The 69,347-nt window shown below is 50.9% G+C and overlaps 3 protein-coding genes and 1 long non-coding RNA gene across 4 annotated transcripts; 3 read left to right on the top strand and 1 right to left on the bottom strand.

Annotated features, from left to right (window-relative positions):
- Nucleotides 1-16,902: 16,902 nt before the first annotated feature.
- On the top strand, nucleotides 16,903-35,195 carry Csk (C-terminal Src kinase). The gene is made up of 13 exons (XM_005069592.4): nucleotides 16,903-17,188; nucleotides 30,803-30,879; nucleotides 31,172-31,285; nucleotides 31,400-31,512; nucleotides 31,766-31,985; nucleotides 32,713-32,806; nucleotides 32,988-33,053; nucleotides 33,129-33,228; nucleotides 33,319-33,409; nucleotides 33,605-33,678; nucleotides 33,779-33,974; nucleotides 34,052-34,138; nucleotides 34,331-35,195. Exons 2-13 carry the CDS (start codon nucleotides 30,865-30,867, stop codon nucleotides 34,511-34,513), a joined length of 1,353 nt encoding a protein of 450 aa, XP_005069649.1. The 5' UTR covers nucleotides 16,903-17,188; nucleotides 30,803-30,864; the 3' UTR covers nucleotides 34,514-35,195.
- A 7,103-nt stretch (nucleotides 35,196-42,298) lies between these two features.
- On the top strand, nucleotides 42,299-58,379 carry Lman1l (lectin, mannose binding 1 like). The gene is given in 14 exon segments (XM_040729682.1): nucleotides 42,299-42,626; nucleotides 46,916-47,070; nucleotides 47,169-47,276; nucleotides 47,369-47,427; nucleotides 49,033-49,132; nucleotides 51,880-52,000; nucleotides 52,936-52,991; nucleotides 53,642-53,774; nucleotides 54,276-54,427; nucleotides 55,439-55,506; nucleotides 56,218-56,284; nucleotides 56,286-56,342; nucleotides 57,106-57,233; nucleotides 58,124-58,379. Coding segments are annotated over 14 exon segments (1,662 nt in total). The 3' UTR covers nucleotides 58,254-58,379.
- LOC121133412 lies at nucleotides 52,040-55,571 on the bottom strand. Its single transcript, XR_005870238.1, has 2 exons — nucleotides 55,245-55,571; nucleotides 52,040-55,122 (listed from the first exon to the last, which is right to left on the bottom strand). It is a non-coding gene; the product is annotated as an uncharacterized LOC121133412 (long non-coding RNA).
- Nucleotides 58,380-59,131: 752 nt separating the features above from the next.
- Cplx3 (complexin 3) lies at nucleotides 59,132-64,372 on the top strand. The gene is made up of 3 exons (XM_005069591.4): nucleotides 59,132-59,413; nucleotides 60,649-60,736; nucleotides 63,316-64,372. The coding sequence occupies exons 1-3, from the start codon at nucleotides 59,250-59,252 to the stop codon at nucleotides 63,538-63,540; spliced, it is 477 nt and encodes a 158-aa protein (XP_005069648.1). The 5' UTR covers nucleotides 59,132-59,249; the 3' UTR covers nucleotides 63,541-64,372.
- Nucleotides 64,373-69,347: the final 4,975 nt, after the last annotated feature.

Raw genomic sequence — 69,347 nt, 5'->3', positions numbered from 1 at the left:
CGACCCACATGGTGGTGACTCACAACTGCCCTAACTCCAGTTCTAAGGGATCTGACACCCTCACAGACATACATGCAAGCAAAATAGCAATGTACACAAAATACAAATAAATACATAATTTTTTAAAAAGTGATTAGGACATGACTGGGATCAGTGGTGTGCTCTGACAGCCCCAGCTATGTGAGAGTGTGGGGTGATGGGATCATTTGAGCCATACAGTCTGACAGAAGCCGCAAGGGGGAGGGGCAGGGAATAGAGGCTGGAAAGAAAGCTCAACCAGTAGTGTTCTTTCTGGGAAAGCATGAGGACCCCGTTTGCTCCCAGTACCCACAGGCTTAGTGTACCAGGATCCCTGGAGCTCTCTGGCCAGTCAACCTAGCCACACCAGCAAGTCCCAGGTCCCAGCAAGAGATGAGATGGGATTTGCCATGGTGATGTGTGCTGATAATTCCAGCACTCTGGAAGCAGAGGCAGGCAGATCTCTATGAGTTTAAGGGCCAACTTGATTTACAGAGCAAGTTCCAGGACAGCCAGGGCTACACAGAGAAACCCTGTCTCAAAAAAAAAAAAATCTAAGCAAAAAATGAATGGCTCCTGTCTGTGACACCCTAGTTTGATCTCTAACCTTTAAGTACACCCCTCCATGTGTAACCCTCAGTGTTTACCCCTCCATGTGTAACCCTCAGTGTTTACCCTCCGTGTTCACCCCTCCATGTGTAACCCTCAGTGTTTACCCCTCCATGTGTAACCCTCAGTGTTTACCCTCCGTGTTCACCCCTCCATGTGTAACCCTCAGTGTTTACCCTCCGTGTTCACCCCTCCATGTGCAACTCTCAATGTGCAACCCTCCATGTTCACCCCTCTGTGCGCATCCACACACAAGTTTATGATGATGAATGTTATATGCATTTTCCTAACATTTTAAAAATGGAAAACATAAAGCTTTAAAGAATGCATATAATGCCAGGCAATGGTGGTGCACACCTTAAATCCCAGCACTTGGGAGGCATAGGCAGGTGGATCTGTCTGAGTTCGAGACCAGCCTGGTATAAAGGATAGCCAGGGCTACACAGAAGAGATCCTGTCTCAGAAAACAAAACACACACAAAAAAAGAAAGAAAGAAAGAAAGAGGGGAGAAAAAAAGAAAGAAAGAAAGAAAGAGCGAGCATATGACATCATGTATCAAAGAAGTCATTTTATTGCTAAGATCAAACCTAAGGTCTCGGCCAGGAGGTGGTGGCACATGCCTTTAATCCCAGCACTCAGGAGGCAGAGGCAGGAGGATCTCTGTGAGTTTGAGTCCAGCCTAGTCTACAAACTGAGTTCCAGCACAGCCTCCAAAGTCACAGAGAAACCCTGTCTTGAAACGCCCACCAAAAAAAGACTTTAAGAGAAACCTAGGGTCTCATGCATGAACATTTTAAAAGTTCATTCACTTTTAAAAATATAAGTAAGGGTTTCATTACATTACCCAGGCTAGTCTTGAACCCATTCTGTAGCCCAGTCAGGTCCCAAACATGAGATTTTTTTTTTCCTGCTGTGGCCTACCTAGTGTTAGGATTACAGACCAGTGCCACCAGGCCTGTTCAAGAACTTTTGTGGCAGTTGTCAAAATCAAAATGGAGGCTGGGGGTGTGGCTCAGCTGTAGAGTGCCTGTGGAGCTGCTGGAGGCCCTGGGTTTTATTCTCAGCAGCATTAACATAGTCTTGTCATGGTGGTACACACCTATAATCCCAGCAGTTAGGAGGTGGAGGCAGGAGGATCAGAAGTCCAAACTCTGGTTCTGAAAGAAAGAAAAAGAAGAAGAATGAATGAATGAAAGTGGAGCTGCTTTTGTCGGGTATTACAAAATACTAAAGTGAAATCAAGAAAGAAAAATTTCACAAATGATTAATTAGAAAAAGTATTGACAAAAGACTGTCATAGCCACTACCCCACACAGACTACAGCAGCCTCACACAGGGAACATCTGCCCATCGCTGTGTTTAACCTTGGACAGATGCCACCCTTGCTACTGATTCTGTGGCCAAGGATCGTTGCATCAACATAACTTACGAAAGTCTCTTTACCTTTAACACCTGCTCCTTGCCCCCAGCCTCTTTGCAGACACGCAATGGACTGTGACACAGGCATTGCTGTGCAATGCTACTCCAATATTGGAAGATTGACTTGTGGGGGCAAATCTGCTGTCCCAGGGCTTGGGAGATGGAGGTGGGGGGATCGAAAGCCTAAGACTTGCCTGTGAGAGACTGTCTGGAAAGAAAAACAAAAACCAAAACCCTACAACAGCCAAAAGTGCTGGTTCATGCCTTTGATCTCAGCACTCGGGAGGCAAAGGCAGGTGAATCCCTGTGAAGTGAGGCCAACTTGGTCTAGAGGGCAAGGTCCAGGCCAACCTAGGGCTGCACCATGGGATACTGCCTCAAAAGAAAGCAAATAAACATAAAAAGACTACAGAAATGGCTCAGCAGTTATGAACTCTGGCTGCTCTTCCACAGGCCTGAGTTTAATTCCCAGCATCCACACGGTGGATCCAATACCTTCTTCCTGACCTCTGCAAGCACTGTATAGTGCACAGACAGACATACAGACAAGACACCTATGCACAAAATAAAAAATAAACAAGTCTTCTTTTGCAAACCTTACAACTAAACTATAGTAACAACAGCAATTTATGTTTGGAAGTTCTCTCTGTGTTATTTAGGATGGCTCAGTATTCCACTATAGTTAAGATGACTAAAAAATGACAGATCTACATAGAATAATACCATGATATGAAGATTTTTCAGACCAGCATATGTAGCCTTGTTACCATTTATGGTTTTCTTTTTTGTTTCTCTGGGTTTTGTTTCTGTTTGCTTTTTCTGTATGAGTATTTGGCCTCCATGTATGTCTGTGCTCCATGTGTGCTCAGTACCTTTGGAGACCAGAAGAGGGCATTGGATCCCCTGAATTGGAATTACAGATGGTTGTGAACCACCTTGTGGGTGCCGGGAATCAAACCCAGGTCCTCTGCAAGAGCAACAAGTGCTCCTAAGCACTGAACCATGTCTCCAGCCCCCTTTGTTTTTGAGACCAGAATCTCAACATGCACCACCCCAGGCTAACCTAGAATTCTCAGTCCTCCTGTCCTCCTGCCTCAGACTCCTGAGCTTGCAGGTGTTCACCACTATGCCCCCTCCATTTATGAGAGAGGGGGGGGCAGGGAGAGAGAGAGAGAGAGAGTTTTACTGTATATCCTGGACCAGCATGGAACTCACGGTCCTCTTGCCTCAGAGCCATATTTGTGTATATGTGTGCGTGTATAGAGGACAAAAAAGACAATTTGCAGAAGTCTGTTCTCTCCTTCTATTATGTGGGTTCTGGCTTGGCTGCAAACACCTTCACCTACTGAGCCATCTCCCTGGCCTAGACAGCGGGTTGTTTGTTCACGTGTTTGCTTTTGAGACAGAGTCAGGTATCACTTTGCTGGGTTTCCCATTTATTTCTACTTTTTTGTTGATTTTGTGTGTGCTCGTGAGTGTGTGTGTGTGTGTGCTCGTGTGTGTGTGTGTGTGTGTGTGTGTGTGTGTGTGTGTGCGCGCGCGCACGTTGGGGGGTGGGTTTCATTTTGTTTTGTTTTTGAGAGAGGTTCTCTCAAAATCCAGGCCTGGAATTCAGTATATAACGGAGTTTAGTTTCCTTACTATTGTTGTGGTAAAACACCACAACCAAGGCAAGTCACAATAGGAAGGCTTATTTAGGGCTTACTGTTCTGTCACCACCATGGTGGGAGCACGGCAACAGGCATGTCACCAAAGCAGCAGCTGAGAGCTCACATCTTGATCTACAAGTGATGGGGGAAGTACTTCTGTGTATTCAAAACCAGCCTGGTCTACATAGTGAGTTCCAGGACACCTAGAGCTACAGAACTATTACACAGAGAAACCCCATCTTGAGAAACCAAAAAACAAAACAAAACAAAATAACCCCACACCCAACCAAACAAAACAACAACAACAGCTCAGAGATAAGATCTCTTCCAGACCACTAAGGTTCAATCCAAGACCAACATGGCAGGTCACAATAGTCTGAAACTCCACTTCCAAAGGATCTGCCCTCTTCTGGACGGCCCCCCTGTGCATCAGGCACACACATACATGTAGAAGATGGACATACACACAGGCAAAACTCCTAAACACCTGAAAAATAAATTCTTAAAAATGATGCCGGGCTAGGCAGTGGTGGCACACACCTTTAATCCCAGCACTCGGGAGGCAGAGGTAGGTAGATCTCTGTGAGTTCTAGGCCAGCCTGGTCTACAGAGCGAGTGCCAGAACAGGCTCCAAAGCTACACAAAGAAACCCTATCTTGAAAAACCAAAGGGGGAAAAAACTAAAAAAAAAAAAAAAAATGAGGCTGAAGTGGAGTGGACATGAGGTAAGGAGGAATCACAGTTCCAGGATAGCCTGGGTTACACAGCAAGACCCTTTCTCAAAAAACACACAAGCAAGCAAAAATAAGGGTCATCTGGGCTCCCGGCACTCTGGAGGCAGAGGAAGACTGATCTCTGAGCTCTTTCAGCTGGACAGTCAGAATTAGAGAGAGAGAGAGAGAGAGAGAGAGAGAGAGAGAGAGAGAGAGAGAGAGAGAGAGAGAGCATCCACATAGTGAAACCGCGACTGTAAACAAGCATCAGGACTGTGATCTGTGGGGTAAGAAAGGTCCTCCATCTCCAGTCTTCCCTAGCAGCCAGTTTTTCTTTTGCTTTTGGAAATACTGTCTCTGTATGTAGCTCTGATTGGTCTTGAACTCATAGAGATCTGCCTGCCTCTGCCTCCCAAGTGCTAGGATTAAAGATGTACGCCACAACACCCAGCTAAACTGCTAGTTTTATCTTCCTTTCCTTTCTGGTCCTGAATTCTCAAGCCAAGATCTGACCTTATCTTCCACTGGTTTGGGCTGTAGCTCTGAATGTGTGGTCTACAGCGCCTCCTAGTGGCGATTTGAGAAAAGCGTTTCCCATAGTGGTTGACCCACAGACCTCCAGACCCCACCCGAAGTAGGCAATCAGGTGGAAAGTGGTTTGTGTTACAAATGCAACTTCAAGGTAAATCTCAAGTCTTTCCACCCCATGAGTTCTGGAGAAACTACTAAATAATGGCCATAACATACACCCACCCTTCTCTGCATCTTTTGTTGGCCTGTTTTTTCTAGACCAACTTAAAAGAGAAATTCTTAACCCAGCCAGGTGTGAGGGCACACAGCTGAAATCCTAACACTTGAGAGGCTGAGTGAGGAGGACTCGTTTCTGAACTAGACACTAGGCTGGGCCACAGAGTAAGTTTTAGGCTGGCCTGGACTTGATACTGAGAACCTCATGGTAAAGCTTAGAGCAGATAACTATATAACTCAGAGACACAAACCATCATCAGCCCCAGGAACTTGGAGGCTCATAGTCCTCAGGGCCCTTCCGGCTGCTGACTGGAGTGTCCTGAATTGCACCTTCCCCTCCTCCAAGCCCTATTCATGCCCCTCCCTCTCCAGCCCCCAACACACTAATCAGGAAACCCACACATATTAATATTTCATAAGAACCAAGAAAAAGCAGTGGGGAGAAGGGGCAAAAGGCCCAAGATGGAGAACAAGAATAACAAGACTAATAATAAGGCTGGAGAGACAGCTCAGTGGCTAAGAGCCTCGCTGCTCTTCCAGAGGACATAAACTTGGTTCCCAGCACCCACATGGTGGCTCACAACTGTGTTACTCTAGTTTCAGGGGATCTGATGCCCTCTTCTGGCTTCCACAGGTATCACGCATAAATAAACAAAGTGAACAAAAAAGAATGAGAATAAGGAGGAGGAGAAGGGAAGGAGAAAGAGGCGGGGAGGGGAAGTTGTCCCTTGCCCAGCCCCTTCTGCAGGGTCTCTTCTTGTGTCTCCAAGGACTATCCTCAAGGCTGAGCCACTGGTTGTTTTGTACGTGCAGATGCGCATGTAGCGATCAGAAGACAGCCTTGGGCTTCAGGCCTGGCCTTCCACCAACAGAGAGATAGGGCCTCTTTATCGTTTTCTCTGCATCACAGGAGCCAGGCTAGTGACCCATGAACTTCCAAGGGGTCTCTTGTCCTCACTGCCCATCTTTTCGTGGGAGTGCTGGGGTGTTGAACTCAGTCCTCGTGCCTGCTCAGCAATCACTTTTACCCACTGAGTCACCTTCCCAGGCCCCACTGTTATGATTTGTTATGTTTTCATTGTTTAGTTTCTCTCTTTCTCTCCTTGAGACAGGGTCTCTCTGTGTAGCCCTGGCTGTCCTGGAACTCAGTATGTAGACCATGATGGCCTCAAACTTACAGAAATTTGAAGTGGGATGTCCTTCTGTATGCTTCGAATATGTGTTGCTTTTATTGGTTGATGAATAAAGTGTTTTGACCAATGGCCAGGCAGAATATAGCTAGGCGGGAAATCTAAACAGAGTTATGGAGAGAAAGAAGGCAGAGCCAGAGATGCCATAGAGCTGCCAGAACACTACCTGTAAGCCACAGCCATGTGGTGATACACAGATTAGTAAAAATGGGTTAATTTCATTGTAAGAGCTGTGTCAGTAATATGCCTGAGCCATTGGCCAAGTAATGATAATAAATATTAAGACTCTGAGTGTGTATCTGGAAACTGGCAGGCGGGATGAGAAACCTTAATAGGGGATGTCCTTCTGTGTGCTGTGAGTATATGCTTCTTTTATTGGTTGATGAATAAAGCTGTTTCAGCCAATGGGCTGACAGGAATTATCCAGGCAGGAAATCCAAACAGGGATAGAGAAAGGTAGTAGGCAAAGTCAAAGAGAAGCTATATAGCTGCCCAGGAAGCAAGAGACCCAGACATCACAGCTAAGCCAAGACCATGTGGAGATACACAGATTAATAGAAATAGGAGCTGGCCAATAAGAAACCTTAGCCATCAGCCAAACAGTTTATAATTACTATAAGCCTCTGTATGTTTATTTGGGACTATACAGCTGCTGGACCGGGTTGGAGAGAAAACTGTCTACAAAACCTCCAACTACAGAGATTCTCCTGCCTCTGCTGGGTTTACAGGTGTGGTTGCTTTACTGAGGCACAGGCTGACCTCAAACTATCGATCCGTCTGCCTCAGCCTGTCAAGTACTGAGACTACAGATGTGTACCCCCACACCTGGCCCATCATCTTTTGGGTGCTGGGATTACTGGAAACACTGATGCAGACCCATGATGCACTTGGGATACATGTGCTGCTTGCTTACCTACAATGACAGATGAGCAAATGATGTAACCGGGTTACCTTAAACTCACCCACTGAATGAGAAGAGAGCTTGCCATGACTTTCCTAGTTCTGTCATTATATTAAAAACCTCATAAAACTTACTGCCACGAGCCGGGTGTTGGTGGCGCACGCCTTTAATCCCAGCACTCGGGAGGCAGAGGCAGGTGGATCTCTGTGAGTTCGAGACCAGCCTGGTCTACCGAGCGAGTTCCAGGACAGCCTCCAAAGCCACAGGGAAACCCTGTCTCGAAAAACCAAAAAAAAAAAAAAAAAAAAAAAAAAAAAACTTACTGCCACATGGGAACATGGACCGTGGGGGAACCAAAGTCTGTGTCCCCAGGCCAGAAGAAATGATCTCTTATCCCTCTTGAGGTAAGAGGGGGATATTTTTCAAGATTTACTTTTATTATTTTTAATTCTGTGTATGTGAGTCTATCTACAGGTAGGAATGTACACCCAAGTGCAGTGTCCACCATGGAAGCCAGAAGTGTAGGAGCCCCTGGAATTGGAGTTACAGACACTTGTGAGTTCACCCAATGTGAGTTCTGGGAACTGAAGTCTTCAGCCAGTTTCTCTTAACCGCTGAGACACCTCGCCAGCCCCGGTGTTTCTGCTTGGTTGTTTGTCTTAACGCCCACAGAACTGATCATGAGCTAGCTCGTTGTGCTGCTCATGGACAATTCCCTGACAGTGTGCAACACCCCAGTCTGGCACCAATGCCCTGAGCTGCCTTTCAAAGGGCCTGTGTCAAACCAGATCTTACAAAGCACTCTGAAAGCACACCATAAAGCCTGCCTTCTTCCTACCCGGCATCCGACCGCTTCTCGGTTTCCCACCTGTTAGCCAAGTGCGGGAGTCACAGTTTCCTGCCCAATTTCCAGCAGGCCTGTCCTGGGGCAGGAGAAAGAGGTACGAGTTTGGGCGATTTTGTACACCAACCTCACCATATGAAAACCATCTGGATGCTACCATCTTACTTGAAGAACACTAATCAAATGAGAAGTATTACATACAAAGTGCCCTCCTCACCTGTCCTCATTCAGAAAAATCTGGGATTATCAGCAGCACCGGTGACAGGGGCCAGTATGGCAGTTGCCTTAGGATCAGGAAGCAGTCCAAGGAAGGAAATTCAGGGTTACTACTCGTGTGCTCACCTGGCTGTCCCATCCGAAAACACCCCGCTAAAAATACTTTCCTACTGCCAGAGTCCTTGGGCATGGTTTATGGAAATACTGTTCCCTCCATTCTGTGGAAGGATGATTAGTGCAGCCGAACTTTCTGGAAGAAAAACTATCTCCTTCCTACTCCAGCGGCACTGCCCTTATTCATCTAAGCTGGCTCAGGACAGCACAGGCCCTGATGCTGGTCGAATCTGCGACACTGCCTCTCCAGGCTCCAAAAAGCTTGGCTTTCCAGAACAGGTGTGCGTTGTCAGACTAGCCCCTTCGCTTGGTCTGGCACCCTGAAGTAGAGTCATGTGACTTTGCCCTTCCTTGAGAACCTTTTCTCCTGTCCCTCCTTTTGTGGACCTGGGCTTTTAACACCAGGGGGCGCTGTTGTCCCTCATATATGGCGAGAGTAGTGACTAGCAATCATTAGGGACCAAACCCAGTCTAACAGAAGTCAGGAGGAAAATAAACATGGAGCAAGGAGTAGACAATGGCATTTATCTACAATAGCTGTGACTCTAACATGTCCCCTTGAAGAGTAATCCCATCACTTGGCAGGGTGAGGTAGGAGGACTGCCACAAGTTTGCTAACCAGGGTAAGCTTCTATGCCATTTGGGGCTACAGAGCAAGAACGTCTCAAAACATTAGTAATATTATTATTATTTCTGCTGATATAATAATTTTTTGTTAGTTGCTGAATTTGTGTGGGCTTGTTTTGCTTTTAGTTTTGTTCGTTTGTTGTTTGTGACAGGAGTCTCATGTAGCCCAGGCTGGCCTCATACTGTATGTAGCTGGGATAACTAACTCTCACTTCTGTCTCCCTAGGGCTGGATTACAGGCGTATGTGTTTCTAAAAAACAATCTATGAGGGATATGGGTGAGCCGACACACACCTTTGATGCCAGCAGATCTCTGTGAGCTCAAGACCAGCCTGGTCTACATAGAGGTTCCAGGACAGCCAGGGCTACCTAGAGAAACCTTGCCTCAATACAGTAACAATAACTACAAATCTAAAGAAAGCCTGCTGATGTCGATCAGGACCCAGTCACTCAGGAGTCTGAGACAGAAGAATTAAAAGTTTGAGGCCTGCCTGTGAAAATTAGTGAGATAATTTCAAAATGAAACTTCAGGGTCTAGAGAGATGGTTAAGAACACTGGCTGCTCTTCTAGAGGACCTGGGTTCAATTCCCAGCACCCACATTGCAGCTCACAACTGTCTGTAACCCTGATTCCATAGGATATGATTTCCTCTCATGGCCTCCAAGGGCACTAAACATGCATGCAGGCAAAATACCTGCACACATACAATAAAATAATAAATTAAAACAAAACAAACGTTCAAAAAAGACTGGAGATGTAGCTTAATGGCAGCCCACCTGCTTGTTATGTGTGAGGGTCCGGGCTCTGTCCCCAGTACCAGGGAAAGGAAGAGAACGAGAACCTGGGACTTGCCACAGAGGTCACCACATGTCCTGCAGCCTCAGCCCATGGGAGTGGGCTGCCTAGGGGGTAACGGCCAGGATCTAAGTAACAACAGAAAGTGACCTCTGCTAACATCAGCAGGGAATGAGAAGGTGCATCGCTCATAAAAGCAGCTGCAGACAGAACCACACTGGGGACATGACAGGCACCAAAGACAAGGCCTCCGATGCGGTTTGAACAGGATGTGGCCCCGGGCCTCTCAACTGCAGCTGCCAGGGGGAATAATCTCCCAGTCCTTGGCGCCTGTGGCACAGGTTTCCCTTCTTTCCCAGTCCTCTCACTAGCTGCCTTGAAGCACCAACACAGGGAGCAACCAGCTCCTCCCAGGCTGTGCTTCAGTCATTCAGATAGCCATCTTTCCCTCAGTCCTTCACTGGGACACAGGTGAAGCCCCTGTCCCTGCAGCCCTGGGCAGTCCCTGCTCCTGACCAGCAAGTTCGCCTTCTCTTTGAGGGTGCCCCTGGGTGCTCGCTGACCCTGTGGCAGAGTGGAGGTACCAGATGACCAGGTACTAACAGCTGAGAGCTCAGAGCTGCTGAAGACTACAGGCCCAGGGAGCCAATTCTGGACCTAGGGGTCAGGGGGGAAAGTCTCAGGTTATCTGAGAGGAAGTTTCTGGAGGGCTCAAGGTTAGTCAGGGCGAGGGGTTCAAGAAGATTGACAATCTGAGCGGTGGTGGTGCACACCTTTAATCACAGCACTCAGAAGGCAGAGGCAGGAGGATCTCTGTGAGTTTGAGGCCAGCCTGGTCCACAGTCTGAGTTCCAGGACAGCCAGGGCTGTTATAAAGAGAAATCTTATCTTGGAAGGAAAAGAAAAAAAGACTGACAAATGGAATGCAGACATGGAGCTCCTCTCTGGACGGGAGGTTCTGAAACCTGTGGCAGGAATGACAGCCAGAGACCTCAAGTAGAGTTTGGTCACTTTTCTTCCACAGGCCTGTGCTGCTAAAGGCTTTGCACCGCCTGTGCTGAGGAGACAGAAAGAAAGGAACCAGTCCCGTCCTCACTGGTTCCCCACTATTAGGAGGAATCCCTGGGAGGCCTAAAGATAGAGGGCAAAAGTCCTTTCCCTTCAGGCCTGCTGGTCCCTCCAGGTCCCTCTAGGCCTCAACTGCCACTCCCAGGAAACATCCACAGTCCTGCATTTATGAAGTTCCCCTCCTGATAGCTCCACCTCATCCTTGACCAGACAAGGACAGATGTTGTTGCATGGGGTACTCCTCCTGGGTAGAAGGCTTTGCATATGATTTGCAAAAGCTGGGCTTGAAGCAAGCTCCTGCTCCTCCCCTCACACACCCCACCCTGTAAGATAGCCAGCCAGCTTTTCCTCAAGGGAGCACCCCAGGGCCTCTGCTCACCTTCCCGCTACCCACCCAAGTCCCCCCAGCAAGCTAGAGCAGCAGCTAAAGCCTCCAATCAGCAGGCAGAGCCTGGGGGTTTCTGGGTAGGACAAGTCTATTATAAAAAGAACACCCTGCAGCTGGGGCCTCAGGACAGCATGAAGGGGTGAGTACCAACCTGCAAATGGCAAATGGCGTTGCGAGTGGGAACCAGGGGCTCTAGCCCCGCCTAATGGCAGTCATTCAGTATCTTGGAAAGTAGTAACTGTCTGGGTATTTGGAGAATGGATGAATGGAGTTTTTCAATTCCTCAGCTATTGTGGCTCTGTGGCTTCAACAACAAAAGCTCTGGCCCCACCCTGCAGAGGCCAACAGATCCCTGAGAGGACTGCAGGGGAGAGCGAGACTACAAAGCTGTTCCAGAAGAGAAAGGGAAAAAAAATTCATCTAACTGCCAGTGAGCGCGGAAGCACGGGGCTAAGCCACACTCACAGAGCACTCAGCACAGTCTGCTCAGCTCAGAGCTGCTACTGCTTCCCTCTCTGCCTTCTTAGAAATAGGCGTCTGAGAAAGGCTCAGGGTTGGGCCACTGAGAGGGCTCAGGGGCAAAGGTGCTTGCTGCCAAGCCTTATCGCTTGAACTCTATCCTTGGAACCTACACAGTAGACACAGAGAACTAAACTCTCAAAAGTTATTCACTCAAATGCCTCTCCCACAAAAAAAGCAAAAATGTTTTAAGCCTCGCTGTTGGCCTAGGAGTATGGCTCAGAAGTGTAGCACGTGATTAATATGCAAAAGAGCCTGGGTTCCATCCCCTATTTTGCAGATACTTAAACTGAAAGGTCACATAGCTGGGCAGGGGAAAGTCAGTCCTCTAACTAGGAAGCTGTTAAAATAGAATTTCGAGATGTTACCCCGGATCCTTCCTCCTGGCCAGAGATCTGATGACCAACTGAGCTAATCTCTCTTCAGTTTCCTTTTCTGCAAAATGGTGCTAGCAATACAATGGGGCTGTGAAAACCAAACTGCTGGGCTAAGATGTGCTTCAGTCAGCAGCGTGCTTGACTAGCACGCCAAAGCCCGGGGCTCGATCCCCAAACAACATAAACTGGGTAGAGTGACCCATTTGTGTAGCCCAGACCCTTGGGAGGTAAGGGTAAGAGGATCAGAAGTTCAAGACCAGTTTGGGATACATAAGACTCTGTCTCAAAAGTAAACTGAGTACATAAACAAATATTAGCAATCGCCATCATCATCAGTGGGAAGGCACCCGTATTTACATACAGCCCACGTTAGCCCTCTGGGTCCTGGCTCCTTTGGCAGCTGTGAACATCAAGCAAGCCCACCCAGTCGTTGACATGACAGAAGCCATTGTGGCCACCGTTGCCATTCATCTTTGCTCTGCTCCTTTGCCTATCCTTTCTAACTTGGTGGGACCCCACAGCTGGGAGAGAGGGTTCATGGGAGGCCTGAGTGACTCTGCAGCCCACGTTCTTCCTTCTTGGCCCCTCTACCTCCCAGGACCCCCAGGTGCTGTGTCTTCATCCTCACTAGGCTGTGCATGAGGCTTATTGCCACGAGGCCTTGCTGATGGAGACGGCGAGGCCAAGGAACAAAGCTGGAGAGGCAGCCACAGCCTAGGCAGGTGCTTGCCGTTCCTACCACAAGGGAAGCCATCCCAGACCCTCTGCTCTGTGCTCTGCTTATAGCCCAGCCGCTGTGCACCGTGCAGGGGCACCTGCCCGGCAGGAAGTAGGAGACTTTGCTGGAAATCTGTCTTTAATCTTGGCTTCCTGTTTTCTGCCCTGGGGGACGCCCAGAGTGGCTGAGTTTCAAGCTACTTCACACCAGCTTCTCTAAACTATCATCTCTGAGCATAAAAGCTGGGGGAGGGGAAGAGGCGGAGAGAAGGCACAGAGCCCTTCCCTGCCAGGGAACCATGGGAACACACTCCAATAAAAGTGCTGAAGCTCTGGACACAACCCCCCCACCCCCACTCCCCAGCCCCCCCAAGCTCTGCATGCAGCTGGGCCATCTGGTCCCTTCACCCAAAAGCTGCCAGAAGTCTTTGGCTCCATCACCCTCCCTTCCCCAGCCCCTCTCCAGCCTTCCTCTTTTCTCCACTCCTGGAGCTAGCCTCACCACCAAAGAGCAAGTGGCCCAGCCTGGGCACATGAATCTTAGATGCTGACTTGACATACCCATGTATTACAGGTAACTCAGACACAGCTTAACCAGAGTTGCGTTCTTGAGTGTTTCCTGGGCTGTCTCTGCCCCCACCCCCACTCACTGAGTTCTCTCTCGGGAGACCCCACCATCTCCCAGGAGTGGGGCTACACCAGAAGGTCATGGGGCCTCTTTCCTCATACACACCTGACCGAGACGCTGCCTGCCCACTCCTCTCCACTGTTACCTCTGCCCTCTTCACCATGTAGACCATGCAGCACCTCTTTGCTGAGCTTTGTAGTTTGGTTATGATTTTTGTGTTGCTTTGAGGTAGGGTCTCATGGAGCCAAACTGGCCCTGAGGTCATGGATGACCTTGAGTTTCTAACCCTCCTTTCTGAACATCCTCAGGGCTTCACGCATGCAGTCTACCAACTGAGCTACATCCTGAACCTTAATTAATGATGCACACCTCCCCCTTTACTGGACTATAGAAAAGTGTGTGTGTGTGTGCGCATGCCTGTGGAGGTCAGTGGAGTCTGTTCTCTCCTGTCGTGGGATCCAGGAACCAAACTCACGCTCTCGGGCTTTGGAAGCAGGGTTTTTCTCCTGTTGAGCCATCTCACTGCATTGCTGGGTCCTCTTTTTTTCAATTTCATCCTCCTCGTCACTGCTTTTTGGTTCTGTCCACTGGGTGCTCATGGCCTTCATACACTGTAGCTGATCAGACTGTTTTTTTCTTTTCTGTTTTGGACAAGAACCCCGGTGTTCCCCTTCCCCCCCCACCCCCACCCCCCGCCCCCTTGACTCATCTCCAGCATAAAGATCACAGCTAGCAGGTGTTCCATATTTGTTGCGAGGGAATGAATTCATGAATGACGAACTGGGTGTTAGCTAGTTCTTGCACTATCCAATTCAGGCTTTAATTCCCAAAGCCTGGAATTCAGGAAGGTTAATTTTTTTTTTTCTTCACTTTGCTGAGAAGAGGTGGAACCAGGAGTCAAACACAGGCTTATTTGATTCCAAAGTTCACATTCTGGGCCCAGCACACTTCAGGGGACAGTCAAGCATGCTTATGGGCAGAGAAAGAAATATTGGCGGTGAAACTGGAGCGAAGATTTAGGTATCTTTTCAGGGTTTTCCCCCAAGTCCCCACAGCCTCCCCATCACCCAGCCCCCCCTTTACCAACTAATTCAGAGTAGAGGAGATGTCAGTCTCTCAATCTCCCCCTCCAGAAGGCTCTGCAAGCTGCCAAAGCCCTTCCTTCAGACTTAGCAGCACCCCGCCCCCAAACTGGGGCCATATTATCATTCCATCTTGACCTCAAAGGAAAGCAAAGTCTGATACACATACACAGTTCACAGACAGACACACACACACTATCACTTCAGGCCTGTTATCTTGCTGAATCTGCACCATCTTTCATGAAAGAGGTATGCTCTCAGCATGATCTTACAGAAGAGGAAATAGCTCAGAGACCTTAGGTAACTAGTTCAAAGCCACACAGCCACACAGTCACACAGCTCTTAAATTGAGATTTAACCCTGAGATTTGATCCCCAAATCCCTGGGTTGGGTTTTTTTCCACTATGTCACATCTAGCTCTGAGATCTACTAGATGCCTCTTCCCTGGGTATCCCTAGAGAACAGCACTGGGCATGTTGGGCCAGAGGACCAACCTGTAGTCTGGGGGGAGGGGAGGCGGGGATGGAGCATACCCAGCTTCTGCTATTGACATTTGAAGCTATTTGCAGTCTGAAACTCCATCTTTCACAGAACCGTTTACTGTGCCTTTCTGCCCCTCAGGTTTTTTGTTTGTTTGGGGGGGGGGTTGTTTAGTTTGTTTTGGCTGGGATTTTGTTCGGTTTGGTTTTTTGAGACAGGGTTTCTCTGTGTAGCCCTGGCTGTCCCGGAACTCACTCTGTAGACCAGGTTGACCTTGAACTCACAGAGATCCGCCTGCCTCTGCCTCCTGAGTGCTGGGATTAAAGGTGTGCGCCACACCACCCTGGCTGCCCCTAAATTCTTTACATTATGTTCCAACTCTGTGCCAGAGGCCTCACTCCTCCCACCTGAAGAGTCCACACCCCCCCACCCCCACAGCTGGCTGCTTCCTCCAGACCTGGTCCTTAGAAAATGCTCTAACACCTAGATCCTTCGATGGAGTCTCTGGTTTCTCTCTTGTCACTCACTCCACTGCTGCTCTGTGCCCCTGGCATACCTGAGCGCTGCCTGCTCTTGTAGTTAAGAGCAAATTGCTCAGGGAGGATCCTGAATCCTCATTAACAATGGTATATAATAGCAGTCCGTGTTTAATTGAGGACTCACCACGTGCCACTGTGCACCAAGCACTTTAAACCTATTAACTCATTTCCTCTCCACAAAACCTTACAAAATTGGTGGTATTAGTTCTGTTCATCTTTTCAAACAACGATGCAACAGGACAAGACAGAGGTTTGGTAAATTGTTCAAACGTTACACAGCCATTGACAACCTCCTTACTGCTTTCAAGTCAAAAAGAAAGTCCCAAGAGACTCTTTGGATCTTTTGCCCCTGTAGCGTGCAGGAACCCATCTCCCACCGCTCTCGCCTACCCACAGTTTTAGTCGCAGCCTGCAGAGCTCTCACGGCTCCTTTCCTTTGTGCTTACTCTTCCCTCGGCTCTCAAAAGTCAACCCGTGCATGCACCCTTCTTTCCTGTTTCCTGTGGACCTTGTACACTGCCTTTACATTTTATCAATTTGTTCTCTGAGAGAATCTAGTTGTCCCAACCTGAGTGAGAACTAGACGGAAATAGAGGTCTGAATAAGTGGACTCCAGAGGGCCCTGGTAATTTCAGACCCCCAGGATGTTTGTGAATGAATAAATGCATGCATGCTTATGCCTGGCCTCCACCCTAGCAGGGTGGCTTCACCTAAAGAAGGTTGGAAGGTTGGTGGTGGCCCTCTGTAAAGGATCTTCGGGAGCTTTCGCGAAGACCAGCAAGTGGGGGCAGGGCGTGAGCGCGGACACACCCCCCGCATTCCCTCCAAGGTCCAGCAGAGGGCGCCGACCCACGCCCCGCTGCGCGCCGGGCAGGCCCCCTCGCGCAGGCGCGCCGCAGCGGGCGGAGGATCCGGGCCGCGCTTCCTCTCGCCAGGCCTGCGAGCTTCCTCCCATCGGAACCCCGGCGAGCTGAGGTTGGCCACCGCCGCCGAGCCGGCCGCCTCCCTTGCGCTCCCGCGCCACCCCGCGCCCTGCCCCGGGGGTCCCACTGGGGTGGGGTCCAAGCAGGGCCGACCCGGGCCGCGCCGCCGTCGGGGACGTCCCCGGGCCAGCCGTCCCTCCCGCCCCGCCAGCCTCCGGCCGCCCAGCCTCCGGGGTGTGGGGCGCGGGCAACCCCCCGCGAGCTGCGATCGAACGCCCGGGGCGGCCCCCGGCGGCCGGCGCGACGTCCCCAAATCGAACCTCGGTGGCAGCGTTCGGAAGCGGAACTCTGCCGGGGCCGCGCCGGCTACATTGTTTCCTCCCCCCCACTCCCTCCCGCCCCCTTCCCCCGCCTTTCTTCCCTCCCCGACCCGGGCTGCGCGGCCATCCCCCAGCCTGTCTGGCCGTCCTTCCTCCCCCTATTTTCGCATCCATACACCTCTTTGTACCGCACCCCCTGGGGACCCCTGCGCCCCTCCCCTCCCCCTTGGCCTCATGGACTGTCCTGCAGGCCGCTGATGCCGCCCGCGGTGAGGTGGCCTGGACCGCAGTGCCCCGAGAGAGGTGAGTGCTGGGCAAACCCGGAGGAGGTGGGTGTCTGAGTGTCCCCTGGAAGGGATGAGGTCGCTTGTCCCGCCTCTGTGGCCATCGCTGCCGTGTCCACACCCATCCCCCCCCACCTTCCAACCGGGTTCGAATTCTCCCGGGAATCACTGTCAGAGCACTACTGGGAGGGAGCCACGAGGGAGGTACTGCCCTGCACCACAAGAGACTTGCTTAGGTCAGCTGAGTCCTACCCCTCAACCCCGTGTGGGAAGTGACTGGACCCCGGAGGAAGAGAATCAGTATAGGTTAGGAAAATGGGCTGGATTCCCTGGAGTTTGCCCTTTCCTGCTCAGGGCGTCCCTGAAGGTACCCAGACTTGCTTGGCTCTGAGGTCTTACTGGCTGCAAGCAGCCCGGGACCATGCCACCTCCCTTGGACCCTGCTAGAAGCCCGGGTCCTTGAGGTGAGCCTGTCACCCTTGGCCTGCCACAGGACCAGGCTTAAAGCAAGCGACCTCTGGCCCTTGGGTGGAGAAACTGGGCAGAGCTTCCAGTTTGAGTAGAGGTAACACTGGACGTTAGTACTATGCCCCCACCTCCTAGCACCCGGGCCAGCCCATTTTCCCAGCTTCTCGGGACCTAGGCCAGTTGTCTGGAAGGGGTGTGTCCAGTCCCTAGATCTTTGGAGCTTAAGTAGGAGGGTTTCTTTTTTCTTTTTTCATCATTTTGTACACTAGGGAACTGAAGCCCAAGGGACAGGTCGTATTTCAGGCCTCTGGTGGAGGGAGGCTGGCTGTCTTCATTCCTACTTCTCCAGGAATGGATGGCTGTGGGTGGAGAGGAACCGGGCCTACTCTCCACCCACCAGGGATACAGGCAGTCCCCAGCCTGACCCAGGTGGGACATTGTGGGGTGAGCACGTGTTCCCCTGCAGAGGGCTAGAGAAGAGGGAAAGGGCTTCCGGCCCCAGAGCTAAGACATCATGGGTATTGCTTGTGAGACTTCCCCTTGGTGCCTGGGACATGTTGAGTGTAGAGTTGAGTGTACAGACCCGGGTCCTGACCCCGCCTTCCCCACATCCCAACTGGCTTAATCAGAATGGGGTCAGCATTGGGCAAAGTGGGAGAAGGTTGTGTCATGACAGTATCGGAGGAATGTGGACACTCTGGGACTTGTGTCTGTCTCCCTGTGTCCTGGACATCATGGTGTCTTAGTATAGTCACAACAGGATCAGGCCAGAGGCAGCAAGAGTAAGGTTGGCAGTGCCACAGAATCTTCAGGGTCCCTTCAGGATGCTGAGCTGTGCCTAGGCCCGCTTGGAACCACAGGCAGTTTTGTTCTGCTCAGGCCCTTGTACTTGTTTAAGGTTTTCCCTAAGATGCACTGGGGGGGGGGGGGGTACTCACCACTTGTGAGGCTATACTCACACAGTCTCATGCCCAACCCGAACTTCCTGTCCAGCCTCAGGGGCTGTGGCTGGGCCTGACATGGCTGGGTGCTTCTTACTTAGCTGCAAGGGTGTGGCCATGGTCCAGAGGCCTTTTAGAAAACAGTTTAGCGTTAGGCTAGCACATGTTCACAGCTGCAGGTTTCATTCAGTGAACTAATCCTCCCCCCCCCCCCCATTAGAAGCAGCCACTCTTTCTGTGTTGGGATGGGAACAAGGAAAGACCAGGAAAGCAAATGCCTTCCCACCACAGGAGCCCTGTCCTCAGAGGCCAGTCCCCATGGAGTTGCCCACACAGGTGTTGGTGAAGGGGCAGATTCCTGCTTCTTTCAAATGGGGATGGAAGCCATAGTGTGAGTCAACCTCTCCGGTAATCCTGGATCCCATCGAAGTGATGGGACTACCCACATCCATTTCTAGGGTTCATCTTTTGAAGGTTTTCAAAGCTTCGACATATAACCCTAAAAGAACAGAGATGTTGTGTCTGTGAAAAAAGGTAAAGATCCTCTCGTGCCCGAGAGATAATCCCAGGTGGGAATAGCTGCCCCATAGCGGAAAAGTCTGAGTACCTGGGTCAGGGCTGAAGGGCTGGTAGGACCTAGGAAAGCTGGTCTGAACTCACATAAAAACTGTATACGCATTAATTTTAGCATTTAGAGAGAAGTGAGGGCCATATGGGTGGTATGTACCTGTGATCCCAGTACAGCATGGGAGGCTGAGGCAGGGGGATCCCAAGTTCAAGCCTGGGCTCCTGACTGGGATTCTAGAAGTATTTTTAAAAGAAGAAAACAAATCTAGACATTTTAGGAAACAATACAAGATTACCTGCTAGTTGCCAAGCAGGGTCTGCTAGCCTGGTAGAGCCCGGTTTTCCTGATTTTCTTCTTTTGTTGCTGTTGCCATTCAATTGTGTATGCCACAGCTCTTTTCCATTTACTGCTGTGTCCCTGGGCATTTCTTGAGCTACCTGTCATGGTAACTGCCTCTAAAACACTTCAGGGTATTTTCAGGAGCTCTGCTACAGCATCATCACCCAAACCCTCTTCGAGTGCTCCGTGCTTCCATCTGTCACTGTTGTGGGCTGTTACTACACACCCCACAAGCAGCTAGTAGAGAACAGACAGCTTAGTCAACCGTGTGGATTCCAGGCCCAGCCGTACCATTGCCCTCTGAGCAGAGCTAACAGGGACAGAGAGCCTTATACCTCAGAGGACACTGAACTAACCTACCAGCAAACTAGAAAATGCCTGGGGCGGTGGTTAGTGTGGCTGCCTTAGCATGGAAGAAAGATCTCTGAGCTGTGGGCCCCAGAATGGCTGACCCCTCACCTATCATTGGTAAGAAGTCCCGGCCCTTCTGACCGCCTCTGGCCCTGTTCTAGACTGCTGTTTCTATGCTGTGCCCCACACCCTCCCGTCACCATGTGATAGGTTGCCTCAGGGCATGGGGCTGGCCTTGGGAAGATAGGCTGCCAGTTGCTGTCCAAGGCCTGACCCCACCCATTCCCCTTCCTAGACTTGGAGCTGAGAGTAACCACCACCTACTACTGCTGTTTCCCAGCACACACACTGGCTCTCACGTAGCCTTGAACTTGAGATCCTTCTGCTTCAGTCTCCAGAGCATAGAGATTGCAGATAGTGTATACCACCATGCCCAGAAAGACTGAGATTGCAGATGTGTGTATACCACCATACCCAGCCTGAAGAGTCCCCTCGCCTCCCAGATTCTGCATGACTGTTCTAGGCTGCATGTTCCAGTGGAAAATAGAGGGTTCCTTAGACTGAGCCAGAGCTAGTCAGGACAGCCTCAGTTTTCTCCAGTGGCCAGGGAAGGGGAAAGTTAGCTGCTGAAGCCTTGCATGTGAGAGTTAGAAACTAGGTTTATGTGTTAGTGTCCTCCTCCTTTGCAAGTGTTCCCTAGTCTAAGCTGAAGGTGTATCTCTTAAATACTTTGCTATTCCTTATTGTGACTGGAGTAACTGGGAGTTCCTTCCATACCACACTGTGAACAGTGGGAGGAAACCAGTCTCTGATTGGCACATGCTGGGCCCAAGAGACTGTGTCCCTAAGTGACTATAGGGTGGACCAGAACTAACCTAGATGAGTACTGATGTGTCCCTTTAAATACAGAAGTCCCTCAGGCTTGTAGCTTGGGACCTTGGCTGCCAGACTGGTGGCATGAAAGTGGGCATAGTGTCCCATAACTTCAGTAGCATGAGGTCACTGGGTTGGATCTTGCCCAAGATGCTGGCCCGGCTGGGGTGAGCCCTTTGGGTGTTTCTCAGTTTCCCCGCCCTTGGTTAAGGACAGGATGGGTGGAGGAGCAGGCTGCTCCCTAAACCCAGCAGGGAGCACTGCCTCCCTCCTCTCTTCTGGGTCCCTTCATCCAAGGGCTGGAAATAGAATCCGCTAAGTAATGATTAAAGTCAAATTCAGGCCTAAAAATAAAGAGCTGGAGAAGGAAGAGCTTGTGTGCTCCCTGCATGGCTGAGGGAAGATGTGAACAGGGAGAGACTGGCTTTGGGTGGCCGAGCCCTAACCCCCAGAGTCAGGAGTGCTCCAAGAAGTGGGGGATGCTCTCTTACTGGGTATGATGTATCCTGCAGCACCCATTGGTTGTAGACTGAACAAATGGGGTTCAGGATGAGAGAGAGGGAGAGAGAATCCCATTTTCCCCATGAAGAAACTGAGGCTCATTGAGTGAAGTGACTTGTCCTGGACTAGTAGGGAGCTCCCCTGAGTGCAGGCCCCAGGGCTGAAGGGCCCCACACAGCACCGCCCACCCTGTGTTTGCTTGCTTTCTCTTCCTGGTTCTGTGAGAAGGGCAGCTGCTTGTAGCATATTAGTGCACACCCTCCGACCGCAGCTTCCCTCCGCCTCTCTTCCGTGGTCTGCAACGAGCAGAAGAGAGCTGCTGGGCGCTCCCCTGGCCGCCCTGGGCTCTGCACGGTTGGAAGGTTTGTGGGCGGGTGAAACCTGGGTGTCATCCGACCCGTACATCCTGGCTGCTGCTTTTCAACCCAGCCCAGCCTGGCACCTGGTCCTCACCCAGCCTCGGGCATTGAAGCCTGTATGTAATGTGCACACTACAGGGAAAAGGACAGGAGGGTGTGAGCTCCATTACTGGGCAGAGAGGAGACTTGGCGCAGGGAAGCCTGGCTGGACAAGCCTATGGTTCCCCCTCCTGCAAGGCTGGGATCTGCATGGGCTGGAGCAGCTTGAGGACTTCCTGGAGGGAGACTAGGGCTTATGAAAAGCATTTGAGGAGGAGCCAGGGGTCCTTGTTCAGGAATTGTGTCCTCTCGGGCTGCTGCCTTCTCTGGGGTGCTCGAAGGTTCTGCATGGTGTCTGTGCAAAGGCGGGCTATGCAGACAGGCGGGGGAGAGCACAGGTGTACCTCTGCTCGCTGGAGCGTGGTGTGAGTAGCTGGCCCTGGCACCCCTGTTCTGTCCTTCCAATGTGTCATATGATCCTGCCAAGGAAGAGTTGGGGTGGAGGTCTGCTGACCCAGGTTCCAACGTAACTAAGCTCAAGTCCCTAGTCCAGCACTTGGAAGCTGGTGGCCCCCTAGGTGGTGACCACTGGCCAGGATGGAGTAGCTGATGCAGAGCCTCTTTTAAACCATGTTGGAGCAGCAGGCTGTCAGCCACATGCTTGCGTTTCCTGTTGGCCTGCTGGGGTGGGAGTGTCCAGAGCCCCTTCTCTTAGGTCTGCCCCTGGTGCTGTCGCAGTGGCTGAGGCTGAGTTGTGTGCTCCACCCTTGCTTGTTCTGTAAGTCCCTCGTTGTGTTTGCCTTTTTTTCTGAGGCAGGGTCTCACTTTGTAGACCATGCTGGCTTCATATTCACCAGCCTCTGCTACAAGTGCGGGAGACTAGAAATCTGCCCCCAGGTTTCTAGGCCATTATTGTATTCCCCTGGTCCTCAGTCTCCCCTCCTGTAACAGCATGACTTGGAGACGTTGGGATGTGGAACAAAGCCACTGCATGACTGTAAAGGGTTGTTGGAGGTTAGTGAGGAGGCTGTATGTAAATATGGACAAATGAAGATGCAGGGCCCAGTGCTTGCTCTGAGGGGTGGGGGCAGAGGCCTGGGGTAGGACCCTGGGGAGACTGGAAGCCCAGAGGCCCAGTGCATAGAAGTAATTAGGCTCCTGAGTAGTAATTAGAAACCTTTCTGGGCCAGCAGTGGCAGCCTCAAGCCACAGTGTACCCTGGGGAGGAGGCTCCCCGTTAGCCTCCCCTTAACTCACCCCTACTGCTCCTAAACTGCCAGACAGGATTTCCGGTCTCGCTGAGCCCCAGTGAGTTGCTATAATTTGGTTCTTTAACATTTTTCAGTCATTAGACTCAGGCCTCCTCTTAGGTCAGAGGTGCTAACGACTGAGGGGGCCTGAGGGTGGGGGAAGGGCCGCGTGCCCCAGAGCCCAAGGCAGGCATCTTTCTCGCCCCTCTTGCTCGGGTCTTCTGTGCATTGGGAGTGCTGTGACCTGTCTGAACTGCTGGGGTAGGGTAGTAGGAGCCTCCAGCCCCTCTGCCCGGTGTGTGACTGGGTGAAGTGTCTGCCTGAGAGCCCTCTGCACAACCAGGGGTGGGGCTGACTCTAGCTGCCAAACCAGCTCAGCTACTGGCCGGCTGCCCTCCTCAGGTGCTCTGCCCACTGCAGGGGGCGTGCCCAAGACTGCAACTTCACCTTTGCTCTGTCTGCCCTGTGACCTGTAGGAAATTTCCTTTGGCAGCCTTAATTGAATCCCTCAGAATTTGATGTAGGGTCTTAACTCTGGCCTGGTCTAGGCACCCCTTTCCCAGGTCCTTCCTGCTCCCCTCACCTGCTTCCTGCAAGCTTGGGAGTAACTACGGCACTGGGGTGCAGCTTAAGAGGGGGTTGGGGGAACATGGTATGCACATGCTTGGCCACTAAGTTATACCCACAACCCTCGGTTTTCTGAGGCATGGGCACACCCGGCTGATGGGGAAGGCAGGAGTTTGGAGTGTATTTTGTTGGAGTCCTCAGTACTCCAGTATAGGCTCAGCACAGAGGAGAGGCTGAGTTCTCAGACCTCTAAGCCTAGGGCCTCCTCAGCCTTCCCCCCTCCTGCTCATCCTGACCACCAGGTATGATGTAAGATGTGAATACAACTCCAGACACCCCAGCAGAGTGAGAAGGCAGAGAGGGCCTTCCTGTTGCCCCCACTGGTTTTCCCTCCTCCCCCGCCTCTCTCTCTGTCTTTGTCTCTGTGTGTGTGTCCCCAGCTGCAGACATTCCAGCTGGGTCCTATAGCAGGACCAGAGTCTCCGTGGGCCATAGCGCCAGTCCCCCTAGGTCTCTGGTACACTTCCCTTTTCAGTGGGTATTTTTAGCTGCTTGTAAACAGTTTCTGAAGGCTCCCACGCCCCATTAAGCAGTAGAGTTTTGGTGAGGGGGCAGGGCTGGAATCTTTTGACCTACCCTAATGCTCTGCACGTGCCTGCTTCTGGGGGTCTGCAGCTGCCTCTAGGGCAAGGAAAGGGCAGCCTGGGAGTGTCTGGGCTCCTGCTTTTCCCCACTTCTTGCCCCCTCCTGGACAGCCTGGGCTCCTAAGAAAGGCCTGCCTGAGGCTGCAGCCACTGACCTCAGCGCTTGGGCACAATGCCCAGCCTGTTCCCGGGACCCCAGCACAAGGGCTGCTGGGAGCACAGTTTAGGACAGGAAGTCAGAGAGAAGCATTGGCCCTGCCACAGTCCCAAGCCCCTGTCCTCTGGCCTTGTGGGGGTGGGGGTGACAGCTGCTGACCCTTTGGGATTAAATATAGTCCTATTGGTTGCAAGGCCTAATGTGCTGTACTGGCCAGACTTTTCCTATTCATTCATTCAATCATTCATTCATTCATTCATTACTCATTGCTGAGCAGCAGCTCCCAGCCCAGCCCATGCTGGGGATGCAGACATGAGTCAGATCCTAGCTCCTGTCTTCCACAGACACACAGCTCCCCTTCCACCCTCAACCATAGGCCACTGCCAGTGAGAGGCCCTGGAGGCAGGACCAGCCAGCACAGCTGGACTGCCAGAGGACTCCTGGTGGGAGTGGCTTTCACAAGTGGTGTATGATTTGTTTTATTTTTGGGGAGAAAGTAATATAGATGTTAATAGCTTTAAAATAAAACCAGGGACTGGGGATGTAGCTCAGTTGGTAAGGTAGTGTTTTCCTGGCCCGCCTAAAGCCCTGAATAGACAGGAGGTTCAGAAATTTAAAGCCGTCCTTGCCAACATAGTGAGTTAGAGGTTAGCCTGGACTGCATGAGCATGAGTCTCAATATATATCAAAAGAGGACAAAATAGGAAATACAGAGTAAACAAGGTTTCCTGTAATTTGATCCATCCCAGAGGCCACCTCTGTTATTTGTCTGTCTGTCTCTGTCTTTTTTGGTGTATTTATTTACTTTATGTGTGTGAATGTTTCACTTGCGTGTATGTATGTACATCATGAGCATGCCTGGTGCCCTTGGAGTTCAGAAGTGGGTGTCAGATTCCCTGGAACTGGAGTTACAAACATTTATGAGCTGTCATGTAGATACTGAGAGCCTAACCTGGGTCCTCTACAAGAGTTGCAATTGCTCTTAACTTCTGAGCCATCTCTCCAGCCTTCTCTGTGTCTCTCAGAAGCTATTTAGGCATCTCCAAGCTTAGGAATGTATATTTGTTTTATATAAAAGACAACTTGGGAACCAGGGAAATGGTTCTGCTGGTTAAGACGCCTCCACCAAGCTTGACCACCCCGGACCCACACAGTGGAAGGAGAGAACTAATTTCCACAAGTTGCCCTCTGACTTCCACATGTACAGTGTGTGGTACATGCACCCGCATGTATATGCATGTATATAAAATAAAGTAATAAAACATTTAAAGCAACACAATTTATAACTGGGTGTGCTGGTGTGCACCTATAATCTCGGCCTGGAGACCATGGCCAGAGGATCTCGGAATTTGGAATTATCTGGATTACATAGCAGGAACCTGCATCAAAACCAGCTGGGTGTGGTGGCGCACGCCTTTAATCCCAGCACTTAGGAGGTAGAGGCAGGAGGATCTCAGTAAGTCAAATCCCAACCTTGTCTACATAGCGAATTCTAGGATAGCCAGGACTACATAGAAAGACCCTGTCTCAAAAAACAAAAGCAAACAGACAAAAATCCAAAACCAACAACAGCCATAAAGCAAAACAAAAACCTCACCACAACCTACACTGTAGGTCACCTGTGTCTACATATGCCTTTTTTGTGGCTTTGTTTCAAAATCACCAAAAAAGTAGAAATAATATGTTGGATACTCATAGGTCTTTTGCCTATATTTACCTGTTCTTAACATTTTGACGCACTTATTTACCTCTTTTTGCTTTGTCTTGTGTTTTGAGACAGGGTTTCACTGTAGCTGGAACACACAGAGATCCTCTTGCCTCTGCCATCCAAGTGCTGGGATAAAGGGTGTGAGCCACCACTGCCCGACTTGTCTTAATTTTTTTGGTGTGTGTGCGTACATGAGCATGCACACATCCAACATGGCACAGTGTGTGTCTCAGAGAGCGACTGGCAGAGCTAATTCTCTCCTTCCAGGCGTGGATCTCAGACTATCAGGTTTGTCTGCAAGTGTCTGTACCCGATGAACCATCTTGCCAGCCCTCCTTCAGGTCTTTTTTTTTTTTTTTTTTTTTTATCGCATCACTGGGAGATTGGAACCTAGGGCACCATGTGCATCACAAGTTTGCCTTACTGACCTCTTTCGCTAGTTGTAGGCATCCTATCCCTTATTCTGGTGAGTTTGGTCTTTTAATTTGTTTTCTTTTTTTGTGTGTATGTAAGGAGTTATGTGTTTGTGTTTATATGTGAGTACGTGTGTGTGCACACATGTGAAAGCCTGAGGTCAGCCGTGGGTCATTCCTCAGGAACTGTTCGCTGTGTTCTTGAGGTAGAGTCTCTCACTGCATCCTGGGACTTGCTAGGTAGGTTAGGCAGGCAAACCAATCAGTTCCTAGCGTCACTGCCTCTGCCTTCCCATGCCACCAACATCAGACTTATGTGGGTGCTTGACAGCAAACACCGGTCTTCACAGCAAGCATTTTACTCACTGAGCTGTCCCTTTTTGTTTGTTTGTTTGTTTGGTTGGTTGGTTGGTTTTGGTTTTTCGAGACAGGGTTTCTCTGTATTGCTTTGGAGCCTGTCCTGGAACTCACTCTGTAGACCATACTGGCTTCGAACTCGCAGAGATCTGCCTGCTTCTGCCTCCCAGGTGCTGGGAAAGGCGTGCGCCACCAACTCCTGGGTGAGCTATCTCTTTAGGTCCTTCTGTTTGTTCATTTGTTTGGTTTGGTTTGATTTTGGTATTTTGAGACAGGGTTTCTCTGTGTAACCCTGGCTGTCCTGGAACTTGCTTTGCAGACAAGGTTGCCCTCGAACTCACAGATCTGCCTGCCTGTGCCTCCCAAGTGCTGGGATTAAAGATGTTTTGTTTTTTAAGACAAGGTCTCACTGTGTAGCCCAGTCTGGCTTCAAAATGTGTAATCTCCCCCATCTCTTGCCACCACAAAGAGGGACTTCTATTGTGTTTGCTCTTTTGTTTGTACAACAGTGTCAGCCCCCATCTCTACCTCGAGGCTGCACAAAAATTCCCTGGATGGAGGGAGAGGGCAAGCAAGTGGGCATAGTGCAGGTGTCTGGGAATAGATGTGAGAGACAGACAAGGCGCTTAGAAGCCAGAACATAGGGGAAGCTCCAGTGACTTCCCAAAGATCACACAGCAAGTTAGTTATAGGGCCAGGGCCAGGTCTCAGCATCACTTACTCCCAGGACAGTGGTGCTGCACTGCCTTCCTAGAGTGACTTGGCCCTAAGTTCAAGTGATTTCCCCCAAAGGACTCTCTTCTGTGCTTACTCCCTGGCTACTTGGACGGTGGCATGCAGTAAGTAGCCTCTTGAAGTCAGCCTCAGACCTTGCTGGAGAGGCCACAAGGCAAGCCCTAGCTAGCTCAGCCATCCTAGCCTGGTGACCTCACCGTGAGTGACAGGTTGGAGGATGTCAGGTAGGGTAAGACATGCAGTGATCCAGGTGCTAAGGGGGTGGCAGTGCCCCTCTGGGCCGCATGCCTGACCACTGCTGCCTTGTCCCGTGCTCTTAGCACATCCCTGTCCCTTATGGCTGCTCTTCACCCTGTCTGTCCCAGACTAGGGCGATCCTGGATAGGCAGCAAGTCCTGAGGGTATAATGTGGCATGTGGGAGATGGCCTACTCAGGAGTCTGAAGGTGAATCTCACTGGAGCTGTGACCTCAGGCAAGGTCTCACAGTCCTCGGGCTTCTCTTGGGGCCTCATCTCTGTAAAATGGGGTTGGTAATAATATCCCCTGTCTCTCAGTGTCATTAGGATTGGATGAGCCTCGAAGTGCCAAGGATAAGGCCTGACACTGAGTAAGTGCTCAGAAAACAGGGCCTGTGATTATTTTTATTATTGTCATCAAGGCGGCAGGGAGGTGGTGCAGCAGCTGCAGGCCAGGAAGGAGTGTTTGCAAACTGACAGCTGGAAGGGTGACTAACCATGCCCAGCCTCCGCTCCCTCCTGTGGTGGCAGCAGTGAGTTTTGAATTTGGGGAGAGAGGAGGAGATGTGGAGAGCTGGTGAGCTAATAGGATCTTCATAGAAGGACCCTAAGGTTGGGGGCTTAGCAACAGCCGTGGGACACTAGCTCAGGCTGCTCAGGCCGTCTCGGGTAACCTCTGGGACTTTGGCTTTTCACTCCTATCATATGGGAAGGAAGGCTCACAGCTCTCCCATAGCAGGTAGTCCACAAGGCCCAGGGGTGGTTCTTATGATCATGTTGGCTCAGTCGACGAAATATGGGGGTTGGGGGGTGGTTCCTATCACACTCTCCCTGGGCTTCAGGGCCCAGTCTACTACAGCAGGCTTGATGGGCTGCCCTCGCCCCTGGGTGCGAGAAGGACTGTTTGTTCTGGAGGGAGCGGGAAGCATGCCAGCCATGTCCAACTCTGGGGTCTCATTCCATTCCCTCCACAGCCTCCTTGTAAAGGTCCACTGTGTCCCCTTTCGGGATGAGGGGATATGAGGCCCAAAGGGTTAGTTCATTCTTTCCAGGTTGACATGTTGATAAAGCCAGGTTCAAAGCCCAAGCCTGTGTAGCTTGGGAGTGCTGGTCAAGGCCCCCATCCTTCACCCTTGTTTCTGCTGGACTCTGGGAGCATGTGGGAGCATGCGTTCCCTGAAAAGGTTCCCAGGCTTAGCACCCCCAGGGGCCAACCATAGTTCTTCAAAGTGCCATGGGAACTCCTTGCCGCCCTGCAGGGTTCATGCTATGGCCTCTGAACCCTTCTCATACAGCAGACAGACAAGAGAGCTCCAGATGAGCTCAGCAAGTTCAGGGTCACGGAGTCCTGAAGGGGCCGTTGGTTCCACTTTGCTTCACTGGCTTCCACCCAGGCTGGTTCCTATTGTTTAATTTGTGTATGCACTGATGTTTTGTGTGCGTGTGTCTGTGTGTCAGAGCCCCTAGAGCTGCAGTTACAGGTTGAGCTGCCATGTGGGTTGTGGGGATCAAAACCCAGGTCTTCTGGAAGAGCAGCCAATGCTCTTAACCACTGAGCCATCTCTCCAGCCCCCCAGACCAGTTTTTTTGTTTTTTTTTTGTTGTTGTTGTTGTTTTTTTACGAGACAGGGTTTCTCTGTATTGTTTTGGAGGCTGTTGGTCCAGCCCAGCCTCAAACTCAGAGATCTGCCTGCCTCTGCCTCCCGAGTGCTGGGATTAAAGGCATGTGCCGCCACTACCACCTAGCCTAACAAATATTGTTTTATATCAGTTTTTATTTGCTTGAATGCTCATGAATTTGAAATATACACACTTAGTGCTAGGGTTTGAACCCAGTCTTGAGCATTCTGAGCAACTACTGTCTACTAAGATCAGTCTCTGGCTCCCATCTTTTGAAGTCTTGCAGTCTTCAGGGCTGTCCTCATGATTCCTGCATGTGTGTGTGTGTGCATGCATGCATGCACATGCACATGCACACACGTCCTAGCACCTACACCGAAGTCCTCTTCTAGTGGTGATGTACATAGCCGTAAGGGCGGTGGCTAGACCTCACCTCTCCTGTCCCAAGCGAGTCTGTCATCTAGCCGTGTGACCGCAGAAGGGCCATTGGCTGTTTCCTCACCAGAAAGGGAACAGTAGCCCCACTCTCTCTGCGTCCTTCTGAGGTCATGTGAGGTCTGGGGCTGTATTTGGACGAATGTGTTAGTGACATGTATGTGTGTGAAGGAAGACATGCTTGCTGCTCTGGGGGAGTGTTCTAAGCAATTCCATTTACAAAAGTGCTCAGATACCCAGAAGAGCACCAGCTCCCAAGCTGCAGCCAGCACGTTCCCTGGAGCAAACCCTGTCCTGCACAGGGGCTCAGACAGCCCCTTGGCCGACACCGTGAAGTCCCTCACACCCATCCAGTCCTCTGCTCTGCAGAGATTCACCCTGACGAGCTGGATTGGTTTGAGCCGATTTTGAACTTGATAAAAAGAGAATCATAAAGCTTGTGCTTCTCTGTGCCTGGCTCCTTGGTGAGACTCCAAGGCTGACGGGTGGCCACTGCTGTATGGAATTCCTTTTTGTGACTTCTCCCTATTTTATCCACGGCATTTTCAGCACCTGGGCAGTTAGTTCCTGGTCTGAGATTTACTACAGAGCACACCATGGGAGAGCACCTGCCCCTCTCCTGGTGGACATGGGCTACTTTCTTTAGGGTGTATGCCGAGAAGTAGACACAGACATTTGTCTATACAGAGCCTCTGGGACAAGCTTTTGTAGAGGAGCCTGTGACCTTGTCCAGAGTACAAGTGACTTTCCTGGACCACTTATTTATTACCTGCCTGGTTTCAGAGTTTCCCTCGACTCCCTTTCCCTGACAACCCTGTAAGCCTCGTTCTTCCTATTGACCGTTCTGTGGAACCTGGAAGGCTGCCAGGGATATAGGATTCACGGACTCTTCCCTGGGACTCTTGAGTCTGTGGGCTTCTACCCAAGGCTACATAAACAGCTCTGGATCCATGTCCCAACTCTCGGAAGCTTTGGCACTGCGACTTGTACTGACTTGAAGGAATTGATGGTCACCTGCAGAGGGTGGGGTTGTCTCTTCTCAACCTTCCTCACTTGTCTCTTCTCCCACAGCTCTAATGGTACCAAGTAACAGATCGGCCTTCCTGTAGCACGGGGACGCCAGATCTAAGAAGATGTCGGCAATACAGGTACCATGGGGATGTGGTGGGTGCTTAGACCAGCCTATTCCCCATGCCCAACCCTCCATCCTAGCCGAGACTTTGAAGTAGCAGTAATTCCAGTGTGCTCTATTGGGCACGGGCCCCAGACTGGGCTGCAGAGCAGTTTGAGCTGGAAGAGACTCAGTATTCTCCAGAGAAAGGTCCTTTCCCCAGGCTCATGGATATCAGCTGAAATGCTTCGGTCTCAAGGACATTCGGGCAGGGGGGTAGAGAGGGCCCCAGGCAGCACCCACACACCTGTCTGTGCCTTACCTTGTAGGCCGCCTGGCCATCCGGTACAGAGTGTATTGCCAAGTACAACTTCCACGGCACTGCTGAGCAGGACCTGCCCTTCTGCAAAGGAGACGTGCTCACCATTGTGGCGGTCACCAAGGTACCGTGGGCCTTACATGCCTAGCCCATTCCTTCACCTCCAGGGATTCCCTCTGGGTTTGGCTCCCCTGCAGAGGGAGGCGGACCTGAGAGTGTCTGATTGCCCTCTCTCCAGGACCCAAACTGGTACAAAGCCAAAAACAAAGTGGGCCGTGAGGGCATCATCCCAGCCAACTATGTCCAGAAGCGTGAGGGCGTGAAGGCAGGCACCAAGCTCAGCCTGATGCCGTGAGTACCGCGAGGGCTGGGCCCCTGGTGTGGGGGAAGGGAGGAGGTGGCTGCGGTCCTCCTGGAAAAGCCTCAGAGGAAAAGAACCCTGGGTAAGGGGCACTGTAGGAGTGGGACCAGAGGTCGCACCTAACAGAGGGGATGGGCACCCAGCAGAGGAAAAGGGGCAGGGAGTGGTGGAAAGGGGCATGGGGCGGGCTGGCAGGAGGCGCTCGGTCAGTACCATTGTGACTCCCAGCCTTGCCACCCCCAGCTGGTTCCACGGCAAAATCACGCGGGAGCAGGCCGAGCGGCTTCTCTACCCACCAGAGACGGGCCTGTTCCTGGTGCGGGAAAGCACCAACTACCCCGGAGACTACACACTGTGCGTGAGCTGTGAAGGCAAGGTGGAGCACTACCGCATCATGTACCACGCCAGCAAGCTGAGCATCGACGAGGAGGTGTACTTCGAGAACCTCATGCAGCTGGTGGAGGTGAGTCCGCCTGTGCCGGGCGCACAAACCCGGCCCCCGTTAACCTGGCAGAGTAACCCGGGCTCGTCGACAGCACACCTCAGGGGAGTGCCTGCTGTGTGCCAGGGCCCGCAGTGCCCCACCAAGGGCCCATTTTTATAGATTAGGACGCAAAGTTCCGATCAGTGAAGGCCTCTCCTCTGTTGGCGGTGTCACTAGACTTTGAGGCTATCTGATCTAGAACTCAATTCCTCTTCCACTCAGAACCTCATGTCTCCATGTGTACCTTGGCCGCCAGGGTCCTTGAGGCCTCTGCACACCCACAGGTCCTTGCAGCTTCCAACACCAGTTCTGCCAGCTCTGACCAGCCCATACTTGGCAACAGAAAACTGTAGGTTCCCTCCAAACTAACTCTCATCCCGGCTCTGGTTTATATTGGCCGAGTACAGCTGGCTTGAGGCTGGTACAGGGAGCAGGCCAGTCTTTTCTGTCTCCCTTAAGATGCTGGTGAGGCCCACAGCAGTAGTGACAACTGGGAGCCCAGTAGCTGAGTGTGAGTGGGGTGACTCGGGAAACGGACAGGCATTCCCACCCTTTTTGAAATGAGGAACCCCTCCACACAAAGCTTCTCAAGGCTGTGTTAATTGGCCTCTGCTGCCCTCTGGTGGTCAGACTGGAGCAGTGCGTGAATCTATGAAAAATGGGGCTGGTGGGTCTGGTTCTGAGGGCTACCCTCCCCCCTCTGCAGCACTACACCACAGATGCAGACGGACTCTGCACTCGCCTCATCAAACCAAAGGTCATGGAGGGCACAGTGGCCGCCCAAGATGAATTCTACCGCAGTAAGTACACTCTACACTTCCCACTTGCCTACCCCGCCCCCCCAAGGCCCTCTGTCCTGCCCTGGTGGTTTGGAGACCTCAGACATCCCACATCTGAAGCAGTTTGGCCTGCGTCTGTCATCTCGACCTCAACTATCTGTTCACCTCACTGACACCCTGCCTCTCTGCCCCCACCCCACAGGCGGCTGGGCACTGAACATGAAGGAACTGAAGCTGCTACAGACGATTGGGAAGGGGGAGTTTGGAGGTAAGTTGAGGGAGCCTGGGAGGGGCCAGAAGCTTCGGGCATCCAGGAAGCAGCATCCCTTCCTTCTTCCCCTAGATGTCATGCTGGGTGATTATCGGGGCAACAAAGTTGCAGTCAAGTGCATTAAGAATGATGCCACTGCCCAGGCCTTCCTGGCCGAAGCCTCTGTCATGACGTAAGTTGGGACAAGCCTAAGGGCAGGCTGCCTGGGCCTGGGTGGAGTTGGGGAGGCTGACTGAACTCTGACCTGTCCTGCCTTGTCCAGGCAACTTCGGCACAGCAACCTGGTCCAGCTACTGGGCGTGATTCTGGAGGAGAAGGGCGGGCTCTACATTGTCACAGAGTACATGGCCAAGGTAGGTGCTCCTCATCCTCACCCTCTCCCTCCCCCCAGCCCCTCCACTTTGTCCCCACTAAGCTTTAAGGTTGCCAGTCCTGGCCAGTCACTTACTGACTTTAGACGAGTCGTGCACCTCTCCAAGCCACGGTTCCTAAGCGTTCTGGTCCTTCCCTTTCCCCTCCCTCACACCCCTTTCTGCCCTGCCCCCCAGGGGAGTTTGGTGGACTATCTTCGATCACGTGGTCGTTCGGTGCTAGGCGGAGACTGTCTCCTCAAATTCTCACTGTGAGTGATGCAGCCTGGGGTGGGACTAAGACTTTGAAGGAGACCCCTGCCCTGCTGTGGGAGCCCCGGTCTGAGGGACATGTGACTGTCCTGTCCTCAGAGACGTCTGTGAGGCCATGGAGTACCTGGAGGGCAACAATTTTGTACATCGGGACTTGGCTGCCCGGAACGTGCTGGTGTCCGAGGACAATGTGGCCAAAGTCAGTGACTTCGGCCTCACCAAGGAAGCTTCCAGCACTCAGGACACAGGCAAACTGCCCGTCAAGTGGACAGCTCCGGAAGCCTTGAGAGAGAAGGTGAGCAAGGGTCCTGGAGTCACCCCCCTCTCCCGAGCTTCCTAGAATCGAGGCTGATTATCTTATCCACATGGCAGAAATTTTCCACCAAGTCCGATGTGTGGAGTTTCGGAATCCTCCTCTGGGAAATCTACTCCTTTGGGCGAGTGCCTTACCCAAGAATTGTGAGTATGGGTCTGGGAGCCAGTGCGTTGCTGAAGCCGATGGCGGGGTGGCAAGAGTAGCATCCACTGGGAGCTGCCTCGTACCTCAGGTCTGTTGGGCCTGAGGCAGGGCTGAAGGCCCTCCCTAGAGAGGGATTGTGGGTAGGGCTCCTTTCTGATGTAAGGCACTGAACTCATGCCACCCGCTCACAGCCCCTGAAGGACGTCGTCCCTCGGGTGGAAAAGGGCTATAAGATGGACGCCCCGGACGGCTGCCCGCCCGCAGTCTACGAGGTTATGAAGAACTGCTGGCACCTGGATGCTGCCACGCGGCCCACCTTCCTGCAGCTTCGAGAGCAGCTGGAGCACATCAGAACCCATGAGCTGCACCTGTGACCTCTGCCTCCGCCTAGGCCCTGGGCCTGCAGGGACAAGGCCTGGAAGATCGCACATCTGGTGCCTGCTGCCCACCGGGTCTGAACTTGAACTGAGCCCCAACGGGCTGGGCGGCCTCTTGCGTCTGACCTGCCTGTCCCTTCTGGCCCCCCAGGCACCCCACCTAGGCCTGGCATCTCTCATGGACCCACCCACCTATAGGGCTTGGGGCACTCGCTGAAGGGGCTAAGGAGGGAGGAGGACAAACCCGGGAGGCAGTGCCCCGCCGCGGTCAGCCTTCTCCTGGCCTCCCATCACTCGCCTTCTTAGAGTTTTATTCCTTTCCTTTTTTGAGATTTTTTTCCGTGTGTTTATTTTTTATTATTTTTCAACATAAGGAGAAAGAAAGTACCCAGCAAATGGGCATTTTACAAGAAGTACGAATCTTATTTTTCCTGCCCTGCCCCTGGGGGTCGGGGAGGAGTCAGCCTCTCTCTAGGGACCGATCACCCCAGCCTGTTCCCCATCCCATGTCCATGTCCAGTGTCGCCTCGGCCGCCTCTGTTTGCGCTTCACCATGTTGCACTGTTTGCATGTGCCCGAGGCAGGTCTGTCAGGGGCTTGGATTTCATGTGCTGTGGCCGCTCACCCACCGCCTTGTGAGATGGAATCGTAATAAACCACTCCCATGAGGACACCGCCACCCAGCCTCGGCGCTTTCTCCGCCGAGCCTGCCTGTCTGCCCAGTCGTCTTCCCATGCCATCTTGTCCATCCCCCTGTCTCTGTGAGTGGGGCTGAGAGGGAAGCATGGCCAGAAGATGTAGCCGCCTCTGTGTCAGCTGCACGAGCCAGTGTCCTGTGTCTGCCCATGGGGGAGTGCTCACTGCCTGTCCATCCCTGTCAGCTGCCACCTGAGCCCAGTGCCTGGGCAGCCTTGGGCTCTGGGACCAGTCCATGGGATGCTGCCTGGGGATTCTGGCTGCTTCTCCTGCCATGTGTTGTCCAGGCCTGAAGCACCTCAGAAGATACTGACCCCAAGGGTGACGGAAAGGGAGCTGCTGGGGATTCCCACATTTCATCTAACGTGTGACAGTTTTGCTTTTCCTCGCCCCTACTGTGTGCCAAGCCCTGGCTTTCCTGGGCTTTGCATGGATTCAGGCACCTTCCCTCTGCCCCAACTGGGGTAGACAAATGTCAAATGAGGGCCAGCTCTGGGCTTTTCTCTAAGTTGTGCAAGGGCAGTAGAACCCTGGTGGGCAGGAGAGACTTGATTCTGTAGATGAGTAGGGAGGTTCCCTTATCCCATCATGGTCCTGGCCCTCCTCCAGCCTACAGGACAGAGACCGTGAGTTTTGGCTTGAAGCGTGTCTTATGTGTGCCTCCCGGGGCCCACTGTGTTCCCGTCCCTCCCAACGCGGCGACTTTCCCCACCAAGCTGCCCTCTACACAGCCTTCAGGCTGATTTTTGTGAAAAGCAGACAGATCAGTCATTCAACTGCAAACGTCCAAATACCTGCTGAGGGTGGGCTGCTGGATGCTTCTGGCAGGTAGCAGAGTGGAGTTCATGGTTGAGTGACAGGCTCTTCTGTTGTGAAGGAACACCCAACAGGAGAGTATCGTAGATCGAGAAGCAGCATCCGTGCTGAGTTCAGGACATAGGTGGGGCTGGTAGCACCCCAGGGAGAGGAGACCCCAGGCGGGGAGGCTTGTCCAGGAGCTTTGAGAAGATGGGTGACGATAACTAGTGAGCAGCCCTGGGAGATAAGAGATGGGGCTGGGAGGGAAGGTTGTGGCCTGCATGTGTTTCTTATCAAGGCAAGAGTTGTTGGAATTCAGTGGCATGTTTGGGGCACCAGAGACATGTCAAGTGATGCCATTCTAAAGTGATCATCCCGGGTCCCAGTGGGGAAGTGTGAGAATAGAGTAAGGATGAGGGAGGTAGTAGATGTACTCCAGGGATCTAAGAGGTTGTTACATCAGCAAAACTTAGCAATGGGGTCAGCATGCTCCACAGTGAAGGAGGGAGAAGCCAGACGCCTCTGACTTTCCCTGGTGGGTGGGTGGGTGTAAACAAAGTGGCTTCTCCCTCCTTCACTGTGGAGCAGCTACCAACAGAGAGGACCCGAAGACACCATCACAGGTTCTGCTGAGCTCAGACATTCTGAGTTGTGTGCTTTTGAAATTGCCAAGATGTGGGGACCTGATAAAACACAGGCTGGACAAGGAAATTGAGAGTTGCCGGTGAATGGATTAAACCTAAAGGATGAGGTCCATATGGTAGGAAAGGCCATACGACGAAGCTGAGGGGGCCTAAGGACAGGTCAGGAAGAAGTTCACACACCTGCAAACCCAGCACTGAGGAGGCTGAGGCAGGGAGATTGTGAGTTAGATAGAAGCCAACCTGGGCTACCTATTGAGACCCTGTCTTTTAAAAAACTGCTTCTGCAAGGCATAGAGGACAAGCTTGAGATTAGGAGAGAGCAGGGAGTGTCACTGAGGCCCAGGCAAAGGCCTTCTACAAGTGGAAGCCATTGGGATCTGTCCCAGAGGGCATAGAGATGGCCTCTGAGGCACTCGCTGGGTTTTGCCCCCAGGTCCGTGGAAACTGGTCCAGTAACGTCTGTTTGGCCAGGCCCATACTAGGAAAACGTGTCTGACAGGAAGGAGAGGGGATGGAAGCAGAGGGAGTGGGAGTTCAAGAGGCTTGAGCAGTTCGGTTGTCTGAGGGAAGAACATCGGGTTGAGTCTAAGTTCTGAGGAGAAGACAGACTACTGAGAAGGCATAGTAGGAGGTGGAGCTTTCCTTGGAGTTGGTCTCTGAAACTGCAGAGGAGGGAGACACACCGAGGCCCCAGTGAATGTGTAATGACCAGATTTAAACCAGGTATACACAGCTGTAACCCCAGCACTTTGGGGAATGAGAGGGCAGAAGGGTTAGAAGTTCAAAGCCACCTTGACTACATAAAGAGTTCTAGACCAGTCAGGGTTATAAAATGAGACCCTGTCTTAGGAAAAACAAAACAAGCAGAGTGGGGGGGGGGGCTGATTGTAACATTTACTGATATCAAGTCATAAATACTGTGGCTGATTCAGAGCACTGCCAGCTATGCCCAGCCATCTGTCCAAGAAGCCAGCAGTAGAGCCTTGTGGAGGAACAGGCCCAGGTCAAAGCAGGCACATGTAGCTGAACCCCCGGTCTCAGGGACGCAGGCCTGTGGGTCCTTCAGTTTCTCTCCTGTCCCCTGCCTCTTGCCCCCTTCTCTTCATTTCCTTTCCCTCCCCCTTTCTATTTTTACTTTTGAAGTTTTTTTTTTCTAAATCTGGAAAAAGTACTGTAGTGTGAACCCAGGGCCTCAGAATGCTAGGCAAGTGCTCTAACAGTGGTAGGATTGGGCTGTAACCCACCAGCCCAGTTTTTCCTTTTTTCTTTTTTATACCAGGCCTCATGTAACCCAGACTGGCCTCTAATCATTATGTAGCAGAGGATGAGCCTACATTATCGAGGCTCCTACCTCCATTTCCCAGGTGCTGGAAATACCAGCCTGTGACTCCTGGCCCAGTATATGCAGTACTGGGAATCAAACCCAGGGCTTTGCGCATGCTAGGCAGGCAGTCTGCCAGCTGAGCCCAGCCCAGCGTCTGCTTTCTGTTTATGCTTGCGTTTCTTCTATCCTCCAGCCATCCGTGTGGCTGTTGGCTTGTTGTAAATGAGCACGACATAATTCCTAACCTAGAGGGTACCCTAACATTGTGGACAGGTGGGGGGAACCCTCTCAGGGCTCAGCTTGCTACCCAGAAGTCCTTTGGGGTGTTACCTTCTGCCAGTTGCCAGCCAATACGGCAGAGGCAGCAGGAGATGCAGGTCACTTTACAGGCAAGTGTTGGGTGGTGATGAGGAACACCCTTGTCAAAAGGACACATGAGGAGCAGAGATGGTGAGATTCCTAAGAATGATGTGTTCAGAGCTGAGGAAGCAGGGCCCAGACCTCACATGGCTTCACAGACCCAAAGTGGAGGCCAGCTTTAAGGAGCTATGACTAGGAGCCACCATTGGCCTGTGCAGGATAAAGGAATAAGGGGAATATCTGAAGTTTAGAGAGGTCTCCTGGCCTGGAGTGAGTTCAGAAAGGGAACCAGGAGTTGTAGGGAAGCTGCTGTCAAGGACGTGATGGGTGGTGCCTGAGCTGGGCAAGCAGGAAGAGCAGAGACAAGGTCAACCCAGCTGCTATTTTGCTGAGCGGAGCAGCACTCAGTGTGTGCCAGGCCCTGGTCTAAGCACTTCACACACACTGTCATGCAACCCTCCAGACGCCTCTTGGAGCCATATACTCTATATTTTATATACTATATCAAATGGTTATATGCAGTATTTCTCTGTAAGTACCGCATATTGCAGTTAAGAAAACCAAGGCCCAGAAAGATTGAGACACAGGTTGCAACTAGAAGTGACGAGAGCTCATTGAAAAGCTAGTGATGGCAGAGGTGAAGGTGGCAGCAGGGTATGTGGATAAAAGGACATCCGAGGGGCCCTACAGCCTGAAGGAGGCTGGGGAGCGTGTGCTGGAGAAGAGAGATTCCACCAAACAGGATGTCAGGGCATCCAAGTGGAGTCTTCGCAGACACATTCATTCCTGTAGCCCCTGGAGCGCTGGGGCTGGAAGAAGGGATTTGGGAACCACTTGTGGAAACTAAGGGCAGAGATAAACAATCCCAGGGGATCAGGTGGACCTGAGGACCCCAACTAAGAGGCTGGGAAGGGACAACAGTGACAGAGTGCCATGTGGGGAGCAGAAGGCAGGAGAACAGAGGTGAGCACAGAAGAGGAAGATCCCAGTGAGGGTGAAGGGTGAGTGAGAGCATGGGCAGGCTGTGTCAGAAGTTTTCCCTAGGCTAGAGGACCCTGTGTGAAACAATGTGAACAAATATGTAACTGGTCCCAGTAGGAAACAGACCAAACCAAGGAGACGGCCATAGTCCAGCTTGGTGAACCAATGAGTTTACTGGGGTTACTTGCAAGAGTATGGGTCAGGGGTCATTTACAAGAGGAGGAAGGATGACTCAAAGACAGCTGCATCAGTACGTGGATGATGGCTCATGAAGATGGAGTCTCTGGAGCTTGCTGCACAACTTGCAAGAAACTCCATAGATCACAGCGTCTGCCAGGCAACTCCACCAGTCTGAACCGCCTCGGCAGTTCATCCTTCTTATATAACTTTGAGACCCTTACACATCTGGTCAGTTTCAGGGACTTCCTGAGAATTCTGAATTGTGTATTTCCCGAGTCTTACTGAGCCTCCCTTTAGATCTTTTGGAATCTTAAGGAGCCTTCCCTCAGAATTCTCTGAATGTTTTGAATTTACTAGATTTCAGTAAGCTTCCATCAGGGCTGTTTTGTTAAACCTCCCAAGGAAATGGCTACACAATTCCTTGCTTGGATAGAGAGAGGTGAGAGCCAGGGAGAGGGGTGTAGGAGGATCCTTTCCTCCCTGAGCTTGCCTGGGAAGGTTGAGCATGGTGTAGTGACTTCCTTTAGCATGTCCAAAATGTATGCCCAGACACTGCAGCTATCAGAGTGCTTGGATGGCTGCTATGGAAAGTCAACCTTTATCTGGGTACAAAGTTTGGAAAATGGAGTTTCTTACCTTTCAAGAACATGTTTAACTATGTAAAGAGTAGGCTGGAGTGTAGCTTAGTGGTAGAGCTCCCTGGGTTGGATCTCCAGCATGAAAGAGAAGAAAGGAAGGATAGGAAGCAGACGGCAGCCTGAGGACATAGCTCAGTTGGTAGCATGCTTGCCTGGAATGAAGTCCTAGGTTTGATCATCCCCGCACCATGTAAAACTGATAAAGAACCAGGCAAGAGAGACAGAAGGAAGAAACAGGTGGGTCTCTGTGCGTTTGAGACCAGTCTGGTCTAGATAGCACATTCTAGGCCAGCCAGGGCTACAAAGTGAGATCTTGTCTCCCAACAACAAACAGACAAAAACCAACTGTAAGCTGAGCATGGTGGGGCTCACCTTTAATTCCAGCACTCAGAAAGCAGAGGCAGGTGGATCTCTGAATCTGAAGCTAGCCTGATCTATAGAGTGAGTTCCAGGATAGCCAGGACTACACAAAAAAACAAAACAAAACAGAAAACACTGTCTCAAAAAGTCTAAATTATATATATAATTAAACAACAAAAAACCCAACTGTGAAAAAAAACCCAACTGTGATGACAAATGCTGTAACTTTAGTATTTGGGGAGGGTAAGCAGGAAGGTTAAGACATTGGAGGTCATCTTTATCTACATAGCAAGTTCAAGGCCAACTTCAGTAACTTGAGACCCTGTCTCAAAAAAAAAAACCACAAAAAAACAAAAAACAGAACAAGCCAGGTGGTGGTGGTGCACACCTTTAATCCCAGCACTCAGGAGGCAGAGACAGGTGTATCTCTATGAGTTCAAGGCCAGCCTGGTCTACAGAGTGAGTTCCATGATAGCCAGGACTGTTACACAGAGAAACCCTGTCTCGAAAAACAAACAAAAACCCATGAATATAATGAGCCCTCAAATTCCTACTGTCCATTTTCAGCAGTTACCATCCCAGGTCTGGCCTGCATTGTCCATACCACCTGCTTGTCCCAGACTCTGCGATATTTGAGAACAAATCCCAGAGACATGAGTTCATCCATAAAGTTTTAGTATGTGTCTCCTAGATACTGAAAAACCATAACTCTGGTACTATATTACACCTAAAAAATTTCCTAAATACTGAAAAACCATAGCCCCAATACCATATTATACCCAAAAATTTAACCACAGTCTTTAACATCAAATACCCATTGTTCCAATTTCCCCAACTTTTATTATTTTTTCACTCTAACAAGATCTGTATTTGTACTGGTTCTCCACCCCCCCAATCCTACCTCCACCCATCTTTTGTGAGACAGGATCTCACTATAGCTCCAGGCTGACCTTGAACTCAGAGTAATCCTCCTACCTTGTAGGTACCGGGATCACTAGCATGAGCCACCACACCCAGTTACACTTTGAATTTATTTTCTCTTTCTCTGTTCTTCCTCTTCCTCCTCCTCCTCCTTTTTCAAAGACAGGATCTCACTATGTAGTCATGGCTGGCCTGAAACTCACAATATGAACCAGGCTAGTCTTGAACTAATAGAGACCACCTGCTTCTGCCTTCCAAGTGCTAAAATTACAGGTTTCATACACCCAGCTTTGTTTTTGTTTTCTATGTTGCCCTGGCTGGCCTGGTACTTGCTATGCAACCCAAGCTAGTCTTATCGAACTCACAGTGGTCCTCCTGCTTCAGCTTTCAGAGTGCTGAAATTACAGCCATACGCTGCCATGCCCAGCTGATTTATCTTTTTTTTTTCTCGGTTTTTCGAGTTTTATCTTTTAAGACAATATTTATTCTTGGAATTTATCTGTTGAGGACCCGGAGGCACCGGCAGAAGGAACTATTGGCATGCCGGACAGCAGAGATGGAAAACTCAAGGGGGAGAGGCTGGTGGGTGGCTGGGAGGCAGGCTGTGCTGTGCTGTTAAAGGAGAGCAGGCAAAGGACCGCCCGGAAACGAGGAGGGAAGGCCAGGGCTGGGGAAAGCAGGGAAAGCAGGGCCTGGCGCTGAGCATCCCTGAGTACCCCATCCTGTCACCAGCTACTGGGGCTGAGGGAGAACAGGAAGACCGCTTAAGCCAAGCAACAGGGGCAAAGCTCAAGTTGGCCAGGAGCCCAGGGGACAGCCAGGCTGCAGGGTGGAGGTGAGAGAGGGTGGGGCCTAATATCAGACCTGCAAGAGAAACAGGATGTGTGTATTGGGGGGTGGGGAGCACAGAGCCAAAACCAGAATCCTGGAAGGTCCCCAGTATCTATCTCCCTGCCTGGCCACGCATCCTGGATCCTGTTGTCGGCCTCACAGCCAGGACCAATCCCGGTGCCCAGAAATCAGTTCCTTTGCCATGCTGGGGGCTGGGGGTCCGTCAGCTTCCCTCTGCCTTCTTTTCCCACTGCTGGCTCTGTACAGTGCTGAAAGGAGCCACCCTCCTCAACGCAGGTTTGAGTACAAGCTCAGCTTCAAGGGACCGAGGCTGGCAGTTCCCGGGGCTGGAATACCCTTCTGGAGCCACCACGGAGGTGAGGAACAAACGGGGACTGGCCATGCCCAGGGTCCTTCAGAGTGCTGGGGGGTCTACAGCTGGATGGACAGTGTATGAGAGGCTCTGTGCAGGGAGAGGGGTGACACTGAGGCGACAGTGCCTGGCCCAAGGCCCCTCTCAGACATGTCTCCTGCTCTGCCATACCTAGCTGCTTTGCCTCTCAAGCCATCCTTTCTTTGTTCATGGAATGTGTTTGTGGAGGACCCAGAGGCACTGGCAGGGTGAGCTGTTGGGCATGCAGAACAGCAGAGGGTTACAGCTGAAGAGGAGGGTGAAGGGATGCCAGGAGTTTTCGCCTTGTTTCTATTTGCTGCGCCCCTCTCCCTCTGCCTTCTGACTGCAAACACACAGGTGTGCACACGTACACTCATGCACACCCCTGATGTACCTGTTGCACAATCACAAGGCCCCTTAAACAGAGATAAACCTCCTCTCTGCTGTCCCCATCCTGCGGGACTAGAGGTCTGCTGGAAGGGAGGCACTGTTGTCCAGCTATTGTGTTAGAGTGGGCACCAGGCCCTTCCCTGTGTACTGGAGGTGGAAGCAGACATTAGAGGATCTTAGCCCGCAGGTCTGGGCTCAGGGTCTTCTAAACCCAGAGCTACACTTTGTCTGATCTTGTCCACAAAAGGATCTGTGATGGTGCACTGAAAGCTATACACTATGCAGGGTCTTAAATGAAGAGTAAGAGAAAATCAAGAGTTAGAGTAGGTCATGAAGTGAGCCCAGGGATATGGTTTATTTCCAAAATATACTGTGAGGTTGGCTCAGCCGTGAATTTCATTCAGAGACTCCTAGCTGGCAAGGAAAAGAGGAAAAGAAGATGGGCTATGTATTTCTATCTTGAAGTACAAGTTCTGAACAGTGGCATGATTTCTGACTAAGAGACTCCAGCATGGCAGAAACTTCAACCCACCTCCACAGAAGCGGGGGGGAGACAGAGGATGGGCTTTTTCACAGCCAGGTGCTGCCGTAGGGACAGGATGGCAGAGCCGGTACAATACTCTCTGCTCAGAGCCTTGCCACACAGCTAAGGTGTCACAGAGCATGTGGGGGAGTAGATCGCCGGCGATATGATTGTTGTCTATTCATTCATCTCTCATTTTATCAGAGCCCCACCCAATGCTCCCCTGTGCCCAGCCTGGATACCCAGGACTGAGTCAGACTCTCAGTCTGGCATGAAGTCCCAGACACTGCACATAAAGATGAGTATGTAAGTTTAGTCAGATAAGCCTTGCCTCCTGTAAGTCTCCTAGAGCTGGGTGTGGTGGTATAGGCCTATAATCCCAGCACTCGGGAGGTTGAGACAGGAGAGTCAAGACCTTGAGGCCAGACTGGACTGCTTGGCAAGACCTTGTCTTTGTTACAAAAAGAGCTGAGATGGCTCAGCTAGTGAAAGCACTTGCCATGCAAGCCTGACAACCTGTGTTTGATTCCCACAGCCCACAATGGAAGGAGACAACCAGTTATTGAAAAACTATTGAAAGTTTCCTCTGACTTCTGTATATGTGTCCGATTGTGTCTGTACACACACACACACACACACACACACACACACACACACACACACAGAGGCACGCACTCACGTTTTAAAGTATGAAAACAAAAAACCCTTGGGCAAACAGTGCTGCTCAGTGTTGGGCTAGCAAGCAATATTGCTCAGCTGCCAGAGTGTTTGGCTTGGCATGCACAAGACCCTTACTTGTGTCTAAGTACCACACAAAATCAGGTAGGATATCAACCTGTTATCCCAGTACTCTATGGAAATGGAGGCAGGAGGATCGTCTTTTGCTATCTGAAGAGTTCTAGACCAGCCTGGGCTATTTTAAGAAAACATAAACAAAACAACAGCTCACTTCACGCAGTGGTGGCTTCTGGGCTTCCCCGTCCACCACTGGCCTTTACAGAGCAAACAGGCTGGATTAGCAACCTCCGGAAAGTCTTGGCAGGGTCTGGCCTTGGACCAGGTTCCAGGCTGGCAGGGGAGCCAGCTGGAAGGGAGTCTCTGATCCCCTCCCTCCAGTTTCTGCCATGTATGCCTCAGTTTCACTCTCTTCGCCCATCACAGGGAGCCCCTTCTGACCTGCCCACAGTGCCAGGCTTCCTCATGCTCTCCCAGCCTCCACCCTTTCCTCACCACCTGACAGGCCACAGCCTGCCTCAGTCTCTCTGCCACAAGCCTTCCTTTTCTTGGGCCACTCTGGGTCCCCTACCCTGGGAGCCTCATCTAGCCACCCCTAGGATCCTCCCAGCTTGTACTTGTTACCTCCAGTAGCTGTGTTAGGACTGGAAACCTTAGTGGAAAGAGATGTGTTTGAACTTCTGTAAAATGGTATCTCCTCTTTTGGAGACAGGATCTATGGTGATGATAATGATGACGATGTATGTGTGTGTGTGTACACATGCACTAACCCACGCCTGCACTTTTTTTTGAGACAGGGTTTCTCTGAGGCGTTGGAGGCTGTCCTGGAACTAGCTCTTGTAGACCAGATCTGCCTGCCTCTGCCTCCCGAGTGCTGGGATTAAAGTCATGTGCCCACCAACGCCCGGCTCCGTGCCTGCACATTTGAAGACCAGAGTTGACATTAGGCTATATTCCTTAATTGCTTCTCCACCTTTGTTGCTGTTTTTGGTTTTTCAAGACAGGGGTTCTCTGTGTAGCCCTAGCTGTCCTGGAACTCACTCTGTAGACCAGGCTGTCCTCAAATTCACAGAGACCCGCCTGCCTCTGCCTCCTGAGTGCTGGGATCAAAGGTGTGCACCATCACCCAGCGGCATCAAAACTTAGATCCTTGTTCTTACACAGAAAGCAAGAACTTCACCTACTGAGCCATCCCCCCCAGCCCTAGAACAGAGTCTGTTGTGTCGCTGTTTTGTTTTGTTTTTTTCCCACTCTTTGCTCTTTAGGGACCCACCACCCAGCTCCCAAATAAAAATACAGAGACTTATTCTTACTTAAGAATGCCGGCCTTCTAGGACAGCCTCCAAAGTCACAGAGAAACCCTGTCTTGCAAAACCAAATAAAACAAAAACAAAAGACAAAAAACAAACAAACAAACAACAACAACCAACAAAGAATGCCCGGCCTTAGCTTTGCATGCTTCTAGCCAGTTTTTCTTAAATTATCCCATCTAACTTTTGCCTCTGGGCTTTTACCTTTCTCTATTCTCTATGTCTTTCTTTCCTTCCTACTCTATGGCTGGTTGTGAGGCTGTGTGGCTGACCCCTTTGTCTTCCCCCCTTCTCCTTTTCTTGCTCCTCCCTCTTCTTCCTTCTCTTATTTGTTCTCTCTGCCTGGCAGCCCTGCCTATTTCTCTCTCCTGCCTCACTATTGGCCGTTATTAGACAAATCAGGTGTTTCAGACAGGCAAAGTGACACAGCTTTTCAGAATTAAACAAATGCAACACAAAAGAATGCAACAAGCCGGGCGGTGGTGGCACACACCTTTAATCCAAGCACTCGGGAGGCAGAGGCAGGCGGAACTCACTCTGTGAGTTCGAGGCCAGGCTGGACCAACAGCCTCCAACCTCCAAAACAATACAGAGAAACCCTGTCTCGTAAAAACCAAAAAAAGAAAAAAAGAATGCAACACATCTTTGCATCATTAAACAAATATCCACAGCATAAAGGAATGTCACACGTCTTCAGCTACAACACTAATGTAGCCAACAAGGATGACCCTGAGTTACTGATCCTCTGGCCTCCACCCCCTGAGTCCTAGGATGCAGGTGTGTGCCACCACACTCAGTTTTATGGGGACACTGGGATGGAACTCAGAGCTTCGTGTCTACTAGGCAGGCACTCTACCAACTGAGCCCCATCCGCAGCCCCACAAAACAAGATCTTATAAAAAATGCACGGCAAAAAAAAAAAAAAAAGCCGGGCGGTGGTGGCGCACGCCTTTAATCCCAGCACTCGGGAGGCAGAGGCAGGCGGGTCTCTGTGAGTTCCAGGCTGGGCTGGACCGATAGCCTCCAAAACAATACAGAGAAACCCTGTCTCGGAAAAAAAAAATGCACGGCATAGAGTTTCAGGAGGCTGAAGTGGAATGCAGCAAAGAATTGGCTCTTGCTGCCCTTCCTGGGTGACACCCACCAGCTGGGTGCTGGTCCCATTTCCCCAGTGGACTCTGGCATCTCCCCTGCCAGCCGCATATCAAATGGCAAGGTCTTGCTGTGAGCTCTTCCCAGGGCTCTGCTTTTGCCAATGAGACAGAGAGGTAAGAGAGGAGGGTCCAGTGGTTCCCCAGCTGCCCTGCTCCACAGATGCCATCCCAGGCCTAGAGGAAGTGCGGCTGGCTCCGTCTATGAAGAACCGGAGTGGTGCCGTGTGGAGCAAGATCTCTGTCTCCTTCCCTGCCTGGGAAGTGGAGATGCAGATGAGGGTGACTGGACCTGGGCGCCAGGGAGCCCTGGGTATGGTGAGTGGTCCTGACTCTTATCTGTTGGGGAGGTAGGCGATAACACCCAGGTACCCGTGTCCTTCAGAGTCTCTGACCTGTGGGCTGGGAACTTGCAGGCCATGTGGTACATCCAGGACAGGGGTCAAATCAGCTCTGTCCCAGAGGGGCTGGTCTCATGGGATGGCATCAAAATCTTCTTCGATTCCTCCACCAGTGATGTCCAGGTGGGTAGCCATCTCCTGCCCATCCTGCCTGTCTTAACTCTAATCCTCACTCTCCTGACTGTGCCTGAGGCTGTTTGTCCCCTCCCATGCAGAACAGCCCTGCCATCCGAGTGCTGGCCAGTGATGGGCATGGCCTCCAGGAGCAGTATGGGTAAGGGTCTAAGGGAACTGACCCCGCCTTCCCTGGGCTTAGCAATCACCTGCACTTCCTCATCTACACAGCCTGCCCCTCCTAGCCCTACCACCTTTGCTGACCTCTCATTATGAGCCCTGCTGCCTCCCAGAACTCTCTCCCACTGGTCTGAGCTGTGCCTCAGGAACCAGGGCCAGAGTGTGCTTGCTCTTCTTGGTGATGGCCCATTTTCTCCAGTCATTCAGCTTACCAGCCCCAGGTAAAGTGACCAAGGCTGAAACTACCATGAGGGTCTCACTCCAGATACCCTTATGCAGCATGGGTTGTTAGGTGAGGACACTTAGGCGCCCAGAAAGGCTAAATGACCTGAATGGTTACACAGCAGTGGCCAGGGAGGATCTAGGCACTAGTTGTACTGTTGTCTCTTTCTCCCAGATGAGGTGGCCTCCTGTCCTTTCCCTGCTGGCTACCCTAAGTGGTTGGACTGGTTTGTCAGTGTGTCTCAGCAAACATCCCTTAGCCCATCACAATTAGGATAATTGCTGACATTTATAGAGTTGGGCTTACTGTATACCAGGCACAGTGCCCAGGCATTTGACATTGTCTTGTGAACCCTCATAACACAATTATGAGATAGTTGCAATTATTATCCTCATTTTAAAGACAACAAGACTGGAATCTGGGAAGAGGAGAGAACTTGCCCAAGGTTATACAGCCAGGCGCAATCATTACCTTGAACCTGGCTTCCCCCTGCTCTCTGCTACCCAACTCTTCTTTTTTGTTGTTTCTTTTTCTTTTTCTTTTTTCTTTTTTTTCTTTTGGTTTTTTCGAGGCAGGGTTTCTCTGTATTGTTTTGGAGCCTGTCCTGGAACTCGCTCAGTAGACCAGGTTGGTCTCGAACTCACAGAGATCCACCTGCCTCTGCCTCCCGAGTGCTGGGATAAAAGGCGTGTGCCACCACTGCCCGGCTTTGTTTTTGTTTTTCAAGACAGAGTTTCTCTGTATTGTTTTCCAGGCTGTCCTAGAACTCACTCTGTAGACCAGGCTGGTATTGAACTCACAAAGATCTACCTGCCTCTGCCTCCCGAGTGCTGTCTGCTACCCAACTCTTGGCTGAAGGTGATATTATAGTATGCACCCATGGACCAGAGCAACTCAGTCTCAACTCTCTGCTCCTAATTCCCTGGGCCTGATGAACTTCCCTTGGGGAAAGGTGAACTAGCCATATTGTCCTTTGCCTCAAATAGTCTGAGCCTTGGCAGTTGGGGAAAGTGACAGGCCTTGGAGCTTCAGGGAAGAAGAGGGAGGGGGGCAGTGGGATTATGAGGTGATCTGGGGGCTAGAAATTGGAAATCCCATGGTTAGCCTGGGCCTCTGTCCCTTTGCAGACACCCCTGGTTCCTGTGACTTCCCAAGTGCCAGTCAACACTGCCACACAGAGCTTTCTTCCTCCTTCTCCTGCCAAGAAGCAAACTATAGCAAGGGAGTCAGGCTAGACAAGAGGGAGTTGTCCCAGGCCAGGTCACCCAATGGGGACAGTGACAGTTTAGGCTTGAACAGAGTTGCTCCTGTTGGCTTGTCTGTGGGTCCTATGTGGTCTGACTGCATTCCAAGTGTTCATAGGGATGGAACTGTCCACGAGCTGGGCTCCTGTCACCGGGACTTCAGGAACTGGCCATACCCCTTCCGAGCTCGGATCACCTACTGGAGGCAGAGGCTGCAGGTGAGTCACCCCTGCTGTTTCTGTGGGAGCCTCTGGTGGGAGGTAGAGCTGTGGTTTGGGGTGCCTAGCATTCAATAGCTTCATGCCTGTGACCCATGTGTCACCCCACACTTGTCTTCATACCCATGTGAGTGCTTAGTACACTCAGACCAATACCCACATGTAGTCTTCCACATACAAAGAAATACAAAGAATCTCCTCTCTCTCTCTCTCTCTCTCTCTCTCTCTCTCTCTCTCTCTCTCTCTCTCTCTCTCTCTCAATATTACATTTTTATTTGATTTTCCTCATTGTTTCTTTTGAGTTTTTGGTGGGGTGGGGAGGACATTTTGTTTCCTTTTTATTTTCTTTTTTACATCGGACCAGTTTCCCCTTCTTCTTCTCCTCCCAGTCCTCCCTGCCCCCATCAGCTCCTCCTCTGTTTCTCTTCAGAAAGGGCAGGCCTCCCATGGATATCAACTAGACTTGGCATATCAAGCTGCAGTGAGGCCAGGCACCTCCCCTCATAGTAAGGCTGGATAAGCAACCCAGTATGAGGAAGAGGGTTCCAAAAGCTGGCAAAAGACTCACAAACAGCCCCTGCCCCCAGTGTCAGGAGCCCCACACGGAGATTAAGCTACACAACTGTCACATAAATGCAGAGGTCCTAGGTCAGTCCCATTAGGCCCTCTAATTGTTGGTTCAGTTTCTGAGTCCCTGTGAGTCCTGGATAGTTGATTCTGTGGGTTTTCTTGTGGTGTCCTTGACCCCTATGGTTCCTACAATCCTCCCTCCCCCTCTTCCACAGGATTCCCCAAGCTCTGCCTAATGTTTGGGTGTGGGTCTCTGTATGTTTCCATCTGTTGCTGCATGAAGCCTCTCTGATGACAACTGGGCTAGGCACCAACCTATGAGTATAGTAGAATGTCGTTAGCAATCTTTTCATTGACCTTTTTTCCCCCTCCAGTTTTGTTTGGTCTCTGGGCTGCCCACCCTCTGGTTCCTGGCCCTCCAGACAATGTCAGGGATGAGCTCCCTCTTGTGGCCTGCGTCTCAAACTATACCAGTCATTGGTTGGCCACTTCCACAGTTTCTGTGCCACCTTTACCCCAGCACGTCTAGTCTCGTAGACAGGAAAATGTAGGTCAAAGGTTATGTGGCTGAATTGGTGTCCCAGTCCCTCCACCAGAAGTCTTGCCTGGTTATAGGAGACAATTCAGGCTCTGTATCCCATTGCTACGAGTCTTAGCTAGGGTCACCCTCATAGATTCCTGGGAATTCCATTACACTAGGTTTCTAGCTGGTCCCTAAGATGTCCCCAATTACATTCCTCTCTCCCAGTACTCTCTCCCTCCAACCTACCCCCACCTCCCCTAGCTCCCTTCACCCCCAGTGTCTATTCTATTTCCCCGTCCCAGGGGGATTCCATACATTCCACTCCTGAACCCTGCCTTGTAACTTAGCTTTCTGGATCTGTGGAGTGTAGCATGGTTTTCCTTTACTTTACAGCTAATATGCATTTATAAGTGAGTGCATACCATGTCTTTCTGGGTCTGGGTTACTTCACTCAGGGTGATTTTTTTCTAGTTCTATCCATTTGCCTGAAAATTTCATGATGTTGTTGTCTTTAAAAAACTAATACTCCATTGTGTAAATATACTGCAGTTTCTTCATCTATTCTTCTGTTGAGGGACATCTAGGTTGCTCCCAGTCTCTGGATATTATGAATAAAGCTGCTGTGAACATAGTTAAGCAAGTGTCCTTGTGGTGTGATGGCGTGTCCTTTGAGTATATGCCCAGGAGTGCTATATCTGGGTCTTGGGACAAACTGATTCCCAATTTTCTGAGAAACTGCCATATTGATTTTTTTTTTTTTTGGTTTTTTGAGACAGGGTTTCTCTGTGTAGCTTTGGAGCCTGTCCTGGAATTCACTCTGTAGACCAGGCTGGTCTCGCACTCACACAGATCCTCCTGCCTCTGCCTCCCGAGTGCTGGGATTAAAGGCGTGCGCCACCACACCCAGCACCGTATTGACTTCTGAAGTGGCTGTACAAGTTTGCACTCCCACCAACAATGGAGGAATATTACCTTTGCTCCACATCCTCTCCAGCATGAGCTGCTTGTGCTTTTGACCTTAGTTATTCTGACAGGGATAATATAGAATCTCAGAGTTGTTTTGATTTGCATTTCTGTGATGGTTAAGGATTTTGAACATTTCTTAAGTGTTTCTCAGCCATTTGAGATTCCTCTGTTGAGAATTCTCTGCTCAAATCTGTATCCCATCTTTGATTGAATTTATTTGGTTTTTTGATGTCTAGTTTCTTGAGTTCTTTATATATCTTGGAAATTACCCTCTGTCAGCTGTGGGGTTAGTGAAGACCTTTTCCCATTCTGTAGGCTGCTGTTTTGTCTTATTGATAGTATCCTTTGCCTTACAGAAGCATTTCAGTTTCAGGAGGTCCCATTTACTAATTGTCTATCTTAGTGCCTGCACAACTGGTGTTCTGTTTAAGAAGTTGCCAGTGAGTTCAAGGTTATTCCACACTTTCTCTTTGATCCATGTGGACTTGAGTTTCATACAAAGAATCTTAACAACAGAAACGTACAAAGCTCCCATGAAACCAGCATCCATGGCATTTCCATGCCATTGTGATCCCAGGCCTTGTAGTTTCTATATTACTCAAGCTGAAGCCAGTGAGTCTGAGTAGGTGTTGGTCCCTTAGCCAGGGACCAGGCAGAGGCAGGAACTCACTCCCTCCATATCCCTTAGGTGTCCTTGAGTGGAGGCCATACTCCCAATGACCCTGAAGAGGTCTGTGTCAATGTGGAGCCTCTGCTTTTGGCCCCTGGAGGCTTCTTTGGGGTCTCAGCAGCCACCAGCACCTTAGCAGGTGAGGACCCCACCAGGTAGGTAAGAGCAGAGGGCTGTGTTTGGTGATGATGAAACTTTATTGCAGCTTCTAAAACACCTTTGTATGGTGTTAACTACTTCATCTGGGCTGGGCTGGTCACCCTCCTTCTCTGGCTTCTCCATCAGGAGGTCACATTGGCCTTGAAGGACTATTGAAAGTCTCAAATGGGAAACTGGTAATGTAGCTCTGTTGGTGAGTGCTGAGGCAGCATTCAGGATCCCAGGTGTGGTGGTGAATGCCTGTACTCACAGCACTTGGGAGGCAGAGGTGGGGGATCAGGAGTTCAAAGTTATCCTCTGCTACACAGCAGATTTACAGGTCAACCCGGGCTACAGAGACCCTGTCTCGAAAAAGGTCTCAAATGAGATAGCAATGAGAAAATTTATATTCTAGTATCCATCTCCGTAAATTCACTTTAGGTGCTGTAGGATGGTAAAAAGGGGGACAGCATGAGCTACAGTAGGGAATAACAGGATGTCTTGCAGTGGAGAGCCCACGGAGGGTCCTACAACTGAAAAGCAGGCTGCAACTGGAGAGTGGGAATCTGTGACTACCAAGACTTTAGTCTTTAGACCCTGGGTACTGGGGAGCCATGGAAGGTTCCTAAGGAGGGAAGAGTGGCATGGCTACAAGCATGCTGGGAAGCAGCCACTGTGTGCCTGCAATTGCAGTAGCAGCCTTCAGTGCCCTGTGGTCTGCTGCATGGCTGCTGGGACCCACTCTGGCTGTGTGTGGTTCAACTCACATATCCACACACACTTGGGTATTTACCTTCATACCTTCCCTGTGAGACAAAGGTCAGAGTTGCCCAGAGTCATACAAGCCTCTTATTTTCCCAGAAAACAGTAGAGTCTGGATGGATGAACTTCTGGGTAAAAAGCTCCTCATCTCCCCTTCATCTGTCCCCCTTCCAGATGACCATGATATCCTGTCCTTCCTGACCTTCAGTTTGTGGGAACCAGGTCCAGAGGTAACGCCAGCCCTTTCTGCCTGGGAGAGGTAGCCTGAGATGCGGCTCTCCTCAGACGCCTCCACTCACAACAGGGCATCTTAGATCTGCCCTTCTCGTTCTTGTCTCAGCTAGCTCTCTGAGCTTTGCCAAAGTCAAGCTCTGGGCTGAGTAGTGTAGGGGCCAGGGCTCGTCCTCTAGGCTTCCTAGATGACAATTACCTTTAATTCCAGCACTCTCTGGGTGCCAGGTCAGGGCAGCACAGTTAGGACATTGTCTCAACAACAACAAACAAAACCAAAACAACCCAGGGTCAGGGTCAGAGGGGAACAGAAGGAACACTAAAGAGGGGTCTGAGTCAGCGAGGAGGGGGGAGAAGGATGCCAGGAGGAGATGAGCCTAAATGAGCACCATACACAAAGGCTTAAAATGTCCAAAGACCTGAGCTCAGTGAGTAGAGAAGGATGTAAGGATGAGGTAGGTACGGTGCTCATATGACTGCGGGGTTCCATGGGGGCCTGGTGGTTGAGCTGTGGGTTCCTCTTTGATCCCAGGGAGTATGTGGTTAGGGAGGAAGACTGGGCTCCCCGGGACCTTGAGGCTGTTGGGGGAAGGCTGCCCTCACAGGACTCCCATGCATTTGGGGTTGACTTTCTGTCTTTTTCTTTCAGGTGGCCCCCCAGACTTTCATGGAGAAGGAGAAGTTTCGCCTGACCAGGATGCTAAAAGGGCTGCAGACAAGGCTGGCCCTGAGTACCAGCAAGGACAGCATTCAACCGCTGGACTCCAAAGCCCAGGAAGAAGGTAAGTACCCAAGGAGCAGGCAGGTGGGGCCATGGCACATTGGAGGGCCACAGGAACCTTAGAACACAAAGTCCATTAACCAATGGAGAAGTGGAGGCCCAAGCAGGCTGTATCTAAGCAGAAACTGGACCAAGTAGTCTGACCTATGACCCCCCAGACACATTTTATTTTTCAGCTTGTGTACATGAGCATGTGCACGTGGAAAGTGTGTGTGTGTGTGTGTGTGTGTGTGTGTGTGTGCGCACGCGCACACATTTGTGTGGCAGTCAGAGGACAACTTTGTGGAATCTATTCTCTCCTTCTACCTTTACATGGGTTCTGGTGAATTTGGGGATCAAAATTACATTTCCAAGTTTTCCTGGCAAGCATTTTTCTGTTGCTCACCCTGCTTGCCAGCCCCCAGACCCATTTTCCAGGGGAGGGTCTTAGAAACAGAATCTACACCTCCTCATTTTCCCCACCCCAGTGGTCTTTCCATCTTGGCTTTGCCCTAATCCCTAGGGGAAGGGTTCTTTGACCTGGAGGATACACTGGGCAGACAAAGCCAGATCCTGCAAGCCCTCCAGGCTCTCTCCAGGCAGCTGGACCAGGCCGAGAGGCAGTGGAAACAGCAGCTAGGGTCTACAGTTCAAGTCAGGCCTGAAGGAGGCTGGGTGAGTGACCCCGGGGTACCCTAGTTACTATCCACAGCTTGAAAGAATAGTGGCAGTCTAGAGCTAGCCTCGTCAAAGCTTAGAGGGAAAGGAGGGCAGGTCACGGCATGCAACAAGGAGGTATGTAAGAGGACATTAACACATAGCAATTGTCCTGGAGCCACAGGGCTGGGCTGCAGAGAAGACATGCCAGGTATTTGGAATCTGGTCTATAGACAAATGGCAGAAATAGACTAGGCTCTAATTTGCATATGGCTTCACGTGTGATTTGCATAAGACTTGCTTAAATGCTCAGTTGCACCAGAATCCTCATTTCATCTCTGCTGCCACCCTAGCTCCTCCCCAGGTGTCATTCCATAGGCCATGCTCTGACTTGGGGAGTGAAAGGTAAACTCAACCAAAGTGCTGGCTAGTGGGCAGAGGGAGCCAGCCAGCAGCCGTTCATGCAGGTTTTGCTGGGCTCTGCCAGCCCAAGGCTTTAATCTTTTGTCCTCAGTTCAGAATAGTCTAGGCTAGGCTGTTGGAGTGGCACAGAGACCCACACTCCTGGAATCTCTGATCCTGCCTTCATACCCTGAACCCCACTTACATGACTCCACTCCTCAGAGTGTCAACTATGTCTCCAGGTCACTCTGCCAGACTTGGACCCATGTGCTGGATTTTAACCAGTGCTGGCCCTTAGTTTGGATTGCAGCCTAGGAGAAAGACACAAAAAGGATTGGGTTGGGCTTCTGCTTCCGTGAGGGGGCAGGGACACTTTTTAAAAGGAGAAGGATTTTGGAAAGCCTAGAGGGCCCTTTGGGGAGAAATAACACACCTTTGGTGTGGAAGGAGGGGCCTGCAGAAGCCCAGGTAGGTAAGTTCTATGGGAGACTCAGTGTGCCAAACAGAGGAGACCCATGGCTGTTTAGGAAGGCTTCTAGAAGAAGAGTGACGTATCCGTGGGGAAGATGCCCTCTGAGGAAAGGGCACTGCACTCGGGACACGGGATAAGAGTTGGCCCTCCTGTAGAACACTGCCCAGGTCGGCACCCTGCTCTATGGACAGCGGACTCTGCTCCAGGCCCTGCAAGAGATGAGGTAAGGGAGAGAGTGAGGAGGGGGACTGAGAGGGAAGAAGGGCTCCTCTGTCATCCTGCCTCTGTCAGATTCCTGCCCCCAATGCTGGGCTATAGGTACCTGCGACCATACCTGGCTTTTTAACTGTGTGCTGGGAATGTGAACTCAGGTTCTGTGCTTGCAAAGCAAGCACTCTTACCCACCGAGCCATCTCCTCAGTCCCTGAGGGCATTTATTTTGATAAAGGTTCTTGGAGGAAGCCTAGCCTTTGGTGATATAAGCTCATTTTGCCTCCAGTCTCCCAGAATCTCACTCTGGTTCACCCTTGCCTGTGGACTTCCCTGTAGAGTTCTGGGGGTGGGGAGATCCCTTGTACTTTGTAGGTCCTGTGGCTGTAAATCTCCATCTAGATGCCTGAAGGTGGCAGAGGGCAAGAACCTGAGAGGAGTTAATTCCCCCGGGGCCAGAGATAAAAAGCAGAGCCCAGGGAGCCTGGCCCATATCCAGATACTTTTAGAGAATTCTTTGTATACACTAAACTTGTCTCAGGTTCTAGGGAGAAGTTTTTTAGAGTAAAAAGACCAGCCCCAAAGAAAAGACTCTATTAATGATACCTATTCTTTACCATGTGCTGGCCCTGGAGGATTATGGGAAAAGATTTGGTAATTTGTGTACAACCAAGAAGTATAATGGATCGTCTTCCTTGATTTCCATGCTCCACCACACCACCAGGAAAGCAGCTGCCCAAATGGCTTCAGGAGCCCAGGTCTTCTACCTGCCTGTGGGCACTAAACATCATTTTTTTTGAGCTGGACCAGATCCTCAGCCTCCTGCAGAAGGACCTCCGGGGTCTGGTGGTAAGAAAGTGGATCATACAAGGGGCTCGTCCTTAAGATCTGGTCTCTACCACCCTTCTCCCAACACTTCTATAGCTTCAGAGCATCTGTCCAGTAACCCTAATAGGCACATCCGTATCGATGTGTGCCTGCACATGGGCATGAAGAAGAGACAGATCTCATCTTTGACTCTCTCTGTCTTTTTTTTTTTTTTTGGAGACAGGGTTTCTCTGTGTAGCCCTGGAACTTTCTGTAGACCAGGCTAGCCTTGAACTCACAGAGATCCACCTGCCTCTATCTCCCAAGTGTTGGGATTAAAGGTGTACGCCCAGCTATCTTTACACTCTTTTGCTCAGGAGGAAGGCCCACAAACTCAAACTACCCAAATGCCCTGGATGACCAGAAGGGAAGTGGATAGACCATGCCAGGGACCACTCAGATTCAGTGGTGATGCTGGTCTTCCTGGGTCTCTGTCCTTCCTTGTTCTTTTCCTCACCCTCGAGTCACCATCTGCTTCTCCTTCTCTCTCATCTCTTACACCTTTGGTCTCTTGATGATTCCAGGACCTGTATCTTCTGAGCTATTCCCACAGACGTAACCATGCAAGATTGGAGAAGGACGCGGCTTTGGACACTTGTCTTTTTTCCTTGTTCCCTAGATGACAGCCCCAGGATAACCCAAGCCTGAGGGAGATAAATAGGGACCATGCAAGGCAGAATTCCAGTTCCCCTCCCCCTCTCCTGTGTTAGATGCGGAGACAGAGCCTCATACTTTTCCCTTTCAGAAAATGACAGCCAAGGCTCCCCGCCCATCTGGCTGGCTCTCAGGAACTTCTACGTGTCTTCGCACCAGTGTCTTCCTGTTCTTCCTCCTCATGCAGACTGTAGGCTTCTTCTGCTACATAAACTTCAGGTGGGCCTTCCCATGGGCAGGGCTTCCCATACCACCTCTATATCTTGGTTGTGGTCTACAACCATTGAACTTGAAATAGGGGACCCTAAAGCTCAGATGGGAGCTACCCAGTTCACCAGAGGGCTGGGAGCAGAATATAGACAGGGACGCCTCACTTATTAAGTACAGACACCCACTAAGGCCCAGTCCCATCTGGTCCTGCCCCACAGAGCTCGCTCTAGAGTGAGCCACTGAAAACTAACTAACTGATAGCCAGACCTTATGTTGCCAGTGCTGTGATGGCTAGAAGCTTGGAGAATTGGAAAAAGGCAACTGAATCATCTTTGGGGTGGAGTTGGGGTAGATGGGAATCAGGGAATTGACCTGGAAAGGATATTAGATTTGGGTCATCAAAGTGGCTAAGAGTTTTTCAGCCTGACAAAATAGGTAAAAGCACTGATGCAGAGGGAACAGTGTCAGAAAAAGCATGGAGGCATGAAAAAAAAAAGGCATCTTAGGGGAAAGAAAAAGACAGCAACTGAGTAAAGGGCAAGACCGACTTACAAAATTGAGCAAGGAATCTGGGTGTTCTGGATTAGAGATGAATGCCTTTGATCTCAGCACTTGGAAGGCTGGGGCAAAGGGATGCAGATATCTGGGCCAGCCTAGGCTACATAGTGAAATCTTGTCTAAAGAAAAAGAAGAAAATGTGTGCACAGGAGTTTAGCTTTAGTACTAAACCACCCAGAAAAACTTCAAATGCCAGGGTGAAGTGTAAACTTATGTGGCATGTCAAGGGAGCCATGGAAGGTCCAGAATATGGGAGTCTGTGGAACACTCAGCATTGAGAGACAAGTATGAGTCTTGGTTTCAGAAGGGAGACTCAGGTAGCCTTTTCTTTCTGGCAGCAGGCAGGAGCTGGACACCCGGCTTCAGGAGTACCTGTCCACAGGAAGCCCTCCTCGAGAGCCTGCATTGCCCCTGCCCAGGACACTAGGGGCTCTGAGGAGACAGCCTGTGCCCTACAGCATGCAAACTTGACCCAACTCCAAGTCATGTCTTACCAGGAGACAAATGGGGGATTGAGGATTTGGCCAGTGTCCTTCCTCAGTGCCCACATCTTAGCTTTTGTCAAGCTCATCATATTAAAGGTGATGTTCCTCTCGCCATGCTGATCTCCTCATGTGCCTTCCAAACTCAAACAGTCTCTGATGGCTTCCACCTTCTCTAGGTAGGTAGCAGGAATAGGGTCCAAGCAGGCAAGAAAGCCAAGAGCCAGGTACCCACACAGCCTTTTCCTCTGGACGACTGAGGCAAAGGAAGACAACTGCGAAATTCTGTTCCTAAACTCACCAAGGACAAGGAGAGGTCCCTGGGTTCCTTCTGGCTCATCTTTTCAGTACCCCCAAACCACACTCCCCTTCCCCACTCCCTGAGGCTCTAGGGACAGAAGGCAGACACGTGACAGAGGAACTAAGCGCAAACTCACCGAACCATGTAACTGGGATTCCTGCTCAAGCTCTTGAGGTCTCCCCACTTCCCAGCCTTGAGTGCTTTAAGGCGGCTGCTAGGGTCAACAGCTTGGAGGTGGGGTAGAAGGAGGATGCAGTGGGTCCCAAGGCTGGGGGGTGTTTGGCTGTTGACGCTACCGGGTGCTCCAAGATGAAGACCTGGTTCTCGATGACCCAGGGGTAGAGGACATTGCAGGGATCAAGGCACATATCAGCGCAGCCCCTTCTCCCAGCGACCCCACCACCACAAGCCCTAATCAGCTGTCAGCAGTAGCCAGCAGAGCTTGGCTGGCACTAAAGGAGGCACGTGGGCAAGGCGGGAGTGAGGAGCGGGCACGTGGTCCAGGCTTCTCAGCCCCGTGCATGCCCCCCCACTTCCCCCTTCCCCCAGTGAGGAGGGGTTTGGGAAAGTAGGGGCGGTGCGCAAAGCGTGGGGCGCAAGCTCGCAGCCGGAGCTGTCCCTGGGACTTAGTGCTGAAGTAGGCGCCGACGAACCAGGCGCCTGGTACAGTGGCCAGAGAAGACCATGGCGTTCATGGTGAAGACCATGGTGGGCGGCCAGCTGAAGAACCTCACCGGGAGCCTGGGGGGCGGCGAGGACAAGGGGGATGGAGACAAGTCTGCAGCTGAAGCACAGGGCATGAGCCGAGAAGAGTACGAGGAGTATCAGAAGCAACTGGTGGAGGAGAAGTAAGTGGAATTCCTTCTTCGCTCCTGCGACCTGCACACAAATACACTACCGCTGCTATGCCCACCCCTGGGTCAGAGCTCCCCTTTACATCTCCTAAACATGGTAAGAGGAAGGGAGGTGCCCTGTGGGCTACTTTCACAACCATCTCATTTTCAAACACAGGACCCTGTTCCAGCTTCATCCTCTGACCCAGGGGAGTTGGGGGAAGGGTGATGAGTGTCCTGGGGGAGTGGGGGTGCACGTGCAGCTCTGGTGAAATAGGTAATCCTTTAATCCGATCTGGTCTTAACCGCCCGTCTTCCAACTGGGTCTCCTCTGAGCCTGAGGCTGTAAGAAAAGTGCTTTTTATCAGGCAGGGCACAGAGTCACAGGGACATGTCCACAATGGGGCTATTGGTAGATACTGAGCCTACTGTGTGCAGTAGTTCTAGGGTAGAGACAGAGTGAGGTGGGTCTGAACTTTGAGGTGAAGTTGCTTGGCTCAGAGCCTCATTTTGCTTATTAGCTGAGTAACTTTAAAAAGTCACCTAGCAGGTGGATCTCTGTGGGTTCGAGACCAAGCCTGGTCTACCGATCGTGTTTCAGGACAGCCTCCAAAACAATACAGAGAAACCCTGTCTCAAAAAAAAAAGTCACCTAGCATTTCTGTGATGCCTTTCCCCTTCTGGAAAATGGGAGAGGTAATCACAATATATGCTTTATATATTCCTGAAAGCTGAATGACTTCATGAATGTTAACCCTTTAGTACAGCACACGGCAAATCTTCATGAAATGCTATTGTCATTAATCCTGGTTGTTTCGTGAGTTGCAAAATTTCAGCTCCGCTTTACAGCAGAGGAAGGCAAGTGATTTACTGAAGGGCACCCACCCTTGCACATATACCTTCACTGCCCACTCCGCACAGCTTATCAGAGAAGGAACGATAGACCCCAGTCGGCAATTGCAAAGGACATCTATTAGGATCTTCAGAGAGAGAGAGAGTCAGACTGCCACCCAGTCAACTCTGTCCCTTGGCAGCAGTAGAGAATACAGAGGAAGGACATTGTGATCGGCTGGTGACAAAAGCTAAGCCGGCCAGTCAGAGATGACTGGACACAGGCCAGCTGGGGCTTGGAGAACCCATACAGCCTCTCCCAGGTCTCCCAGACCATTCTAGCCCTTCCTTTGCAGACAGCCCACACCTTCTCTCAACCCCTGAGGCAACTTTCCAACTGTTGTCCTTTTCCCACGCAGGATGGAGCGAGATGCACAGTTCACACAGAGGAAGGCAGAACGGGCCACACTGCGAAGTCACTTCAGAGACAAATACCATCTGCCCAAGGTATCCAGGGTCTAAACTGTGAGGTGCTCCTGGGACCCTGAGCATTGGGAGCTGGATTTCTTCAGGGCTCCTCCATTTTTCCTCTTCTTATTCATTCAGTCACTCACTCCTTCATTCATTCACACACTCAGAGCTGAGGTAGACCCTGGGCCTTTGGAAGCTTACAGGTTTGTGTTTGCAGAGTCATTTCTTCCCTTCACTTCCATCTCTCCAAGCTGGGTCAGTGCTGGCCCATGAAGACACAGAGGAGTTAGAAAGACAGCTCTGTAAGGGGGTGAGCTCTTTCGTGGCTGTTGAATACATTTGGAGAGTTGGCAGGGGGAGAGAACATGACTCTTCCTTTCTGTGCATCAGGTACTTAACCTTCATGTCCTCTCCTGGCCATCTCAATAAAGCTGCTAAGTAATTGTCACTGCCTTTGTGAAAGAGGAAACTGAGCTCAGGGAGACTAAGAGACTCTTAAGGTCATACAGCCCCTGGGTGAAAGCTCAGCTCCAGCCGTTGGGCTATTTTCTAAGACACAGGGTCTATATACAAAAAACAAAGTACCCCTTTAGCCGGTCTTTGTCTCGGGAAGCCTCTGCCCCATGCTCCCCAAGATGTTGCAGCACTAGACACAAATGTGCCACTCTTACATGGGACAAGCCGCTTCCCAGAGTATCACCTTTGTGTGCCCAGAGCTGTTGTTCTAGACACAAATGTGCCACTCTTACATGGGACAAGCCGCTTCCCAGAGTATCACCTTTGTGTGCCCAGAGCTGTTGTTCTAGACACAAATGTGCCACTCTTACATGGGACAAGCCGCTTCCCAGAATATCACCTTTGTGTGCCCAGAGCTGTTGTTCTAGACTCCAAGGAGTAGGGTGCCATAGCCTTGGCCTTGATTTTCTACTTGAGTTCAGAAATCAAATATGTTGTATCACATTTACCCATCTAACAATGTTTACTGAGCCCCTGGCTGCCACTGACTTCCCATAAGTCTCTCAAAGGCAAGCCTGGTTCAGAAAGTCTGCATTTTTGAAAGTCCAGGTAGCAATGGGGTCATAACTTACACTAAACATGTAAGAGACATTACTCTGCCATGAGGGAATTTTGAGTCTAGCAGCCAAGGCAAGATTTGCACCTGTGTAGGACACAGAAGAAGACTCCTCAGAGGCCTAGGGGAGCATGGTGGCTCTTAGTAGGTGCAAAAGGAGTACAGGTACTGGAAAAAGTGACAGGCCTGAATCTAGCTTACCATTCCCTTCATAGTTGTATGATCTTAGGCAAAGTGTTTAAAAACTCTGAGTCTCCATTTTTCTCTTTTAATTTGGCAAGTAGAGATGATGGGTCCCATGTTGCTGAGGATGGCCTTGAACTCCTGATCCTTCTGCTTCCACTCCTGAGTGCTAAGATCACAGCTGCGGTCCACTTCTCATTTTTTTCCTAGTTTTTGTTTGTTTGTTTTGACACATGTCTCGTTATGCAGCCCTGGCTGGCCTGGAACTTGCAATGGTAGATCAGGCTGGCTTTGAACTCTTAGAGATTCACTGGCCTCTGTCTCCCAAGTGCTGGAGTTAAAGATATTTGTCACCACTCTTGGCTTTTCCTAATTTTGTTTTTTTTTTTAATTTTTGTTTGTTTTGAGACAGGGTTTCTTTGTGTAGCCCTGGTTGCCCTGGAACTTGCTTTGTAGCTCTGTAGATCAGGCTGGCCTCAAACTCAGAGATCCGCCTGCCTCTGTCTGCCTGCTTGGATTAAAGATGTGTGCCATCATTACTGGCATTTTCCTAGATATTTTTTAGTTGCAAAAAGTAAAAGCATTCTTGGTGCTAGAAAGATGTCTCTGTGGTTAAAACCACTTGTTGCTCTTGTAGAAGACTGGAGTTTAGTTCCCAGCATGCACGTCAGAAGCTCACAGCTGTCTGTAACTCTGGCTTAAGGGGTCTGATGTCCTTTTCAGGCCTCCATGGGTGCCCACACACACATGCACATACATACATATAAATAATAAAATAAATATAAAAAATGTTAAAGGCACCTAGGTTGCTGTCAACCATATATTAGGTATTGATATAAGGTACCTATCACTATTTTTTAAAGGTGTTTCATCTTTTTAAAAAAAGATTTGTTATTATTTATACAGTGTTCTGCCTGCATGCCAGAAGAGGGCACTAGAACTCATTATAGATGGTTTTGAGCCACCATGTGGTTGCTGGGAATTGAACTCAGGAATTCTGGAAGAGCAGCCAGTGCTCTCAACCTCTGAGCCATCTCTCCAGCCCCCCATCACAATTTTTGTTGTGCCATTCAGTCTTGTTAGCCACAGTCAACACATGACTCAGCTGGCTGTAACAGAGTGACGTTTTCCTTTTGATTTAGTCTCTCTGCTAGTCCTTCAGTATCTCAGGTGAGTAAGGCAGTGCAAAAGCTGCAAGTTTCAAATGCAAAGTCTCTGCATGCACCCATGGAAGGCTTGACAGATGTGGGGGCAGATGCTGACCTTACTGGAATGTGGACTCCACGAATCCAGGGTCCCAGAACCAAGCCTGCTAGGTCCTCCTAAACCTCCACCCTTGACTCATCTCTCTTCCCTTCAGAATGAGACAGATGAAAGCCAGATCCAGCTGGCAGGTGGAGATGTGGAGCTGCCTCGGGAGTTAGCCAAGATGATCGAGGAGGACACAGAAGAAGAGGAGGATAAGGCCTCTGTGTTGGGGCAGCTGGCCAGCCTCCCTGGCTTGGACCTCAGTTCACTCAAGGACAAGGCCCAAACTACACTAGGGGACCTCAAGCAATCAGCTGAGAAGTGCCACATCATGTGACTACTTCCCCCAGGGCTGCCTCTGGGATGGCCAGAGGGCTGGTCTCACATGAGGGCTAAGAGAGTGTCTCAACTTCCAGATACCTCCACTCCATCTTGGGCTTTTTCCCCCTGACCCAGCCTAGCCCCAGAGCCTTCTCATCCATGTCCAGCCCAGGCTCTGACTCTCCCTCTCTATTGCCAGCCAAGTTCCCATTCTTCCCTCTGTCCCTCTTCTTCCTGGAAAGTTTCCCAAGTTGATAGGATTAGCCCAGCCCTCTCTGGGTACAGTCTCCTGTTCTTTCACACAAGAGCACTCACAGAAGGACACAGAAGCCCTGGCTCATTCGCCACAGATGCATCCTGGCACACATAGACACATGTCCCTTGGGTTCCCAGCCCTCCAGATACCAGCTCTTGGATGCTCAGAGACACTCTGGACACATAGGGGGCCTGATCCTAGCCCTACTACCTTTATCATCCTAGAAGCTGCTCCTCCTGGGTTTCATCTCATCATCTGTAAAATGGGGATAGACTGAGTGATTTCTGAAATTCTCTCCTGATTGGCATCCCTGGCCACTCAGAAGAGAGCCCGCATCCCTTATGGGGTAGGGCAGCAGCTGCAGCCACAGCATCACACAGCTGCCACTGTGGGCTCTGGGAATGGAGCAATGCTGTGTGCGGGGCGGAGAGCCAAGGATGGAGCTGGCACTGAACAGTAGCTCAAGCAGCTCCAGATCTTCTCTGGGCCCAGGGCCCAGCCAAATTTTGTTCTGTTCCTGTAGAATTCTCTGGATTCCATAGTTGGAATTTCCTCTTCTCGTTCAGTGGAAAAATAAAGATTCCAAATGGCATGACTATCTTCCCACTTAACTGCTGACTTGGAGTTCACAGGCCCCAGGTCTGCCCTTGGAGGGGTATCCTCTACCTGTGCACCTGCAGTTTCAGAGGGCCCTAGGAGGAACGAGAAAATGGGGCTTGCGTGGGACCCAGTCTAATGTTAGCCCCTGTAAGAGCGCCCTCTCAGGGCCATACATGAGCCAGGGGCTTCACTGAGGAAGAGGATGATGCACTGTGGGCTGGATGAAGGAAGTCTAAGCACCAAGGGTTAGAGGAGGGTGTGGCAGCCAGCTGGATGGAGAGGTGCATGGGCGGGGGCCTTGCGGTGGTCCTGAGGTTAGAGAGAGGGCTGCTGCTTCCAACACCTGTCCTGTAGTATCCTCTCACGAAACAGAAGAAAGGGTCACTATGCTCCAGCCTGGCAGTGCTGTGTATTCTTTTTTTTTAATTCATTTATTTATTATGAATACAACATTTTGCTTCCACATATGTCTGCATGCTAGAAGAGGGCACCAGATCTCGTTACAGATGGTTGTGAGCCACATGTGGTTGCTGGGAATTGAACTCAGGACCTCTGGAAGGGCAGCCACTGCTCTTAACCACTGAGCCATATCTCCAGCCCCTGCTGTGTATTCTTAAGTAGGTCCTTTGCTTCTCTGAGCCTGTGTTGCTCTTGGGAAAATGAAGAATGCTCTTCCCCAAGAATAATAATATGGATTTCCAAGAGTGGTCATTTGTTTTCTTTTCCCCCTTGGTAGTGCTGGGGACCCAGGGCCTCACACCCTGCATTCTAAGGCAAGTAAGTGCTCTACCACAGAGTTACACCCACACCCTAAAGATTGCCCTCTATCAGTCGTGGTAACACATTCTTTAAAATAACAGAGGTGGGGGCTGGAGAGATGGCTCACAGGTTAAGAACATTGGCTGCTCTTCTGGAGGTTCTGAGTTCAATTCCCAGCAACCACATGGTGGTTCACAATCATCTGTAATGAGATCTGGTGCCCTCTTCTGGCCTGCAGGCATACATGGAGTGCTGCATTCATAACAAATAAATAAAAATATTAAATAAAAAAAAACAAAACCAGAGGTGGAAGGACCAACAGTCGTGATATCCACTGGTAAAGGCAATGTTAGTTCCTGGCACCTGGCAGGGAGGTGGCCTCAAAGAGTTTGTGTTTAGGCAATGAATTACTGTCTCTGTGTGTGTGTGTGTGTGTGTGTGTGTGTGTGTGCGTGGGGGGGTCCGAACTGATGTTACTTTGTTTTGTTTGAGACACAGTCTCATGTACGGCAGTGATGATCTTGTCTCCATTTCCTTAGTACCTTGATTACAGGAATGGGCCACCATACCCAATTTAGGCTGTTCTTGGAATCTAACCAAGGCCTTTGTGCATGTTAGGCAAGCACTCTTACCAACTGGTCTGCATCCTCACCGTCTATGTTTGGTGTTTTTAACTTTAATTTGATTTTACTATTTTATGTGTATGTTTTTCTGCAACTATGTATGTGCACTGTGGGTGTGCCTGGTGACCAAGGAGGCCAGAAGAGGGCGTCAGATACCACTGGAACTGGAGCTACACATGGTTTTGAGTTGCTGTGGGGTGCTGGGAATTGAATCTGTGTCTGGAAGGGCAGCCAGTGCTCTTAACCATGGAACCATCTCTCATCCCCTTTGTATTTGAGAGGGGATCTCACTATCAAATATATCCCAGACTAGTCTGAACTTTAATCTTCCTTATTTAGCCTCCGCAGTGCTATGATTACAAATGTGCAGCAACACTATATATGGCTTTAGTAAGGAATCAGAAGAGAGAAATGGTTTCTTAAATGAAGACTCCAAATGTCATCACACTCTCTGGTGGCTGGGAGGCAGGTTGGGGAATGGTGGGGTTTTTTTGTTTGTTTATTTTTGTTTTTGTTTTGTTTTTTGGTTTTTCCAGACAGGGTTTCTCTGTATTGTTTTGGAGCCTGTCCTGGAACTTGCTCTGTAGACCAGGCTGGCCTTGAACTCACAGAGATCCGCCTGCTTCTGCCTCCTGAGTGCTGAGATTAAAGGCGTGTGCCCATCGCTCAGCTGGGGGATGGTGTTTTGCAAGTTCCAAATAGCTGCTCAGTGGGTCATCCCAGGGGCTTGCTAGGCAATGCTACAGGCACCCGGTGCCTCCTGGCCTTGCCATCTAAGTGCTAGCCTATGGGGAAGCCATTACTATTACAGGTAGGAAAAGCAGTTGGTTTTCAAGGGCAAAGTTTCCATTATTTTACAGGAGTCTCCCTGTAAAATAAGAAGAAGGGACAGCAGGTAATGTTGAGGTGGAAGACAGAGAGGAAGGGAAGTTAAGGGATGAGGACAGAAGGGATCTAGGCCCTGATGAAATAAGAGTAGAAGTGCGGGGGTGGCTGCTCGGGGCTGTCACACTGGGCATCCTTTGAATGTCCTAGAGAGTCTCTGAGATGCTCCTGGTCCACCCCCTGGGGAAGGCTTAGCAGCTACTGGACAAAACCCTCTCTGACCTTCCCAGAGGAGCCCCGAGCTGAGGGTGCGGGGAGCATGGGCTGCCTCAGCAGCATCAACAGCAGGGTCCACGTCAGGCCTCCGCCCTCAGGGGCCTTCTGCCTAATGGAATTGGACAGCCCCTTCCCCCTCAGTGCTTTGCTGGCTGAGAAGGAGGCCAGCATAGCAGGTCAGGTGGTAGGGGTGCTTGGGGACACTCACTGAGCTCTGTCAAAGCAGGGCTGTTTTGGGCCTGAGGTCAAATGGGAGGAGACTCTGCCTCTCCAATGATTCCCTGCTCACATCCCAGGAACTCCATGAGTCCCTGACCAGTCTGTTGTGTCCCTGGAATGGAGTAAAGGAGGCTCCAGGGCAAAGGAACCAGTCTGAAGCTCAGGTAAAGACAGGTAAGGTGGGCAGGCTGAGCCCCACCCCCATCTTTGTCAGAAATGCTACTGGATTTTTCTGTCCATCCATGTGCTCATCTGCGTCCCCCAATGCTATCCTCATTCTTGGCTCCATGCACTTCACAGGGAATGGCTAACGCAGCCAAGCCGGAGCCATCTTCGATACAGGCCCTGCAGGTAACCAACTCAAGTTCCAGCTCTCCCATCCTGTTTCCACTCCCATTTAATACAGTCACATGCTCCAGGGCAGGCCCACCCTTCAGATACGAACATTTCCCCTGTAACAGAGCCTCAGGCCCTCTCTTCCCTCCTGCCCTGGTGCTTTCTCTTTCCTCTTTCCTTCTCTGCCTTGCCGGACACAGGAAATGTCTAGAGATGATGAAACAGTGTCTTTCTGGCCCCAGGTCTCCTTACTTCCCTACCCCCCCCCGAGCAAGTGTAGATTTCTTAAGGAAAAATGAGAAGAATTCACAAAATTGTTCAGGGATTCCGGGAAAGAATATCCCAGGACAAGGGAGATCAAAACACATAGCCTGTTCCTCCTGCCCCACAGCGCACACGTCAAGGTCTCTGGCTCTACAACACACAGGATTCCAGGGAAATCGGCGGCGCCTCGGGACCCTACCTAGGGGGCCTCCAGTCCACTTTTCCTGCCTCCCACTCACCCAGGCAGCTCAGGCCCAGTTCCCAGTGGGAAGAGGAGTGCAGAAATAACAAGTGGCTTTCTAAGGCCAGCTGTTTCCCAGGGCGGGGGTGGGGAGGGTGGCCAGGGTTTGGAATGTGCGGGATCTCCCTTTCTCTCAACAGCCAGATGGTCCTTCTGCAGACACTGGAAGCCCTAGGCAGGCACTGGGGACATCTGGGGCATATTCATTTGTCCAGCTGAGCTCCTGACAGTGCCTATTGACCCAGCTGACGCTCAGCCCAGCACTGGGAGGAGGGAGTGTCTGCCCTCTGTGCCATAGAGCTGAGGTTGCAACAGGGCCGGAGAGCTGTGGAGCCCACTATCCTGCCTCTGACCCTGTGACTGCCAGACATTGCTAATCCCAGAGATTGTGTGAGGTGTAGGGAGGCCACAGGCCAGGGTCTAGCAGGGTTAAGGCTGCCTCTGCCCCACTCAGCAAGGCCTGTGCCTCCATTTCTATAACCATAAATGTAGGTCTACATGGGAGCTTGGACATAGCTTTGTTTCTGTGTCTCTGTGTGTTTGGTGTTTCAAGTGATCGCTTGATAGTGTGGATTACTATGGAGAAAAGTGGTCATTGATGTGTCTCATCCCTCCTGCCTCAGCTTCATAGTGGGGGCCATATGCCTCTTAAGGAAGGCTGGGATGGCAACTTGGCTTCTGGGGTTAGACTCCTTCCAGATCACTTTCATGAGCTAAAACTGTATATCCTTTCCTATAGTCCCAGTAGGGGAAAAAAGGAAAGAAAAGGTGTTGGGGGGGTTGCAGGCTGGGCCCAGAGACACCTGGGTCCCTTGGTCTACTTCAAAGGCTTATATGCTCCTCTAAGGACAGGCCCCTGGGAAAATGGGAGTTCCATGCTCAGTCTGTGCTGGGTGAGTAGAGATGGGAGGACAAGGGGATACAGCCCCAGGGTGGACATTTTTGAAAGTCTTGAAGGCACAAAGTGGCAGCAGTTCTCCACCTCTCAGATGAAAAACATTTGAAAAACAGATCTTAAGCTTCCTTTAGGCTTGTGCCACCAGAAAAGTTCTCTGGAGCCCCCTCCCACCTGCTTCATAGGTTGCTTAGCAACAGGACCTTCCCAGAGAACACCAATCCAACACCCAGGAGAAGCCCTTCCCAGAGCCTCAGACTCCCATGCCCTTGCCCCTGCTCCTAGACAGCTGGCCAGTGCAGGTATCACAATAAGCAATGGTCTAAAGCCACAATGTCCCTCCCCTTACCCTTCTGTTATCCTATCCTGTTATCCTGTCTCCCTCCCAACCAATCTTCTCCATTCATGCCCCCCTTCCTTTCCCTAATTTTTCTTATTGAAACTTTTCATCTGCTCCGCTTCCAGAGAAAATTCCAAATATGTATTTCTCTGTACATGTGAAAATAACTTTATTGTCCTCGTGCAATGT

This window comes from Mesocricetus auratus, unplaced genomic scaffold (assembly GCF_017639785.1).
Source record: "Mesocricetus auratus isolate SY011 unplaced genomic scaffold, BCM_Maur_2.0 Super-Scaffold_100022, whole genome shotgun sequence".
In the NCBI taxonomy this organism is placed as follows: Eukaryota; Metazoa; Chordata; class Mammalia; order Rodentia; family Cricetidae; genus Mesocricetus; species Mesocricetus auratus.
The sequence above is the reverse complement of the archived record's forward strand: the minus strand, read 5'-3'. Positions and strand labels throughout refer to the sequence as shown.

Excerpts from the sequence above, each read along its gene's own strand:
- Csk (XM_005069592.4), top strand. Across the intron at positions 33,410-33,604 it reads TCACAGAGTACATGGCCAAG|GGGAGTTTGGTGGACTATCT; the intron begins GTAGGTGCTCCT and ends CCTGCCCCCCAG. Across the intron at positions 34,139-34,330 it reads GAGTGCCTTACCCAAGAATT|CCCCTGAAGGACGTCGTCCC; the intron begins GTGAGTATGGGT and ends ACCCGCTCACAG.
- Cplx3 (XM_005069591.4), top strand. The coding sequence starts at position 59,250 with ATGGCGTTCATGGTGAAGACCATGGTGGGCGGCCAGCTGAAGAACCTC. Across the intron at positions 59,414-60,648 it reads AAGCAACTGGTGGAGGAGAA|GATGGAGCGAGATGCACAGT; the intron begins GTAAGTGGAATT and ends TTTCCCACGCAG. Across the intron at positions 60,737-63,315 it reads ACAAATACCATCTGCCCAAG|AATGAGACAGATGAAAGCCA; the intron begins GTATCCAGGGTC and ends TCTTCCCTTCAG.